Source organism: Vigna angularis, chromosome 1, assembly GCF_016808095.1.
Source record: "Vigna angularis cultivar LongXiaoDou No.4 chromosome 1, ASM1680809v1, whole genome shotgun sequence".
Classification (NCBI taxonomy): domain Eukaryota; kingdom Viridiplantae; phylum Streptophyta; class Magnoliopsida; order Fabales; family Fabaceae; genus Vigna; species Vigna angularis.
Genome location: NC_068970.1, coordinates 55,985,445 through 56,038,993, shown reverse-complemented (window position 1 = coordinate 56,038,993; position 53,549 = coordinate 55,985,445). Strand labels below are relative to the sequence as shown.

Here is a 53,549-nt window from a genome sequence, read left to right as displayed (position 1 = left end):
ATGGTGAAAAGCTGTGAGATAAAAGAAGAAGGACCGAGCGGTGGAGAGCATGACCGAGACCGAGCAGTTCAAACTGAGGTGGAGGGCATGACCAAGACCATGTGAGGTATGACCAAGACCGAACAGTTTGCACCGAACGATGGAAGACAATAAGGAATCAAGCTGAATGTTGGAAAACTGTAAGGAACCAAGTCGAACGACAAAAGGTGATCAGGACTCGAGCCGAACGATGAAAGACAGTAAAGAAAAGAACTGAACGGTAGAAGGCGATCAGGGCTCAAGCCGAACGGTAGAAGGAGTTGAAGAACTAAAGTCGACTGGTTTGAAGAGTCAATATTCAAACTGTTCAAAGTCTCGCAGATAATCGATTATCACTGGCAGTTGTAATATGTCCTTTCAGTTTCAGACTAGTAGGCTATATATACATTCTCTTTCAAATCCTTTAAGAGTAACTTTGCGATTTTTGAGAATACAGTGTAGTTTGAGTAAGTTCTCAAGTGCTAGTTTGTGTTTATTGTCAAGTCTTGTGAATAGAAGAAGCTCACGCTTTGTGTGTCAAAGGTCGGAACGATTCTCTTCAAGTTGGTTGAGCAATTTACTTCCGGTTCGTTTGTCTAAAGAATATTCTTTTTGTTCTTAATTGTATTTCAACTTTTTGTAATATGTGAACAATATTTTAGTGAAAAGGTTAATCACTATTTATAGTTTACAGTGATTAACGATTCGACGTTGAATCTTTTGATTCGAACCAAGATAAAAATCATTTATGTGATTTTTTTTACTCTCTGTACTCTTTACATTTTATACACAGTTTGATAAAACATTTATAAAAAAATTAAAGAAACCAAATTTTAAATTAACCGAACACACTTTTCACTGTTTTAACAATACCGATTGCTCGTAGCAACAGTAGTTAGTATAGAGTGTAACATGTATGTTAGCGAATGTAGTATTTTATTATGCAATGTTAATGTGGTAGTGTTATTTTATGTAATGTTTTTAAATTAATAGAAGAGCTTTAAACCATAAAAGAAGTTGGTATATAGAAAGAAGCAATACTGATATGCAATTTCCTCTTTATCATATATAGTAAAGCACCAAAATCCCACATATAGAAAGAAGCAACATTTGGGAACACTTGCTTCACAACGACATTCATAAATAAAATTGTATTATTTATAATTACATCACAAAAAAACGCGTTCCACCACTTCATAATAATATTATGATATGTCTTAACCCAAAAATAAAAATATAAAAATATAAAAAGAAAATACTAGCTATATGTATTGGAAGTTTCAAATAACTTTTTACAAAAAGTACATGATAAAACAAGAATTGCACCTTAAAAAAAACATATATCATTAAACGCTTATGGTTTCTAAATTTGTGCCTTATTTTTGGTCTTACTTGTTATGTGGTGGAAGAATTACTATTGTCAAATAGATCATATACGAGTTAATTGACTCAATTAATTATATTTTTTTAGTTAAAAATTACATAGAAAACTTTAGAGAAAATTTTGCTGCCATAGATTTGGACGGGTCTTTTTTTTTTCTTTTGTTTTTTTTTTCTTGCTTTAGAGAAATTTTTTAAATAAGAAATAAGAAACATTCTGTTTAGATCTATTTCCAAGAAAGAAAAGTGTGTATGCTATATTCACATTCGTATTTATTTTATATTAAAATTTGAAGGATTTTTTCTCTCCATCTCGTAGTCTATGAAACTTTCAAAATTGTATTTCAGATTATATAATTTAGAATATAATTTACATTTTGATTTTTTCAACTTTTCATCATTGATTATAAAATTTGGAATACAAATTTACGTTACGACGATAAATTTGCATTATAAATTATATAATTCATAATATAAATACACACATTATATAATTCAAAGTAGAATTTGTATTGTGATTTATATAATCTAAAATCTAAATTTCCATTATATAATCTGAAATATTTACTAATTATCTGAAATATTTTTCCAATCAATTGAATTTTAAAAACTATAGAGGTACAAGGAGGAAGATGCAGGAAGAAATTCCCTAAAATTTATGTTTATGTATAGAACTTCACATCTTAAATTTAGGTCCGACATTACAGTTTATAATCAAAGTCGTATTTGGAGGGTAGAAATCAAATAAATATATGAAGCAAGAGATTGTACTTTTATTATATGATGTCTTTGTTTTAATATGTCTATCGTAGCATACATTTTTAAATTTGAGACACTAAAAATCTTTTTTTAAATTTAATAAAATCTGACATAAATTTAAGGGATTAAAAAAAATTAACTAAAGAATTTAAAAACTGATTTTTTTACATCATTGTAATTATATATGTTTTTAGTTACAACAATACCGTTAACCACGTAGGAATGGTAATGATGTGATAGTATTGAGGGATAAAAAATACATTTTCTTTTTAATTTAGAGGCTAAAATTTAAATTTAAATTTAAAGAACCAAAGAAAACTCAAATTTAAAGAATTACAATCATATTTAAGTCTAATTTTTAATGGGGCATAGTGTAAGTGTTAATATTTAGTAAAATAAAAAGACAAGGAATCAAATAAGTTTTTATCATTATTTAATCAATGCAATAAAATGTTAATTTTCAATATTCAAAAGTGAACAAAATAATAACAAATAAATAGTATCCACTAAATTTTCTGAAATCAGAGTATACACATCAGATAAGATACAATAATATCCCATTAAAATAATACAAAATAATATTTATTTGTTTTTCACCTTCTCAAACCCAATTTCAAGTAATAATAAACCATTTTTTTATTTAGAATTTCGATATTTTCCACTTCTGTTATTCCATTCCCCTTCATAAAATAATTAAGCATATAATGAAAATAATTTATATAAAACGCGCGAAAAGAGCAAATAAATGAAGCGAAAAACATATAAAAAGAGCAAATAAATGAAGGCAACATAAGTTTTGGCGCCCAATTTTCTTGCATATATGAAATGTATTGTGTTGTTGGTAGCTTAGTAGATTCTTCAAAGAGGAATGGGAATTCAGGGGTTTTTGCCGCTATTGAAATCGATTATGGTTCCAATCAATGTCAAGGACTTGAAGGGTTGTTCAGTAGCGGTAGACACCTATTCTTGGCTCCACAAAGGTGCCCTTTCTTGCAGCACCGAACTCTGCAAAGGGATACCCACTACCAGGTCGCTTCCCTTTTAGCTTTTGCCTTACTGTTATTTTATTGGGGTTTTCTTGGATTCATTGTTTGCAGAAACCTGGCTCGTAAAGGTTTGATTTTTTGAAATGGGCTTAACTACATACAAACTGGGTGTTCTGTTTAACTTAGTTTATTTTGTGTGTGTATTGGTGGGTTTTAGGCACATTGAGTATTGCATGCACAGAGTCAATTTGCTGCGCCATTATGGGGTTAAGCCCATTCTAGTGTTTGATGGAGGACTTCTGCCAATGAAGAGTGAACAAGAGATCAAGCGTGCCAGGTGCTCTTTATGTCTTTACAACATTGAATTTCGTTTTTCTTTATTGATTGTTTTTGAAAATAATTTTTGTTGAGTTGAGTGATACCTCAATTGTTAATGGGATGCTTTCATGTATGTTACGAGTCCTATGTACGTTAGGTATAATAATAAGCTTAATGTGGTACTTAATATATGATGCCTTACCACATAGTGGACTAGTTTTTTGGTTTGAATTCTCTATATCTGCTTAAGTCATAACAATTAGTGCTTTTGGATTGAAAGGGCTCTGTATAGGTTAGATTAAGGTATATGAACTGAATACTGAAAGGAGAATGAAGTCATCAACGTAAAGGAAAAAGGCCACTGTTGGGTAGGGTTCATGTTGATAGTGTGAAACTGTTGGAGATGTTGTTTCTTCTAGGAGGTGTCAATGTTGAATTCTCCATTGATTAGAATATGAATTTTAATGTGGTTCTTAAGCTATGAGGTTCTTTGATTGGTTGAACTAGTTTTTTGGATTGAGTTATCTTCTTGTGTTCTAGCCACAATAATTAGTGCTTTTCTTGAGAATTTCTCACGTTCTTGGAACACCAGTCTACATTTGCCTTATTTGCTCCCTTCGTGGGATTTCACTTCCCCAGTGTACAATGCGTCTGCATGTAGGACAATTATCCATAATGATATAAGCTGACTATTTTGAACAAAATTTTCTGAAGCCCTGTCTAGCTGTCTCTGTGTTTTTGTTTGTCAGGTTTATGATCTCAAATTGCTAAAAGATTTCCATTTCTGTTCTAGATGAAATGAATGTTTTCTGTGCTGTTTGTTGATTGCTCTGTTGTTTCAAATATTGAGGTAAAACCGATTTGGTTTAGTAAGAACTACAGAAAAGGAACACTTTTAATCAATGGTCTGAATTTTATAGTCTTTCTCCAGTACGTATGAAAATAACACATTATTAAGTATTAAAGGATAATAAATAAGAGGCTGTGAACGTTATTACAATATCACCAAAGAGGAGTTCTTTGATTTCTGGGCAGGTTTAAGAACCTTAAAATCTCATCGAGAGTCTTTGTACTTTTGCACATGAAACAAGTATTTTCTATGCTCTAAGTGCAGGGTTAGAAAGGATAATTTTGCACGTGCAGTTGAACACGAGTCAGATGGAAATTCAACTGCTGCTTATGAGTGCTACCAGAAAGCAGTTGATATCTCTCCCCAAGTTGCTCGTGAACTAATTCAGGTAAGAAGGAGTTACATATATCATAGTTGGTCCCATTTTTGTGATATGAGTACGTGTGTTTCCATTTGTGTGTGTATCATATCTGCATTTCATTTGAATATATTCAAAACAGTAATTCCTAAAGAGTTTCTTTGTTGTTGTGAATTGTGTGTTTAATCACACATGTAAATCCTTTACTTATAATCATTCAAATATTAGTTAAGTATCCCATGTATCTCCAAATTTTAAATGATGGAGAATTTGCTTAAGCCATGTTATCTTTCATGTAACTGTTGTCACAACCTGGTACTCAACTTCGGCACTGCATTTAGCAACTGTTTTCTGCTTCTTGCTAATGAAAGAAATCAAGTTTCTACAAATGAGAAATAATATCCAAAAGTGGACCTCGTATCTAATGACGATCCTTTGCAATTAACATAAAAATAACAAACATTTTTGGAATTGCCTTTATCTACATATATTAAACTACAACCTGGTTCATTCTTGATGTGTCAAAGTATGTGTATCACCACATTCCAATGACAATCACATGGGCATTTAGGAATTGGTTAACCATGCTAACGGCATATGTGGTGTCTAGTTTAGTTAGGTAATTAAGTCTGCCTACCAGAAAAAAGTATCTTCCAGGGCCTTTCAATGACTTTCCTTGACCTGAAAGAAGCTTCAAATTAGGATCCACAGGACCATTGTTGGGGTGACAATAAATCATACTAGTCTTGATCAAAATGTCTAAAGTATATTTCCGTTTGGGAAATTGCAATGCTAGGCAAGGAACTTCGATGCTAAGAAAGTACCTAAGTGGACCCAAGTCCTTGGTCTGTGTAAGAATATAAGATGTAAGTTGATATGAATGAATCCATGTGTCTTAAGAATAACAAAGGAAAACATTATGTATTAACTCAATACATTACATAGAGATAGGCCTAGACCTATATAATGAAAATACATCTAACACTCCTCTTCAAGTTGATTCTTATAAATCAGATGCAGAGTTTATTACAAATGTTATAATTTTAGGACCTTGCAATGATTTGGCGAAGACATCTGACAACTGATTATTAGAGTTAGTAAATTGAATATTATTGTCTATACATACAACCTTTTTACGAATGAAGTGACAATCTATCCCAATATATTTGGTCTTGTGGTGAAATTTTGGTTTTGAGGCAATATGAAGGACAACTTGGTTATCGTAAATGAGAGAATATGTGTAACCTGTCCAAATCACAATTCTTTAAGTTTTTGCCAAATAAGTTTACAAGTGGTAGAAGCCATAATGCTAGGCACTACTTCTGCATTAGATTTGGCTAGTGCATTTTTTTATTGCTTTTCCACGAAATAAAGTTCTTACCATTAAAGACATAATATCCTAAAGTTGATATCCTATCAATGGGAGAGCTTGCCTAATCTACATTTGAGTATCCCATAACTCGAGTATGATTATTGTGTCTGAAATGATAAGCCCTTTTTTGTGGCTCCCTTAATGTATTTTAGAACGCAAAGGACAACATTCCAATGTTCTTTACATGAAGAATTTAGAAACTGTCTTGCCACATTGACCACAAAAGAGATGTAAGGACAAGTGACTGTGAGATAGTCCCGTTGGCCTGGACCTCTCATGATCTCAAAGTAACTCCCCTAGATTGGGTAGAAGTTTAACATTGGGATCCATTGGTGTGTAAGGGGGTTTGAAGTTTTTAGCCCAATCTCTTTTAAAATATCCAATTTCCATAGCATACCTCCTGTGGGAAATTATAATTCATTGTAGGATTGTGCTACTTGAATTCCCAAGAGGTATCTAGGTTTTCCAATGTCTTGTTTCAAAATGATGACAAAGGTGTTGTTTTATTTTTAAAATGGCATGGTAATTGCTATTTGTGAGAACAATGTCATCAAAATACACTACTAGGTTGATACACCCAATGCTTTAATGCCATAAAAATAAAATGGTCAATCTCACTCAGTGGGACATCTTCAATGGTGGAAGAAAAGAAAGGAGTATTCTTAAAAGGATGTAACACAACAAAGACTAGGTATCGCGTAGTTGAGGAGAGAAACATTGATAACAATTTTGGAGTTGGGAATAATCCAAAACAATACATTTGACATATTTAATAGAGTTTATTTTTACTTGGGTGAGATCATGAGTAAAACACGTGCTCCCAAAGATACAAAGAGAGATATAAGGAAGTTCTTTTTTAGGGTTGAAGATGGAATAGTGAATTTAATTATTAACAATTGATGAAGGCATGCGATTAATAGGTTTATTAACATATTGGAAGTAAGTTTGTTAATAAAGATTAGATTGAAATGACATCTAGGAAGACAATAAGATATAATTTAAAGAAAGCTGTGAAAGAGGATGAGTTTATCTGATGCCTTGGACTTTAATTTGAGAAGCTGTTAGCAATTTGGGTCATTCATATATATATATAACAAATCATTAAAGGTGTTAGATTCATTATATTTTATTCGCCAATTTTATAAAGTGATCTGATTAAGTAAATGTAGCTAAGGGCATATATGTTATGAAAGGACTATTGTGTGAAGACCATAAGCAATATTTAATTTGTGGAGGGGCCAAATTAAATATCAAAACTTAAGAAAGAGTAACTGACAGAGGCTACATAAAGGGGTCATGGTCCTCATTTGTGAGCATGTTCATATTAATAATTATTGTGTAGAAACCATATAATTTGAGGCACCAAAATCAAGTATCTGAGGTCCAAGAGGGGAGGACTGAGAAACAAAATCTATAGGATTACCAAACTAGTGACAACTGAAACAGATGATGCAGGTTGGTTGGTTGCTTGAAGCTTTAGAAATTCATGATACTCAGTTATATAATCATGATATTTGAACTAGAAGTTGTCAAATGACGAGCCCTGTTTTGACCTTGAAAACATAACTAGATAGCAACGACCCAAGTGCTGCAATTTGCTGTCCCTTAGTTTTTTGCATGGGATCATTGTTATGTTGGTGAAAGTCATTAGAGATTGAGCAGAAGCAAAGAAGTCAAACAATGCCAAACAAAGTCCAAAAGTGATTCATCGGAGAAGGAAAAGCTCACAGGGAGGTTGCTGGAGGCTGAGTCATTGGAAAATGGCGTCACATTCTGATCAGAGGGTGCGGCATGACTTGACCAAGCCAAAGATGGGAAGCATGTGTGAAAGATTTAGGCAGTAACACTTGCACGGTGGTGGGTTGTGGGGAGATAATGATTTTGATTGTTTCTGCTTGTTGGAGAAAGGGGGGCTTGTCATTGAAGAATAGAGGATCACAACATAATTATAAGTAATATATAGGAAACCTAATAATTGCTAATAAGGGAGAATATTTACAATCATCACTGTACACATTTTCCGAATTTTTAAGATCAAATAATATCTTTTACAATGCTTTATATCTCCAAATAAATGTTTAGCATTATTTTTGTGTGGAAGGTATTGAAGCAGGAGAATGTGCAGTATATTGTTGCTCCTTATGAGGCAGATGCCCAGCTGACATTCTTGGCAATTAGTGGACAAGTTGATGTAGTTATAACTGAAGATTCTGATCTTATACCATTTGGCTGCCCTAGAGTAAGTTTACCAGGTGGCTTTACATATACATGTTTTATGTTATTTATTTTCTACTGTAAATTTCTTCCTACGTTTTGATTTACTCACTGGTTTTTTATTGGCATGCTTCTTCCTTGAAAATTTAGATTCTCTTTAAAATGGACAAGTTTGGTCAAGGAGTTCAGTTCCAGTACTCTATGCTACAAAAGAATAAGGAGCTTAGTTTTGAAGGGTTCAACAGACAAATGGTTCTTGAAATGTGTATTTTAAGTGGCTGTGACTATCTTCAGTCCTTGCCAGGTATGGGTCTTAAAAGAGCCCATGCAAGCATAAAAAAATTTGGAAGTTATGACAAGGTAAGTGCGGCTGATACACCTAACAAGCATGATTGTTCAGGACCTTAAAAATTAATAAGGTTTTTTTTTTTTAATTTTAACTATCAATGTTCTTTTTCCATGTTTAAACCTACTCAAGCAGTCAGGTACATCTATACTTAGCAGAAATCCTAAAAAGTGTTGTTTTTAATGATATATATCTTTTAAATCTTGTATGTAAATCTTTCTATATGAAAATTTTCTATTTCTAATGCCAATTCCAATGTATCAGGTACTTAAGCACTTGAGATACAGTGGAGTTTCTGTGCCTCCCTTGTATGAAGAGTCATTCAAGAAGGCTATACGTACTTTCCAATATCAACGGGTTTATGATCCAATTAATGAAAATATTGTCCATTTGTCTAATATACCAGATGATATTGGTGACGAGTTAGACTTTTTAGGCCCATATCCTTCATTTTTAATGTTCTTTTTTCATTTTAAATTAATATCACTCCATTTTGTTCAAAATGTCTATAAGATCTTACTTGAAATTATACCTTAACCTGGGATACACCCATTCCAAAAGAAATAGCACAAAGAATAGCAAAAGGGGATCTTGATCCAATTACCAAAATGCCATTTGAGGTAAACCGTTCAATTTCTTCTTTATTTTCATCCTTAACAAACTGTGCGTTTGTTAGAATTAATTAGTAAATTTCTAGTCAACTGAAACATCCATGCCTTTAGTGCCGGTCTTGTTCAAAATAATGTGATTAATTTCATTTGTTCAGTTTTGGAATAGGAAGGATAATTTGCATGATTGTGGAAGAAAAGGAATTTTGAAAATGATAGGAATAGGATTGACAACTGAAAAGACTGCACTATAACTGTTCCATCTGTGTTTACTTAGACGAGTGTGAGTATGTGTAAATTCTGCAATGAGGATACTTTCTGCCAACTAGTTCACTGAGCATACTATTTTTAAGTTTTGATGAGATGCGTGCTTATATGCTAAAAGTATTGTGAATAAAGCTTGAGGAAGTATGAATAAATTGTTACTCTTTCTTTTTAACAAATATTAAAAAAACAAGGGAAGCATTGGACACGGATGTATGCTTCCTCAAAATTTCATAGCCTTATTATTGTTGAAAAGGCACTGTGGCTGAAGTCCATTTCTTTTTAAATGGCAGGGAGAGAATCTTACAGCCAGATTGACAATTGCAGGAACTAGTCAATTTGAAACTCCTCGTTCTGAAAGTACAAAGAAAAAGATTGATTTGCCTGTGCAGAAGAATCTCTTGACCAAGTATTTTTGTATCCTAAGAAGCATTCTTCTTTAATTGATTTCAATCAGTTTAGCTTGATTGAAAGGGAGGAATGCAGGGCAGCACTTTATGGTTCACTCCGAACGACCTGATGCTGTTAATGCTTTAGTTACCATTGTTCTGAAGTTTTAGATTCAACATTATATAACATTCAAAACAATCATATAGCATTCAAAACAATTATACAACATTCAAAACAATTATATAACATTAAAAGCGATCAACTTGAGGCAATGAATTATGGTGGCATTTAGGCTTAGTGTTTCTTAACGACATACTGCAACTTGTAAGTAGCAGTGTTTCTTTTATTGCTCCTTAGAGTAACTTTTCCTTAGCCATGAAAGGTGTTGTTTCACTTGAAGCAAAAAGGAAATTCAGAGCACCTCGGTTGTCCCCTACTACTGCTAATGAAACAAAGAACCGTACTGCATCAATCATTGACTATGAGAATTTGGCCAATGCCCGTCATCCTAATAGCCATGTAAGCTGCCTAAATATTGAACTGTAATAGTGAAAATTCTGCTCATTGTAGGTGGTTAAACTCTTTTAGATATTTTTTAACCTATATTTCCTTTTTTCTTCTACAGACTGAATGTGATTCTGCCACAAAACTATCTGAATTTACAGAGTCTCCATATCATGGTAAGCTATAAATCTGCTGGTTTGCTTTGTTCTTTTGGATGGGAAAATCTTATTTCTTAAGCCTTTACATGTGTTGGTTGATGATACTCATCACATTGTTTGCATGAATTAAGTTTCTATGATCCATGAGGAGAAGAAGAACCCTGAACATGCAGTACTGCAACAGCCTAGGCAGCCTATTCATAAACCATGTTTGGGTTTGCATAAGGAGCATGGGAACACTAATGTCCAAGACACAGTAGAAGAGAAAACCAGGGAGGTATCTAGAAAGGTTATTGTTAGGAGTGCTTATTTTCAGCACAAGCAAGTGGACAAGAATGCTTGTGATGAAAAACTTGAGTACCAATCCTCTGGCATTGTCACTGATGAGAGAAAAAAAGCCATATCTGACAGTGATTTATGTAATGATCATTTGAAGAATAAAGACCAGGGACTCCATGACAAAGTTGAAGGACAAACCAGGGAGACAACAAGAAAGGTAATTGTAAGGAGCGCTTATTTTCAGCACAAACAAGTGGAAAAGAATGTTCGTGATGCAAAACAAGAGTACCAGTCCTCTGGCATTGTCGTTGATGAGAGAAAAAATGCCATATCTGACAGCTATTTATGTAATAACCATTTGAAGAATAAAGATCAGGGATTCCATGACATAGTTGAAGGTAAAACCAGGGAGACAACTAGAAAGGTAATTGTAAGGAGTGCTTATTTTCAGCACAAGCAAGTAGAAAAGAATGTTTGTGATGAAAAACAAGATTACCTGTCCTCTGGCATAGTCATTGACAACAGAAGTGCCATGTCTGACAGTGATTTATGTAACAACCATTTGAAGAATAAAGACTTGAAAAGGAAGCTTTCTCCTAATGACAATATTCAAAATGTAGGATTTCTTAACTTTGAACCTTTGGTTTTCTTTAGCACTCACTTTTTTAGTCTTGCACTAATGGTTTGACCCTCTACAGGAAAATTTGCATCCTAGGCAAATGCAGCGTGCTTCACCTCCTCAAAGTAATGGTATAAATCAATTTGAAGAAATATTAGTGGGTTTCACCTTCACAAGTGAAATAGCTAGTGCTAATTGTCTTGATATTCCACCAGTTATGTTTTTTTTTTCTTTCGTTGCCATTTTACTGGCTGTCCAAAGTGGTGGACATCTTTCATGACTGGCATTACATCTTTCACAAAAGATTCTATACATACTGATGGACGATTTCTTTTACAAATTTCATTCAGTTTCATTTTCTTGGCAATTTGGCTTATGGATAATCAAAAGACTTATTGATTGAAAACAGTAGCTTATCTTTTAAAGTACAGACTGGTGTCTTAGTAGAGTATCTAAACTGTAGCTTATCTTAATGATTTAATATTGACAGTGTGTTTTAGTAGAATAAAGTACTAACTTGTGAAGAAGTCTGAGTTGAAGAAGTTGCATGATTTATCGGTATTAACTATTAACCCTTATGCAAGAGAAGGAGAAAAATGATGGAAGGAGATGGCAAATGCAAAAGAAATGGAGATTAACTAATCAACACCAAAAAGCTCAGCGATAACAAAGATATTTGTTGCAGAAAATTACTTATCTAATTGAATATGAAGAACATATCACTCTTCAATGCAGATAAAATAGAGTGAATTTTCAGTTTCCTAGTCCATTTGTTTTATTCTGGCTCAGCAGAGATATCTGCTAGGAAATTTACTGAACATATTGAGTTAGGGTTCGGAAATGATATCACCAAGAAACAACTCCACATGCTTTTTAAATAATAATGAAAGGAGTTATCTTGAAGTTTCTCTGAATTCTGATTTTCTTGAATTTAGGTTGCTGTGATCGCGACGTTGAAGGACCAGTTACAGAGAATAATGGCGAGGAAGAAAAATTCGGGACAAACATTTCCCATTTGGGTCAGTATTCAGAAATAGCTGAGAAGTCTATGGAAAGATTTGTCTCTGTGATATCATCCTTTAGGTGCACTTCTGGTACTCGTGTCAGTGGTCTCCGAGCTCCCCTGAAAGATGTTCGAAACACTTCCGATAATAGGTAATATTTTCTTTTTCTAATTTTAAATTCATTATCCCTTGGACTTTCGTATGTGACCTGTTTATCATAATTCACAGGCCAAAAACTGCGGACTTTGGACAATATGCATATGTGCCAAAGCAGACAAAGATTAGAAGAATAGCTCCTGGGAATTAATTCAAGTTGTTTAAAGAGAACTTGATTTGAGGTATATCTCATCATTTCAACACCATTCTGCCCCAGCCAAGACCTGCATTGAGTTAATTTTTCTTTGGCAGCAGTAAATTGTATTCTTGATGTAACCATTCATCAGCCTGAAAATTGGTCATCTTGTTTTTTTTCATTTAATACCACACTAAGTATAAAACTTGGTTCAATAGCGTTAATGAGACAGTGAAAGCTTGGCTAGGCGGCTATTTTTCTAACTATTTGTATGTCCCTGAATAAGTGTATGCCTCCATGTTTTGTATTCTCATTTATTGATATCAATTGAAGAATAGAAGCATTAATTTTCTGTTTGTTTCTGGCTTTAAGTTCCAAGGGTTTTGGACTGGTTTTTGGTCAATAAATCATACTAGATGCTATTTACCACGAGATTCAAAGGTACCTTGTCTCCTTTTAGTAGTGTGGAAAGTTGAGATTACAAAGGTTCAATGACGTTGATCCTCACTTGATACCAAATAAATAAAGAACTTGATATACACATATACACATATATCTTTTTAATTATTTTAGCTTATCACAGTATTCATGTAATTATAATAGTCTTTGTATTGCCTAGTGTAGTGTCATGGATAGGTTGAACATCCTAAGGGAATTTGTATAGTTAGAATGGAATGGATAGAGTCCGGTTCTCACGGCTCGGTTTGATTGAGGTTTAGTATTCACAAATTGGTCTTTAAACTCAGAATCTTCGTTAGAAGATCCTAAGGGAAATTGTATAGTTAGAATGGAATTGATAGAGTTCAGTTCTCACAGCTCGGATTTGATTGAGGTTTAGTATTCACAACTTGGTCTTTAAACTTAGAATCTTCATTAGAACAATTAAGTCGTCTTGTATTCAAATTGTTGATGGTCTCTAGGCCATGTGTATTGGTAAGTAGTTTGATCTTCTATTAAAGGTGAATGTAACTTATAGGTTGGTTATATAGTCCGCTAATTACTAACATAGAGATCCAGTAAAACTATTACGAATTTTATGTGAAAATTATGGAAATATCTGCTCGTAGTACTTGAAATCGGTTGAGGAAACTATAAGCTTTAAGGATTACATAATATTAGTTAAAATCAAAAGATAACAGAACAAACAACTAACTAGAGCTTATAAAATACACTTCTCACTGAACAGACTTAATTCTGAATGTTCTAGCTAGAAACCTTAAGAATCATATTAAGGTACATTTTGCTAGAACACCCTTCTTGTTCTTTGAATTATGTTTAATGATTTTAATATATTAAAATAAATGTGTTTTTTTTTTGGGAAAACATGTAAAGGAGTAAAATAAAATGTATTTATAAAACTTGATTTATAATTTCAAATGCTTTAAATTTGGACAAGAATTGGTTTTAAAATTAAATATAATTAGATGATAAAAATAAAAAAAATAATGTAATAGGATAATTTACATATGTGGAGAAAATTTGTAGACATTGATTTAAACAAAAGTAGCAAAATAAAATAAAAAAATCTTTGAAAATGATTGAGAAGTTCTCATTACATGCCTGCGATGTTTTTAGTAAAAAATTCACCTCATAAAAACATCTGGATTTTACAAAAATTGATTTTGGAATAAATTCATCTGAAGGGAAGTGATCAATGTTTAGGAACAGTAATGTCAAAAACTAGGTTTACAGTAAACTTTAGTGTAAAATTCGGTCGTAGGCAAAACCACCACTTTTTTGGCTTTCTGTTAACGTGTTTTGAGGAAAAAGTAAAAGCAAATCTTAAAGAGACACAAACAAGCAATTTTTTTAGCAGAATTTTCAAACCAAGGTTTGATAGATACAAAAATGCTACGAGTATGTTGTCAATGTGTGCATTCATTCAAATCACATGGTCTTGTAACTGTCAAGATACAAAAAGTCCTAGGTTCAAATATCAGTCAGTTTATGCCTATCAATGAAACATGTAGAGCATTGCCGAATCAATTGACATGAATAGACACTTCACCAAGAAAAAACAACATAAAAAATATCAGCTAAGTTGTTGATGAAGAATGTTCTGCCAAGTCACTTAAGAGGTTGACTACATCATCTGAGGTTTTAAGATGGTAACGTGCACTTGATCTTTTCCGTCCAACAACACAAGAGAAGTAATTATCACCTTTTAGATCAAGCACCGAGGAACCTTCATGCTGTGATATTCTATCACGATATGTTGCTCTCAGTTCAATTTCTCTCTTTTCTATGCTTGACAACGAACGTTGTTTCTTGTACTGAGCAGCGTTTGTCCCGGCTTTGTTGGCTGCAAATTTTAGCAAAGATGATGGTCTGTATGACTTGGATTTGGATAGCATAGCTCTTGGTACTGAAGGTGATTCACAAGGAAGCTCTGGCTCAAAAAATTTATAAACATCTTCGTCCTGAAACAGTTTATTTCCAACTATTATACACAGTTAATTTCAATTTGATGCAGATCAATACAAAATCAACATTCTTCGAGAATTTCATTCTAATTTTTACTTTCAAGCTTTGAAGAATGTGTTTAGTCCTTAGGTGATGGGAACTGAGATCCTAGTTTGGAAAGGATTCTCAACGGGTTGGAGCATTGGAGGTAGTTAACTAGAAGAAGTACATATGATAAAAAAAAATGGTTTTGTATTTATCAAATCTTATAGAAGTAGTTCTGTATTAGAATCTGTATTCATAGAAAGGCCTACGTATTTGGTAGCTATGCTAAGCGTAGAAAATAACTTCTGGCAGTTATTTATTAGGGCAACACAGTTAGTTATGTAGTTATTTTCAGTTTGTGGACACTGAATCTGTAGGGAGACTTCTTTCTGCGGGAAAGTAAGCGTATTGTGATTTCAGTGTTCAATATTATAATTTATTAACTTATCAATTGGTGTGCTAACGTTAGAATAGCCACCATACTGTTGACAACACTCATTTTTTAGTGCTACGCTGCTCTGAAAATGCAAAATCAAAGCTGAACTAAGAATTGGAAATCAAATGAAGTGCACTCACCTTGGCTAGAAAGTGCCCAATGCATAGGACATAGTCAATTGGTGCCGTCATGCCTTTGTTATGAACTATCTCTCCAAGGATACGATCAATAGCTGCTCCCTGTTCCAAAATACCAAGTAGGAAGACAATGCAAAGAAGTGTCAGGTGCTAGCATGTAGAAAAAATAAAGTTTCTGAACAGAAAAATGATAGGTGAGAGACTCTACTAGCAAACTGAAATTGTTTATTATACCTTTGACACGCCAACTGTGCGCACCTCAACTGATCGACCACCTTGGACAACATCAAGAGATGCATTTGATATTGGTCCTGTCCACAGATGCTGAAGCAAATCTCTTGCTTGAATCTTTCCAAATTCAACATCTAATTTTAATTGCAGTCACGATAAGTTAGCCATTAACCATAGAAGGCTCCCATTTTTCTAGGAAGGGAGTAAAGAGACAATGTGTATCGTCAGAAAAGTCTTATCAGAAGAAAATTAGTAGGTTGAAAAATAAAATGGAAATATGGTAACAAAAAATGCCAAATACCTGCGTACTTGTAATTCCATACTATTGAAGTCTCCCTAAGCTCAAAATGAGACCGGGGAGTCCTTTCAGTAAAATACTCAAAAACATGCTGAAATTTTGTAAAAATATGAACAAATTCAGTCTAGAAAATAAAGGAACTTGATATGAGAAACATTTGGATTCATGCAGCCAATCTACCTTCACGCTATCAACCCAATCCATGTTTAAATTTTCAGGCATGGTTGTCATCCACTCACTTGAAGTGAGTCGCAGAAACATCCCATTTTCCGCTGCCAACCACATATTAAATTCACTGAAGTTCTGCACAAAGTAGTTGTTAGTCCAAAAGCAAATGTTGCTGAAAATGAAAGAAACACATGGACTTTTCTTGATAATACTTTGTCCAGGACTTCTCGATTGCTCCCACTGAGAAGTACTATCGTTGTCTGTGGATCATCGGATAACTTCTTTAAAGGTCCTTTCAGATTTGGGTGTAATTTAGGTTCCAGTTCTCTAATTTGACCAGCCCGTCCAAGGGCATCCACTGGCTCAGTCAAAGTGGCATTGAAACCCTGCAGTGCAGTTCAAGCCAAATGGTAATGTTTTAATGAAAAGGAGCTACACATGTTGGTCAGAGGCAATGTTCTAAATCATTCACAAAAACCTAATGGAAACACACAAGTTCTTATTTGTCTTTCTCTTTAACATGTGCAGTGAATTTGTACATGTAATATCAAGTTAGTTTCCTATAAAGATGTAAGAATAATACTTAGTGCGCCAAAAAGGATGGTTAATTTGGAACAGCCCTTTATTCAGCGTTTGATGATCCAACTAACAGCTTACCAGTATGATTAACCGGTTACTGGATTTTTTATAACAGTCAACTGCCACTTTGTTGGGAAGCAATGGAGGATCTTGTCTTGTCCTGAGTTGAGCTTCAACAATGGTATCATTTAGTTCACTGTGCAAAAAGAAAAACCTTGTAAAATAAATAATCATGCAAAGCATAAGTGGCACAGATCTTCATAGAAGGTAGGTCAAAATCTAGAGCAATAGACCTGATAATATGTCTATTTCAAATAACAATTTCCATTTTTCCAATGACTGTATTTGATCAACTACATTTGCAATTGAGAACTCGTCTGAAGTTGGATTGTTCAAAAGAAAACAGAAATCAGTAAAGCCTTTTCTTCTATCTACTTTGCATCAAGCAAATTGAATGATATTACATAGGCATAACATAAAAACACTATTTCTCAACTTTTTCTGTCATGCTAGTCCTTGTCAAAATAAAGTAATGGATGGCAGGCTCTAGGCATCAAGTTGTCATCTGTAACTGTTCCATCTTGTCCTAACTATTGCATGTAGGATGGTTGGTTTACAAGAAAAATAAAACAAGGAACAAAACTGATCCGAGAACAACAAAGCTCTAGCAGTGTTATAGGATTAACCTCACAAAAGTTGCAGCCCATTCCTGTGATGTGTGAGTCTTCACATGTCTGAAATTAAACTGATGCCGTTTTTCTCTTTCATCGGCTGGCATATCCAATGCATAGCCAATAGAAGCAGCAACCTCTGTTATGTTCCAAGGATTTACCAAGATAGCACCAGCACCAAGAGACTGTGCTGCTCCAGCAAACTGATACCAAATAAAGAATTTAAAATTATTTGATTAATACCTAGTGCTCATGGTTATACACAAAGAACAGAAAATAAATTGCTTTGAATAGGATGATGATATTCTGATTTTTAACAGGGGTACTCAACTGAACTTGACTAGGCTGATGACTTTTTTTGGAAAAGAGAAAGAGATTTTCGCACAAACTATAAAACAATAATAAGTCAAAGTTCCTTGTGCAAAACTGGTTTTCTCTTGAAAGAGGAAGAGGTGCTTCCATTCTTGGTTTTACACTAGGTGATCTACATTTTATTTACCTTCGTGTTCCTTTCTTCAAAGGGAGGCGTTGAACAACACTTGCAACCTATTGCTGATAGAGTCAGATCTAAACTTAAGAAATGGAAGGACATACTTCATCATATATGGGAAGGGCTACTTTAATATCATATGTTGTTCAAAGTATGCTGCTTCACTACTTTTAGGTTTATAAATGGCCTCTGCTCGTGCTTAAGAGGATTGATAAATGGATGCACAATTTTCTCTGGACTAGTGATATTCATACACGGAAAAGCTATGTTGCTTGGAGTAAGGTTTGTAAGCCTGAAGTTAATGATGGCATAGGGCTTAGATAAGCTATTATACAACTCAATGATGATGCTATGATTAAGTGAGGCTGGGATTTACTGGCAGAGAACTGTTCTCGGGCTGATACACTAAGGTCATGGATATGGAAGAAGCAGTTTGTTCACTCTGCTATATGGGCCAATTAAAAGGAAATATTGCATATGCTACTCAAAATATTGGTTGGCAAATTGGAAATGGTTCTGATATTATTGTTTGGTCAGATAATTGGTAGAATAGACCTTTGGTGAGTGGGTCTTCTCATATTCCTTTAAGTCTGCACAATCAACTTAGTATAAAAGTTGCTGATTTTATTGACATTGGTCAATGGTACAAACTTGACATTATTGAAAAGAGGAGTATGAGTTTGCAAGGAAAATCACTGATTTTGCCTCTTGAAGAATCTTGTGATACAAGGTGTTGGAGAGATGCAGCTGTGCTAACTGTGAAGATATGTCCTAGTGTAAAAAGGCTAACTTTCCGTTTTAGGCAGTATTTCCACACTAGGACATGACATAGCTATTTCGAATGTATACATTCCTTCTTCTAAATCTTTTTTGATCCAGCGTCTGATACATAATAAATTATCTATTGAGGACAACTCCAAGAGAGTCATGTTCGTTGTTTCTATATTTTGTCATTGTCATACAAATATGAAATCTGCAGTCCATCTGTTTTTTCAATACGTTCATCTATTGAGGACAACTCCATCAAGAGAGTCATGTTCATTGTTTCTATATTTTGTCATTGTCCTACAAATATGAAATCTGCAGTCCATCTGTTTTTTCAATACGTTCATTTGCTGCTAGGTTATGGGCTGGCTTGGTTCTTGCTTAAATACACCCTTCGATCATAGTAGCAATCAGAAAGTGCTGAATGTTTTAAAAGGATCCTGGACTAAGTTAGTCAGTTTGGTACTTCAATCAGCTATTTTCCATATTACTGATGCCATATGGTTCAACAGTAAACTTATCTGTTTTACTAATGTTTAAGTTCCTTATTTCAATTTCAAAAACAAAATATCTCATGGTGTCAATACAGTTGGTAAGGTTTCTTACTTTACTGTGAAATCTAACATACAGGAATTGGGTGCTTAAATTTTTTGGTATTAAAACCAGCTCCAATTCTTCCTCCTGTATGTCCGTGGATTAAATGATGGAGCAACCAAAGGTTCACTTGGTTAAGTTGTGTGGGGGGCGAATTTTTCGGGATTATTGTGCATATGCTGCCGGTTGCTTTTCTTTTCTTGCTAACGGATAGAGGATCGCATAATCTGTCGATAAAGAGTGGTTCAAGCTTTTTCTATCTCACTCATTGTGCCTTGGAAGCCAAGCAATCAATGGAATAAGACTTTGTGTTGGATTAAGTGCATGAATTTTCATGTATAGCATGACAAGGCAATTTCGTGTGTGGATAAACTTGTCAACTGTGGTGTTACTCATCAATGTAATAGTTGGTGGGATTCCATTCTGATTTCATTAGTTATGATTTTTATAGGGATAGGTTTCATTTACCTTTTTATAGTTTGTTAACTAAGTGAGTTTTGGTCTATTGTTCCACACTATTGTATTTCTTTTCTTTATTTCTTATATCATATTGGTATGCTGCTAATGATTTATGTAGCTTAGGGTGCCAACCTAGTTGAGATCATTAGCTAAATAGTGCTGCTTTTCAATACCTACCTTTCAAAAAAAATAAAAGCTTTTACCGTTGCTTTATGAAATCAAGAGATATAACAAGAATTGTGCACATCGCTTACAAATACCTCAACATTAACATGCTTAATGGAAGAATAATTTGAAGTTAAGGTGATCTTAGTAAAACATGAAGTGCTTTTTTCTCAAATATGAAGAACAATGAACAATCAGAATATAAAAGAGATGGAGCCAAAATAAATTAAAAAACTGAATTACCTCACTTAAAATGAGAACCCCCTTCTTGGATGCTTGGCACGCAACAAATTCATAGCTGACAAGATTCATTCCATCTCTCAAAGATGTAACAAGTGCAACGTCTAAATAAAATGTAAGTTAGACTGGTCATATGGATGGTGAATTCTTAGTAGTCAGTTCAGGCAAACTAGTTAAGATGGATTTTAAAATATAATATAAAGAAGATATGCTAGACCTGTTTCCCTTTTCTGATTTTGTGGGAATAGTTAAGGTTAAATCATAAATGAATAAAGGAGAAGAAAACCAAGAAAACAATTGTAAGTCAATTATTGTTTAGTTGATGACTTCAAAAAATCTAACTTGCGGCACAAGAAGTATGCAGTCCACCATCAATTTCCAAAAAACATGAAACTATCAATCAGTTCTATTTATTCTTTCAGCAAGCTACAACGCGTTATAAGCACAGGAATTAAATCATGAGGAGCATATCAAAGAAAAGTGAAAGAGTTTACAAAAATAATGAAGTTTCTTTACTAACAACACAAAAGAACGTCCTACAGATTGAGAATTTCACATATCCAATAAATAGTGAAATGTGAAACTGCTTGAAAATAAAAAATATTGCTTTTGAATAAAGAAGTGCATACATGTGCTAAATCTTATTTTATGGGCAGAAAATGAGTACCGGTTACAGCATAGAGTGCACATAATTCATGAAAGTCAAGTGATCGATCCTGTAATCAGAGAAAGAAATGGTCCAGAAATCATCACATGGTCGACACAATAATCCTAACAAATATTTTCTGAACTATCTAAAATAAACGCGTGACTTCATTTCATTTGTCACATCTTCTGGGAAAGATTAGCAATACTAAAACTTTAAGCAATCAAGAGAAGTAGTTAATGAACAAGACAAAATAAAGAGCCAGTGTGTGCAAAGAACAGTCACATTAGTTGCTTGAATATTTCCAAAAGAAAGAAAAAAAAATTATAAATTTAATTTTTGAAGGGATTTTTTTTTGTTGACAATTTACTCAAATAAGTGATTGTCAATAGAAAAGCCCCACATATTCTGAATTATATCCAGGTAACCTGGAAAGAATGTGTTGTAAGCTCCTTGGTGATGCAGGAAAGAGATCAGCTATTGAAGATTTATTGCAACTTTGGCAAAGAATGTTCTATAGTTTTATTGGGATATTCTTGGTCATTTTAGGGAAATTCTGAAAGAACTAAAATCCCATCAGGGTATTTTGTATAGTAGGTATGTTTCTTTACTTGTCAGCCAAGTCTGTTATCAAATGGCTGCTATGTAAAAAATAATATTTGTAAAATGAAATTCCCATTTCAGTTATGATTCCTGGCGAATTTCATAGGATCTGCTTAGTAGGTTACTTCGATCATTTGTTCTCTTTTCTGTTCCTTTTGCACTTGTCTCATACAACTTGGTCGAATGAGATGTCATGAATATGTTTGAGATAGTGATATGTTGTAAGACAGCTAGCAGAGAATGCAGGTCAGAACACAATTCGAGAATAACAACTCAAACCCAAATGTGCATTTACAGCTTTTGGGTAGAAGCATCAATTTCAGATGGACAGTGTATAGAGCACAGACTAGTTTTTGTCTATCTAGATGATGAATAGTTCGAATCTTGCCGTAACAAAGATCGCTCATATATAGTGATGCGTGAGAAATTTAGTGTTTTTAACGAGATTTCAAATAATCGATATTTGTGTTGACACTAGTGATCCTTCCACTGTCAAATACCATGCAAGAAATCTAAGTTGTAAATGTTTAAAACACCAACCAGATGGTGTAGTGGAACAGCTGTAAGTGTTCCAAATCTTCCATTGATGCGTCCTACAATCTCATGCACTTGGCTTGCAAGCCTTTGGTCTGTTAAAGCAATGAGTGAACAGTGTTAGTCGTTTAAAATTCCAATAACTTAAGATGACAACCAAAATAAACAAAGCAAGAGTCTAAATCAATGGGTCAAAAGGCTTCAAGTGATTATTAACTTGTCTAGAGAAATAACGTACATTCAGGAACATCTTTTCTAGTAGGTACAGCAATTTGCAGCAAGACAACTTTATCACGCCAGTGGGAATTCTCCTCGAGGAACTTTTCGAATGCCAATATTTTCTGAGGAATTCCTTTTATCATATCAAGACGATCGACGCCCAACATTACCTTTCCATTTCATAAGAAGCTCAAGTTATTCAAATGATTCACATTTTTAAAGAAAAGCAGATGTAGAACAGAACCAAACCATGCAATAACCTTCACTTCTCAAACTGTTGAACTTGGAACTTTGGCATATACGTTTCTCACCTTTCGGCCTGCAAATCTTTCTTTCAGTTCTTTCATGTGCGCCTGGACTTCAGGGAGTTCAAGGGCTTGAATGAATCTCTCAGAGTCAATCCCAATAGGAAACTGAAGTTTCACACTCCCAAAAAATAAAACATTGTCATCATGAGAAGGAAATCAGAGACTGCATACTCATTGGTATAACTATTCAATACTGATAAAACATACAACACAAGATGAAATTCAAGCTTTTGCAGCTCGATGTATTGAATTAGAAAAGGAAATTAATATATGCAGATATACCGCAGCCACACGGGTTAGCTTCCCTCGATCTTCTACTCCGTCAGGTGTGCCCTCAAGCCCAAGAATACGAGTACAAGCACTAACAAAATGCCTTGCATAATCATAGGTATGGAATCTGGAATGCAGACCAATGTAAACACTAAAATCACAACACTGGATAAAATGTCCAGAGTTCTCAAAAATCATAGCAACATACGAACTTACCACGCCATGTTTTCTACTAAATGGTGCAATGGACAAGCAAGAATAGTAAGTCTCAAGGTGGAAGATGAATTTACCAGAGTTATGGACTTATCACAGTGTGTACATCTTACTTTTTGGCTACAATGTGCTTTTCCTAAGTGCGTGCTGCTGATGTCTATTTTTTAAAGGAATTTAGCTAGTAAATGTATTATGATAATGATAATCAAGTTGGAGATGCATGAATGACTTACCCCACAAGGTCAGCTTCAATGACTGATCTCAACAGCTCTGTTCTGGATGGTAGAGTCCTATGTATTTCTGAGGAAGGAAAGGGTGTATGGAGAAACCAACCAACTTTCATTTTGTCGTTGCGCTCCTTTAAACATTTTGGAAGGAACATTAGGTGGTAATCATGGCACCAAACAACATCTCCTTCCTCATAATGCATATTTACTACATCAGCAAAGATTTGGTTTGCCGTCTTATATGCATCAAATTGGGATTGGAAAGTACGAGTGGTAGCAAGTCGATCTTCTTGTGGAAGCCCAAGGTAATGAAATAGAGGCCACAAGATGTTGTTGCAGTAGCCATTATAGTACTGATTAACTATCTCCTCATCAAGAAATACTGGAATACACCGCTGCAGTGAACAGCACATAATCAAGAGGACAAATATTGATGGTTTTGTGTCTTTGATATATATCTTCATGCTTGAGAATTATAAATTTGACACATAAAGCAAAGAAGACTCAATACCATTTCAGCCAAAGCTTTAGTCAATGCTCTCCGTCCAACCTCATCAGGCACATTCACGCCAGCCCACCCAATCCATCTGGTATCAAACTCCTTTACACCTTCAACAGAAACAACAAGCTTCATACAACCTTCACTTAGAAAATAGAAAAGTTCAATCCATTCCTATGATTACTGGATCACTATTACAATGTTGTGAAGATAACTATCGTTTGTGTGAGTTGTGACCTCTATTAGATCTTTAACAAAGGTAACTAATTAGAATAGCTGAGTTACAAACTTACAACAGATATATGAATGAGAAACAGATCAACAAAACACACCAAAGTAAAAACAATTAATGCAAGGTAACAAACTTTTTCTTGCCTAGAAGTGCACTGACTAGCCCTCCTACACTGATCTCAAGATGATATGACTCCACACCATCTCTTACAGCAGAAACTGGCAACCTGTTAGCTACCACCAACAAACGTTGTTTGCCTGGCCTCTCATCTTGCCTATTCGTTTCCGTGGCTTCTTCCTCTTTATGAACACCTGAAATTTCATTCTCACTTATTGAATCACCAGAACATTGTTCTCCCTCTTTGCTCCCATCTCTTGCTTCATCAGTTGGTTGATTCTTGAAGGACTTCCTTAGCTCTCTTTCCCTCAGAAGCCTTTCCAATCTAGACCTTGGTGTTAAAGGGACGCAGTTATAATTGTTCGCTGGCAAACGCTTGGACTCAAGGATGTCAAGTCTTTTCACTTGTTTGATTCCTACAAAGACAGCATTCTCACTCAAAAGGTGGAATTATTTTTCCTACTTCCAAATAATTCAACAATTGACAATGCTCAGCCACGCTCTGAAACAAACGGAAATAGTTGCACACTCTAATCAATGTTACATTTTTTCCAGTTTCATTTACATTCATATTCCTTGCCAAATGGGAAATTGCACTCAAGAAAGAGAACTAACAAGCATGCTTTGATCCACTATCATTAATGTTGAATGTCTCCATAGGCTAAAACAACTTTTCTATCCACATTTAAACCATTCTCAGCGATGAAATGCGTAAACTTACCGTCAGGCAAATACATAATTGCAATGTTTCTCATCACATTAGAGAAATAACAGAACAAGGGGGGAGGGGAAATTGGCTTTTTGATACATGAAATAGAATCGTAAACAAAATATCGCAATGTATTTCAAAATCATAGCAATTGAATGACCACCAAAACCAAAAAAAATAAAGTTTCAAGGAAACACCCTTAACATACCTAGAGCGAATTTTGCACAGCATTGAAATGAAAAGGTAAGGCAAAAAGATATCCAGTGTTATAAATAAATAAATGAACAGAAAACACATTAACAGTAATGAATGAAATGACTTCAGGAATCATAAGCAGGTTAAATCACAGGCAGCAATAAACCTACTTGAGACATTATTGTTTGACATTGAATAAAGAAATTGAACGGCAAATAATTAGGAGAGTGCAGATCTCTTAAGATGATTTCACTTCACATTGGTGTCCACAACTCCACGTTGTTTCACATACCATAGTTTTGTACAAGTCATCAAAAGGGTTGTGGTCATGATTGGAACAAGGAAGATTGTTTATATAATGACGAGATAAAAGGCATAGATGAGGTAATTGGCTTGAAAGGGAAAAAGAGATCATGCATTGAAAGAGAATAATGCATTAACTAAATTAAATTATTAAATAATGCATGGAAATACAGTGAATTGAAATTGGAGAATGATATGAGAACATCAATAGAGAGTAGTACAAAAATGTGTCTTCCGATTTTGAAGCTGTTTTTATAAGAAAAAAAAAAGTTAAGGCTTAAGCACGAGACAGAGTTAAGAGTATGGCATGTTGTTACATTTACTATATATTACCCCATATAAACTCTTCGATGCTTAAATAATAATGTAAATTATTAGAATTGAAGTTACAATTACATTCACGTAGGATTTTAATATGAAAATGTTTTTCTCGAACATGATATGGACCCCAGCTAGATTTGATTTGATTATGGGTTTTATTTTCATATTTTCTTGGCCTAACCATAGGGAATTCATGAACTGTAATTTCTGCATCGGCTACAAATATGCGTCAATTTTCTCTTTCTCTAAAAATAGGTCAACTCGAAAGTTTGAAGCAGTTAGAAACAATTTTGAAACTGAAATAAACTACTGTGATATAAATAATAATATGAATAATGTAAATTTAATCAATCTAACTATTGAATTATAATTATATAATATGCTTACTCCGTCTCCAGTTGTGCGATCAGTTGGAAGCTTGAGTGATAATTGTCTTTGTTTAAGCTAGGAGACAAACCTTGAGAAAAAAAGAGATTGTAACAATCATGTATTCCTTGTAACTTCATTACGTGAATGATGAATTTCTATTTTTAGAATAAGTTTGTTTTTTTTTTCTCAAGTGACATAATTGTGTATCGCTCAAGCGATACCACACATCTTGAGTGAAGAGATTTGTGTTCCATTTAGAGACATGTTAAGGACAGTAGAGATATCCAAATTTCACTAAGTAACTAGATTATATATATTAAGACTAGTGGTAAGAAATTCATGGATAGTTTATTTTACATTTGGAACACATACGTGGCCTCGTATTATGATGACATACCTTCTAACCATGATCAAACACATTAGAAATAATTTTTGACCTTGTATTTTGGGTCAAGTAGTCTAAGATTTATTTGGGTTTTGTATTACGAACCAAGTAGTGTAGGATTTAATTTGAGCCTTGTATTTTGGACCAAATAGTATAAGGTTTTTGGACCAATTGGGCCAACAAAAGATCAAGACCCAATGTTGAGCTTGTGGTCAAAGTTTTAACCTAGCTTAGTGGACAAGAGTGTGTGGATGTCTCATGTACGAGTGACCATGTGTCATGCTCACATTGAAGAGGATTTCTCATAGTTAGTGGTCACATGTCACTCTAGCAATGGAGAGGATTAGTGGTCATATGTCTTCCTCCTATTGGAGAGGACTTTTGCCTTTGTCTCCAAGTTAGGTTAAGGTAGTGTTTTTCCTTCTACATTTTGGAGACATCTTAATCTATAAATAGATGTGTATTCTCACTTTGAGATTAGTAATGAAATTATGTCAAATTGTTGAGTCATTTCTATTAGTCTCTAAAGTCAAGACTAGAGCATCCCATGTGATCTCCTCTAGCCACCTTTCTCTAAAGTTGACCTAAATTCTCTTGAGAACCACCAAACACCCATCACCATCTAAACACCATAGGCCGATAGCCTCTTCCCCATATCCACCAATTTTCGTACCCTTTTACCTTCATCACCATCACCATAGCTTCTTTTCTTTCTTTGACCTAACGTGGTTTGAGGATGTGACTAATATTAGATCTTTCAAATTTACTCACTTATGAAGTTGAAGTTTATGTAATTAAAATGCTTAAAATAAATTAAATGTTAGTTTTTGATAAAATATATATTTAATACAAGTGACATAAGTTGAATTGCCTATTGCATAATTTATTTGATACTTATGTGTTAATCTATAATTAAAGTAACCAATTAGATGATAAAATGTATTTTTGAAAATAGTCATATGCATGTGACTTATGATTGCGTTTGATACATAAGTAGAATTGTAAGTTAAAAGTTAAAGTTAAAAGAGTTCAGTAAACTTATTAGATATTTATATCCTTTGATATATATATATATATATATATATATATATATATATATATATATATATATATATATATATATATATATATATATATATATATATATATATATATATATATATATATATATATTAAATTTGATTCATATGTTTGAAATCTAAGTTAATTTTGATTTAATACAATATCATATATATGGAAAGATCTCCGAGTGAGTTTTGAAAATATAATTCTTATCACAACTGGGACTGTAATGTTGTTGAGCGTGATAACTTAAGATGGTATATTCTTGAGCTTGTAATGATATGTCATCGAACTTATCACAACTTAGAGTAGTATGTTATTAAGCTTGTCAAATCTCAGAAATGATGTATTGTCGAGCTCGTTACTATCAGGATGCTCACACATCACAAACTTCATTATCATCTTCATTTTCTATGGTCATTCGACTATCTAAATTTTTTTCCCAGCAACCAAAACAAAACCCAATACTATGCATCATAAAGACTAGTTTCACCCATCCATTCACGCATACAAGTACAGAAAAAAAAAACTAACGTCAAACTATAACAGAAAAACAAGGTCAGCAAGGTCGGCGAGCTTAACGAGCTCAACAAGCTCGATGGGGCTAAGGCAAGCTTAGCTAGCCGAGGAGAGCTTGACAAGATCAGTGAGTTCAACAAACTTTGTGGGCCAAGGCGAAGTTGTTGAGCTTAGTGGGGTCGAGACGAGTTCGTTGAGGTTGGTTGGGTCAGTGAGGCTGAGCGAGGTCAGTAGAGTCAATGATGCTGAGGTGAGGTTGGTAGAGTCAATGAAGTCGAGGTGAGCTCTGCGAGCTCGATCAAGGTCAGTCATACTCGCGCACCTGTGATTTTAGATTTCTTCCCCTATTTTTGTTTTGTTTCTTAGGTTCTTCGTATTGAAGTTCAAAGAATGAAATACTAAATTTTAATTACTATTAGTTTAATTTTTGTTAAATTTTAATTACTATTAGTTTAATTTTTGTTCTTTGTGTGATTTGATTCAAACATGTATTATAATTTTATTTATATATAACAAAAAGAGATTTTTCATTAGAATGTAAAGTACAGGAGTAAAGAAACATTTAAAATATTTTTAAATTTGATTATCGGATTTTGTTTTTGTAATTTTTTAAAAATATTTTTAAACTTTGAACTTTGATTCATTAACTTTGCAAATTTAATTTAATAAATGTTTTCATCTCATAAAATTTTGTTTGATACTTTAATTTGAAATGTATGTAATTATAATTTCTTTCAATATATTTGATATTAAAAAAATAAGAACAAAATATTTTGATATTGAATATTTGATAATATTATATTTTATTGACAAAAACTCTTAATTATTTTATAAAAATTGATTAATTGATATTGAAATATTAAAAGAATAGGTACAATTAGCATGAGTACAAGTGTATATCCCTTATCTGATAGGGATATGAATGAAACAAAAAATTTATACTTAACTGAAGTCGGTTTTGTCTATTTCATGCCAACTTCACTCAAAATATTATGATTTCTTAACTTATAATATTTGTGCTTCTTAGTCACATTATTGTAATAAATATTCCTCACTTAAAAAAAAGAAAAATAGGAATATGGTTTGAACAACTCAGGTTTACAAATCGCTAATTCAAAAGTTAAGTATTATCTACTTCTACTCATAAGCTTTGATAAATGGTTAAAACAAAGATACCGTTCAAAATATGTTAAGAGAATAAATCAGAAAACTTTATAATAAATTTAAGAATCACATAAGTTTCTTAAACACTTACATGAATCACAGTTTCCTTGTACACGGGAAAGCAAAACATGCATTATTAGATTGTTATGCTTTACTTGGAAAAAGAAGGCACTACAGAATATACCCATAAAATAAGAGGAACCTGAAAACATGTAATTCATCCGTATACAATAAGAGAAAAAATATATGAAATTAAAGTTTGATCATCCTTCGCATTTGGATCAACACCATGTTGTCTATGTCCCCCTCAAAAGGTTCGTCATCAGGTTTTCTCAAACGATTCTCCATCACATATGTATTTTCACTAAATGTGAACTTCAAAATAGTAACAACTTAGGTCAAATAAGCAATAAAATAACTATGAACAACAAGTAAATATATCTCAAATCTTATTATGAACAAAAAAGTTATTTATTCATGTTTTATCTCAAATGACGTTATCTGAGTGATTTTGAAACTTTTGATGTATATTCCTAAATATTGGAATTCTAAAAAAAAAATGTATTTACAAAAAATTTTACGATGCTTAAATCAACAAGAGAGTTGAAATCTTGTAAACGAGAAAGAATGAGTATTAAAGTAAGTTTGTATTCTTTGGTGAATAACATATATATATTTATAGAATTTGTTAACCTTTGACGTATATTATATAAAGAGTAGTGTGATGATATTAAATAATATCAGTAAAAGAACACCTACTTCAAATAGATATAATATAAGAATACAAACTTATGTGAACTCTGAATATATTTTTGTATAGAAAAAAGAATGAAGAAAAGTGTGAATTTTTTTCTTATGAAAGAAAATGAAAAAAAAGGTGTGAGAAAAAAATGTGAAAAAGAGAAACATATGTTCATTTATCTGAACAGAGGTGAAAAAAATGTTATTTTAAAAATTATAAATAAAATAAAGTAATTATATCATTAAAAAGTTACTTTCCTATTTTGAGTGAAATAATTTTAAAGAGTATCAGCTTCATATTTATAGAGAAAAATATGTAAGACTAAATGAAAGTAATGTATTTTTTTTCTCTTTGTTACTTTTTTCATACTAAACAAAATAAATGAGTTCTTTTGCAAAACACAATAATTTTTTTTTAATTATAATGAATATTTATATAATTTCCTTTTCTACTATTTCATCTGTCTCTACTTCCACATCCTATATATGTATGAAAAAGAATATTTAAATATTAAAAGATAGTAATTAAAAATATAATTGATGTATGACGTTGACTTTGGAAAAATGAGAAATAAATTTATTAGATTTTGTGCCCTAATATTTATTGAACTCTGAAGTTCATTGGCTCAATATTACAGCAGAATTCCCTGTCAAAGTTACGATAGTGTTGTTAGTTGTTTAACTTGTGTCATTACTATTCATAAAGGAAAAAAGGACAAAAAGTAAATAATAGTTTTATTAGTATATTGGAGACATACATCATGGTAGTACAAATAAAATCGAATTCTTCAAAGAAAACAAAAGTCAGAAGACATTAATGTGAACATTGAAGACAAAGTCATTGCTAGGCACATTGTTGTTGGACCACACATCTAACATGGTTCAACAAACTTTAAAGCACATATATCCCTTCAAAAAAAAGGGTCATAACTATACCCATGTGGTGGGTGATATCCATGAAATGCAAAAATATTGATAGGCTCATGACTTCTTACCTATATATCTTTTAGATAGGTAATAGGTAAAGTCAAATGTATTCAAATAATACCTTCTAGTTAAAAAAAAAAAATACACACTTTTGACTTTTCAAATATTTATTATGAGTTCAGTTTTTAAAACAAGCTATAATAAATCCTTGTTACATTTTTTTTATTTCAATAACTAAAAATATGTAATGCGGTGGTGCTTGAAGACTCAATTGGTACCATTGAAACTAAATTGATTAATTTCATATGTTTATCATATGGAATGAATATAATTTATACGTTAGTGTAGAAAAATATTTTTTTCCAGGTTAAAAAAAATGGTTTTCTTTTATACCGGTTATGGAATTGGTATAGAAATAGTAGTGTAAGAAGTATTGACTTTTTATACTAGTTCCAAAATTGGTATAGAAAAGGTCATTTTTTATACGAATGTCTTCCTCTCTCACCGACCAAAATCAACACAACCACATTTAAATCATCGTTTGTCACTACAACCACGAGCCTCGAACAACAATAAATCGACATTCACCACACAATCACCAGAGCTTCTCGACGCAACCACTATCACACATCTTCATCACAATGCAGATCTAACTTCTAAGATGCAAAATCACATGTAGCTGCAAATTATGTTTATCTTCATTACAGTTCTGAGACCACGAGCAACCATGAGCATCATCACGTGCGTCACCTGAAAAAGAAAAACCAGACCAAAAAAGTTTTAAATTCAAAAATATTCATCAACAACGAGGGCGAACGATGGTTAGGCATAGTAGGTCTGGTTTAGGGGAAAGCAAAGAGAGTCAACGAACTCAACCAACGACTGTCCTAGCTTCTTCATCCTTTGCATATTCTCCAACAACCCCACATTGCCTTTCCACTCGTTCGTGATCTTTTCATGCAACCCAATCAAGGGTTGGGCCAAGTGCGTCCCTATCTCATTCCTTTCCTGGCATGGAACCGTTGCCACAAAAGCCCGCATAACGAACATCAACATGGTTGCACTAATCTTAACAAGTCTACACTACGAGGGACTACTATATTTGACATCATCACGTGGATCTACTTCGATGTCGACCAGTTTCACGTCGTCATCCACGATAGTGCCCACACTCAATCCTTGCCGTTTGAGCTGGAGTTGTTTCCAGGGTACAGACGTTGAGGGTTTTGTCAAGCGACAACTTGGCGATTTGGAAGGGGTTGCCACTTATGAGTACGACGACTTTGAATCAGCCTCGATCCAGAGGAGCTTGTCTAGGAGGTAGTAGAGCAAGGAGATGTCTGCAAGGGATTAATTGAAAACCACTTTCTATACCAGTTATAATTAAAACTCATATAAAAAGTTTTGTTGTTTATTACAAAAATGTCATTAAATCAACTTTTTTACTGGTTATAATTAAAATCGATATAGAAAGTTTTTTTTATTTATTATAAAAATTTCATTGCGTCTAGTTTTTTATGGGTTGTAACTATAATAAGTATAAAAAAGTTTTATTCTTTATTACAAAAATATTACCGAATCTACTTTTTATATATGTTATAAATTATAACTCATATAAAAAAATATTATCTTATTTACAATTATCCTACCAAATATAATCAATATAAATAATCATTCTTTTTCACTACTAATACAACTAGAACTAATTTTTTTTTCAATATTATACGAGCAAAGATATTTATGATATAAAAGAAACCTACTTTTGAATCGGAAAACTTAGTTTTCTCAATTACTAGTGGGAAAAAAGTTCATCAGTAGTGTATATATATATATATATATATATATATATATATATATATATATATATATATATATATATATATATATATATATATATATATATATATATATATATATAAAACATTAACTCAAAATTTAAATGAAGGGAAAGAGTATTTCATTTTGGGTCCAAATTGACATGCAAACTATAATTTGTTTTGTGGTAATTGTTTTTTGTTATTCATTTTTATAAACAAAACCTTCATCATTTTTTAATAATATCCTAATTAATTCTTAAAAATTTTCAATCTTTTATAAATAATATTTTCTGAAAATAATTTACATTAAATGTTAATGTTTTATTAAAAATATATATATTTTTATTTTTAATCCTAAATTGTATTATGTTTTAATGTTTTTAACTATTATATTATCAATGACTTAAATAATGTTATAATTATTTTAAAAGTATATCAATGGCACTTTTAATTGATTGATTGTGAAAATTTGTAGTTATAAATTAATGAATACTATAAAATCTTTATATTAAATTATATATAATTATGTTAATTTGTGTTAATCCTATAATCTTAGAATTTTGCTTTGGTTCACTTGTATAAAATAAAATATAGAAAATCATTCTGTAGCGCTATAAATATTCTAGATTTGTAAAATGAATTGCAACACAAAAAAAACAATATAAAACATGAATCATTGAAAAAAATATTGATGAAATATAGATATTTAATATAAATTATTTAATTGGAAGATGCTGGAAAAAATAGTTATAAAAAAATTAGTAAAAGTTAAGGATTAACTATAGTTAACTTAAAATGTTATGTGTTCCTTTTTAAAAATAGCAAAATTTGAGGGTAAGTTTTATAAAGGATATGAAATTTAAATATTAATTGAGATAAAATTAAAAGTTAGAGTATCTATATGAAAAAAAGAGTAAAGTTTGAAGAAGGTTAAATAGTCATTTCTTGAATACTAATTAATTAAATACCAATTTAAACACTAATTCATTCAATAGTTAAACTTTGGTAACCAATAACCAATTTATAAATTAATTATAATTTTTTATTCATAATAAAGATAATTTTAGATAGCAATAATTTTTAATTTATAAATTAGAATCTAAATTAATGATTATAATAATTAGTTATGTTTTTTTATCTCTAAGATCTAGGCTTTTTCTTGTAGTGAAAATTTAAAAAAATAAAGTAAATTACATATTAATACACCTGTTATTTTAATTTACCTTTTATAAAAGTAGGTTATACATCTTCTTGTATTAGAATAGTCTTTTTACCTGGAGTGATCTATATTTGGACATGTCTAAAAATTGGAGAGCATGATTTATAATGGTTTTTATCATTTGCCACAGAAAGGAAACACATAATAATAAGATAAGAAGGCAGATGAATTATTTATGAAACAACTCGCTCTAACTGTAATCACATGCTAATTTCAGTGCTATTGTTGTCATCATAACTACAAGATTCCCTTGTGTGACTCTTCTTTTTAAGACACAATTAAAAACTTGCTCCATGAAGAAAAAAAATATCAAATAGGGGATGTGATGAACAAAGTTGAGAAGAGTTTGGAATATAAAAAATGAGAAAAGAAAAAAGTGTTTGTTAATTTATATGAAATAAATTATATATCATTTATAAAACATATATTTACTTTTTATTATATATTTATGATTTTTAAATTAGATTTAATATTCAGTAAGTATTCAATATATTTAGTTTTTCAGTATAAATTATTTATATAATATAATTTAGATAGATTGATTGACTGTTTAGTGGTAAAATCAAATAAAAAAGTATGAGATTTAATATTTCTCAATTAGTTCCCAAACTCAAAAATAGATAAATATAATTTTTTTAATTCAAATATGTTAATTTTTTTTTTACGTTTGAACTAAATAGCTTAAACACTACCTAAGACATAGTTTGTCATGATTTTTTTTTTAAATTATTGAGTTAAAATGATCACATTAATTTATTTTTAAAATTTAAAAATTAAAATATATTAAAATTTTAAATAAGAACGAATTTCAATTTAATATTTAAATTTAATAATTACAAACATATTTAACTCTAATTATTATTATCTTTTTATTAATGGATGTAATAGAATGTAGGAAAGATAATTGATAAAAAGATATTAAAAATAAAATAAAGTAAAAAGAAAATAAAGAATTAAAAGTTTAGAAAGACAAAATTTAAAACAAATAAAGAATAAATTATTTTAAATTTATTTATAAATATTTTGTTTCCTATTTATTCTAAAATCATATCTCTTTACCATATATCACATTCCTAGTATTGATGATTTAAGAGTTGACTTTTTTCCTCCCTTTGATGTGGTTGCAGATTTGTTTGGTTTGAATGAAGAGGCATGCATATCCTCAAAAAATTAAAGTAATGCCTTAATCCTATGCTAACTTCAAATAACTTGCAAAATGTTATATGTTGGATAACCATCCATGAAGACCAGTAGTGTGGACCTTTTGCCTTAAATGATTTAAATTAATAATAATAATAAAAACAATAATAATGATATAATAATCATAATATTAATAATGGAGTGCTAAAGCATACCAGGTCATTAAATTCTTCAATCTACTATCATTTATCTATATAGGAGTAGGTAACTTACTAGGTATTCTGGATGGTTTCAGAAGATCAAATTTATGTTTATTCTTGAGAGAATTTATCCCACTTTTTTTTTTAACTATTGGTACATATTCTTCTTCTTCTTTTTTATGTGTATAGCAAACTTCTATTGTATAAGTTAAGAATAATGATAAATAAATCATTTAATAAATGATTTTTGTAGAATAATTTTAAAAAAAGTTACTTTTATATGTTATAAAAAAATATTAATATAATTTTTTGGAGATAAGTTAAGAAAGCATAACTAACTTTTTTTACATTGATTAATTTATAACTTTTTAGAGATTAAAACTTCAATAAACATAAAAAAAACTTTATTTGTTCGTAGCATGCTGTAATAACATATTGAATGTATTACCCATATTTTGAGTTTTCTTTGACGTTTAAGAGGAATGATTCAAAAGTGTTGAGATTACTTTGATTATTCCTTTTTAATCTCTTTAATTATATTTATGCAACTAACTTCTTTAATTTTTTTGTGAATTATCACATTGCAATTAACTTTGTTTCCTATTTAGTAGTTAGTCTCCCATTCTTAAAGTGTGTAATGAATATTGACTATGTATAATTTTTAATATTTCAATTAATATTGTTTTATATGCTTTTATGTTAATCTGTGTGACTTAAATTTTTTCATTTAAGTTTATTTGTATTAGAAGATATTTTAAAAACTGGAATTATGATTGATGAATCAAGAGATGTGATATCAAAAATAATATTTGATATCTTGATATTTATTGTTATATTTATTCTTTAGGGAAATCATATATATATATATATATATATATATATATATATATATAGTAAACTACAAATATAAAGAAATTTTACAAAAGTTGTTGAGTTATAATTCTTTATGTTATCGTTAACTACTTTATATATTTGCAAGTTCTTAAGAAAAAGTTATAAAAAGTTGTTCACCTTTTACTTATTGTAATGCTATAAATGTAGTTATTCATCAGTATTTAATTCAAAGTGCATAGTACTCAATGTGATAACAAAACCAAAATACCTATTTTTTCTATGATCAGAAGCACAATTATTTTTATTTTACAAGTCAATTTAATGAAGTTAAACTAAAACAAAAATTTTAAGATGATATTAAATTTTTATTTATTTTAAATTTAATTATCTATATTTTTAGTTTTGTAAATTTCACATTAAAATACTCAGATTTTGCACATAATATTAAAAACTATTTATCAACTAATGATATAACTAACATAAAGTATATAAAACAGAACAAATTCTTTGAAAGGCATCTAAATAGGCATTATCAACACAAACATCTATTCTGTCAAAATCAAACACCAGCATCACACTTTGCTAATTTATTACTAGATCGACCCAGCATAATTCAGTTGCTCCTTTCGTGTTTTCTTTTAACTAACTGACACAAAAATAAAACTATAACTCTATAATTGTAATTAAATTTAGGTCAAAACAAAATTTTCGATTTCTCATTTATATTTAAAGTTTCGGTTTAGAATCTCCTTAATTCTTTATAGTTTCTTCATGAAATAAAATTGATAATATATTTTTTTATTATAAAATTCGCCAAATTATAGATAAGAGATTTTCATTAATGTAAGAAAATTGGCTTCAAGAAAGGCAATAGTTTTACGGAAAGGTGTTCACTCTACCATATGAAAGCAGAGTTTATAATGCAGGTCTTTGAGAATAGTAAGAGTCGAAATTTTCATCCTGCAAAATGCAACTCTGCATTAAAGTCGAATCACATCAGTGATCAGATTTCATCAATGAGGTGGGGTGGTACAGTGGAATTGGTAATAGAGTCATTTCATTGAATCTCACAATATATATCCGCGTCCATTTAATGCACCTAACCAACACTCCCAACTGTAAAAGTTATATACTCTACACTATAGCCATAGACCATGCTACTATCTTTATTTTTCTACTATATATACTCATACTCATATCACACCTTCCACATTCAATTACTCACACATGCTATCTTCCATAGCTACCTAGTTTCACTCTTTCCACTTCCTCACAAGTCAAACCCACCGTTTCTTGCTCAATGGCAGCCTTAGATCTCACAACTACAACCATCTTGGCACTGCTTGTGGTTCTTGGCTTTTGCAGTGGAGTTCATGCTGCACCACAAGTGCCATGCTACTTCATTTTTGGTGATTCCTTGGTTGATAATGGGAACAACAACGAGCTTCAATCTTTGGCTAGGGCTGATTACCTACCTTATGGGATTGACTTCCCTGGTGGACCTTCTGGGAGGTTTTCCAATGGGAAAACCACTGTTGATGGAATTGGTGAGCTTCCTCTTTCTTAATTATCTGCATGGAAGCATTTTAGTTGACATGCATCCTTGTCTTAAGATTCACTTGCATGCACTCATAATCAACATCATTGTCAAAGTCTTAGTTAGATAGAGTCAAGGACAGCAAAATGGTCCCAAGATCTGATGTTTTTTCTTCACTTTTCTTTAACCTAGCTATCAGTTAAGTGTGTAACTAAAAACACTCTTAATATATGCATGTGCTTGCATAATGATCTATTGGATGCCAAACTGTCTTATGCTAAAATCAGACAACAAATTAATGTACACCTACACCGCCTAATATTTTCTCTAGAACGAGAGGGTATAGTTAAGAAGCATTGATTTTTTGACCGGTGAAATAAAAAAAATGGATTAAGGTGCAGATGGCAGTGAGGGAAGCAGACAATTAAGCGTTGCTTTTTGGCACTACACTCAGTTAGTTTACCCCTCATAAGTTTTGTTAGTGAGACTTAAATTCTATGCACATGGATCTGTTTGTCCGTATTCAATGTGCAATTGAATTTGAAGACGTGTAGAGGTAGAACTTTAGAAACACTAATAAAGGAAAATATTTACTGTTAGATTCTTAAAACAGATATACTGATCTGGTAAAAACAAACAAGAACAAGAGCAAAGTAGATCCGGCACATGAAATTGACTATGGTAAATATATAGAAAAGTTTCACTCTAATTTGACATTCTGTTGAAATTTAACAGCTGAACTCTTGGGATTCGATGATTTGATACCTTCATATGCTGAAGTTAGTGGCGATGATATACTTAAAGGAGTGAATTATGCATCTGCTGCTGCTGGAATTAGAGAGGAAACTGGACAGCAACTGGTACCCATACATTAACTTCAAGCAAGATCACTTTTTTTAATATTTATCTTCTGAAGTTGTTCATATGTTTTGTAGGGAGCACGCATTAGTTTTAGTGGGCAGGTGCAAAATTATCAAAGCACAGTGAACCAAGTGGTATCTTTACTAGGAAATGAGGACTCAGCTGCAAATTACTTGAGCAAGTGCATATATTCAATTGGGTTGGGTAGCAATGATTATCTAAACAACTATTTCATGCCTCAATTCTATTCAAGCAGCAGGGAGTACACACCAGATCAGTTTGCAGATGCTCTTATTAATGCATATACTGATCAACTAAAAGTTAGTCTCTAACTCTCTTTGTCTTTACCAATTCATCTTTTCCTCTTCAATTTGTCTACTATAACATGAATTGCATAAAAAAAACTTGTGTTTGTCATGCAGACTTTGTACAACTATGGAGCAAGAAAAATGGTGCTGTTTGGAATAGGCCAAATAGGTTGCAGCCCAAATGAGTTGGCCAGAAACAGCCCAGATGGTAAAACATGCGTTGACAGAATCAATGTTGCAAACCAAATGTTCAACAACAAATTGAAAGGTCTCACTGACCAATTCAACAGCCAGATGCCTGATGCAAGAGTCATCTACATAAATTCTTATGGTATCTTTCAAGATATTATAAGCAACCCTGCAGCCTTTGGTAATTGTTTTCTAACAAGACCATTTTACATTCATGATTTTACACTTTTTAGAGCACCGATCGAGTAATATTAACATGAATCAAACTTCAGGTTTCAGTGTCATCAATGCTGGGTGTTGCGGGGTAGGAAGGAACAATGGTCAAATTACATGTCTGCCAATGCAAACTCCATGCCCAAACAGAAGAGAATACTTGTTCTGGGATGCTTTTCATCCTACTGAGGCTGGAAATCTAATTGTAGCTCAAAGAGCATACAATGCTCAATCTGCATCAGATGCTTACCCTATGGATATCCAACACTTAGCTCAGATCTGATCTCTAAGATGAACATGGTCTAGTGGGGCAGTGGCCATAAGCTGTGCTACAACCACATCTAATGTTCTTGGAATGCGTTATTTATTTCTTTTGAGTCATAAGAGTCTTGAGTTTTCTCTCATCTTTTTCTTACATATTCATATATGCTAAGTGTTCACGTGGATTCATGTGTAATTGTGACCAAGCTTTGGAAGATTGCTTATTTAATTACAGTGAATAATCTGTTGTAGCTTATGGATACACATTGTGAAAGTTTCTCTGTGAATGATTCAGAGATAGTTCACAAGAGTCTTACTTTTGAAATGACATTCATGGCATTAAGAAAAGAGAAAATGGTTTCTAATTAGTGTATGTTATACAGAAAATTTAAAAGTATAAAATTAAAATCGCAAAGTGTTCGTAACTAATTTAAGAATATTAGATTTGAATTTACAATAATTAATAATTAATAAAATGACACTACTTTTCTAAATCAATAATCTAAACATTCTCATGACATATTACTCGTAATAGTGTTTGTTTTTTCTATTTAGTTTTATTATTTATTAACTTCAATGAAATATAATTTTTAGTTTAATTTGATTTAAATATAATATAAAATATGAATGAAAATAAATTAATTTGAATAATTTTTAACATTTTTTTCACTAAGGAAATCATATTGCAAAATAGTTTATAATATATACCTTTAAACATTTTGTAATAAAAAAAATTATTTAAGAACTATTTTTAAATGATAGTATCCTCAGTATGTCACATCATCATGTATAAACTGTCACATAATCTAAAATAATATCCTCAGCATGCCACATAACATCAATTTAAACGCCATATATCTAATTTGACGGAAGGTCTTTATTTGTTTCAATTTTACAAAAATAAGGATCCGAGACGTCAAGAGAGGGATCTATTTAAAATTCTGAACAAAAATAGGGACTTAAGGAGACATTAAACCTATTATAATCTAAAATAACTTTTATTTAATAGGTAAAATTAAAAAAATAAATGTGGACACAAAAAAAATCTCCTTATGTATAAATTATTATTATTATTCTTATTATTATTGTTGTTATTGATTTGATTGTGTCTATAATAATTTAAATGCTTCGAATAGATATGTTCTTCTCACAAATTTTATCTTTTATGATTTGCTTGTGTGTATTAATTAGCTTAATTATGAATTTTTAGTATAATTTCTTACATCATTAATTGAAAACTATCTAAAGCATATGACTCCCCAGTGAGCCCGGTACGAGGCAAACTTTATCAGTTTTTACCGATGTTTGTCGCCAGGTTATAACTTTCCCTCATCAGTTTTTATATTTCTAGATGCATATGCTATCAAATCCATTTCACTTTTGCTGTCAAAATTTAGTTCACGATGCTTGGTTCATAGATTCATATTTTATTTCTTTTTCTTGGTTTCTGATTTTAGATCATACCAGTGTAATGTCCCCACTTGATTCAATGATTTTCAATAAACTAATTGACTTTAATTTTTTTTAAACTATAGACCAAGAATCATGTTTTTAGTTTTGTCTTCAAAACCCATTAATGTTTGTTTTTACTAATTTTTGTTGTTTTTGATATATTTTGATGATTCTTGACATGTTCCAATACTTAGATTTTAGTTTAAAACTCAATTTCTACATTTTCTCAAAAGTTAGGTAATTTAGTTATTTTTCTCGCTTATTGTTTTTGAGTTTGCTTTCAGTTTTTATTTTGCAGTTATGTGATTCTAGTATTGATCTATGCATCTCATAAAGATTTTTAGTATACCGGATCATTGTTGAATTATCAATTAATCCATTTCACGCATTTTATAGATTTTGACCCGTGTAGATTTTAGGTTTTCTAGTATAACTTGAATTAAGTTTTCATCTTACATGTCCTTTCATAAATTCTCTGTTTTAGCCTTTCATGGGCATCATATTAGATGTTCTTAGATGTTCTTAGATGATAGGATCATGAGTTCATGCACTTATACACAAGCAGACCCAGATTTGAAAAAAAAATTATATAAACTAGTTAGTTTGTTTTGCCATCAAATTTGCTTTACGTAGTGATTTCATGAATTTGTGATTATTGGATAGTTCTAAGCACTTATATTCTATATTTCAGTGTATTGAAAATTGTTCGTGACATTTATTATAATGTATGAAGTACAATGCAAATTTTGATCATTAGAAGATATTTTGGAATTTATGCATATCTAAAACATTTTTATAACACTGGATGTCACTTATAGTTTATAAAACATTTATTAACTTAAAGAGATACAAGTTTGATACTATATATCCTTAAATAATAAATAAAAAAAACTTTAAATACTATCATAAACAGAATTAAACATTCGGAAACAAAAACTTCATCCCAATTCCAAACACTAAACAAATTGGATATGAACTTGCTTAAATCATCTTGCCCAGAACGTGAGTGCAGTGTGTCCTCATTACATTGCAGGACTTCTACTTCCAAAAAGTATTGCCTAGATTACTCATATCAAATTTATTTTTCATTATTGACTCCTTAAAGTGAACCATCATTTTTTCATAATTTCTAGTAAAAAAAAAATTATCCCTTTCTTCACTTTTAAGGAAGAAAGCATGTTCAAAGTCACACTTCTCAAAACTCTATTTGAAAAAATCCTTCTATTATGTTATATCACGTCCTTGAAGCTTGTTTAAACTCATATAATGCTTTCTTGAGTCTGTAGAATTTCTCCTCCTCTCATATCTTCACAAAACGAGCTAGCTGCTTTACATACATAGTCTCCCTTAACTCCCAATGCAAAAACACATTTTTCACATCAAGTTGATACAAGGGCCAATTCTTTTAAATTGTAAGTGTTATGATCCTCTAGATGGTATCCTATTTGCCACCGGTGCATAAACTTCATTGTAAACAACACCAAACCTTTGTGTGTACCCTTTGGATACCCGTGCTTTGTATTTGTCCATCTCACCTTTCTCATTTAGTTTCGTTTTAAAGACACATTTCATCCCAATCTTCTTCATTTCTGTAGGTAAACTTGTGAGCTCCCATGTTTAATTCCTTTCTATTGCATTAATCTCTTCCTTCATTGTGATTCTTTGTTTGGAATGCCTCACAACTTCATCAAAATCAACTGCATTTTCACTATCCACAAGCATTGCCAAATTTCTTATTTAAGCTTTAAGCTCTGAAAATGCATATCCACATATGTAATCTCCACTTCGCATCCAAGCAGGAGGTAATCTATTTCATTCTTGATTCAAAACACTCTCTTGTTAATCCACTAGGGTAGGTGAGAGGGTATTGTTTAAGCTCGAACTTGAAACTGTAGTTGATTTGTTCTCTTCCTCGAGAATTAACCCATCTTCTTCTTGTGCAGCTTGCTCATGTTACATTGAGTTTACCCTCTTTAGCACTCTTTTCCCAATCCCGACTTGATTCTTCTTCAAAAATCACGTCCTTGTTGATTATTATTTTCTTAGTGATAGGATTATTCATGTGATATCCTTTCGATTCTTCACTTATACCAAAGAATACATACTTGTCACTTTTATCATCAAGTTTGATTCTTTTGGCATCTAGAACACGGACGTGTCCAATGCAAACAAAGATATTGAAGTAATCAACTTTTGGCTTAATTCCACTCTGGTATGACTCCTTGAACCGCGATAGTAGGACTCCTATTTAGTACACATGTTGACCAATTGGATCCTTTTGGCCATACATTTTTTGAAACGCCTTTATATGATAGTATGCTTCTTATCAAGATGAAAATTGTTATATTTCTTCGTTTTATAACCCCGTTTTGTTAGGGTGTATATGCCGTAGTGAGTTGTTTGATTCCATTGTTTGTAAAAAACTCATTGAACTCTTGTGAAGTAAATTCTCCACCCCGATCAGTTCGCAAACAACACATTGGTAAACCAGTTTCATTGTCCACAACTTTCTTGAAACTCTTGAACATGGCAAATGTTTCTGACTTTTCCTTAAAAAATAAATCCACATCTTGCAACTTAAATCGTCAATAAAACTAAGAAGGTACCTTTTTACACTATTAGAGATAAGGGAAATTAGGCCACATAAGTCTGTATATACCAATTCAAGATGTTGAGAAGCTCTTCAACTACTTTTCTTTGACATTCATTCTCTACTTTGCTTTCCCACTAGACAATCGGTGCATACCTCTGTAGAAGGCTGAAATTGCGACAAACCTTTCACCATCTTTCCATATTGTAATATTCTTAAACATTTGTAACTCAAATGGCCATACTCTCGGTTCCATAAATGAACAAGTTCTTTTGAATTTACTTGCAAGCAATGTGAGAACACAATAGAAGCAAGGACATAAAACATCCTATTTGCCGACATAAGAGCGAATATAATAAGACCTCACTCTTGATCATAAATTTGACATTCTCCATTCTAAATTAAAATAGTGATGCCCCTCTCTTGTAATTGACCAACAGTCAATAAATTACTATGTAACTCAGGTACATATAACACATCACTTATTACATGTGTTCTTCCATGCACTTCAAGTTTGATGTCTCCTTTGCCACACAATATCTTTCTTGTATCATTTCCCAGTTATACCGAATGTGAAAATTTCTCATCCTCCTTGTGAAACCATTTTCTGTTGTCGGTCATGTGATTGTTATAGCCACTATCAATAAACCATATATTATCTCGCTCTGCATTATTTTCTTCAACATACATTATCAATAATTGTTCCTCTTCTTCATCTAGTTTCATGTAATGGAGTGCCTTCTGCCAGTTAGGACACTCATATTGAAAGTGTCCTCCTTAGGCTCTTTGTAACCTGATTTTGCGATGTTCCAATACTCTTTCGATCTCAAATTTGATAGGGACTATGATCATTGGAGTCTTCTCATGGAAAATCTCTTGAGATCAAAAGAATATTGGAACGTGGCAGAATCAGGTTACAAAGAGCCTGAGGAGGACACTTTCAATATGAGTGTCTTAACTAGCAAAAGGCAGTCCATTACATTAAACTAGATGAAGAAGAGGAACAATTATTGATAATGTATGTTGAAGAAAATAATGCAGAGCGAGATAATATATGGTTTATTGATAATGGCTGCAACAATCACATGACCGACAACAGAAAATGGTTTCACAAGGAGGATGATTTTCACATTTAGTATAACTGGGAAATGATACAAGAATGATATTGTGTGGCAAAGAAGACATCGAACTTGAAGTGCATGGAAGAACACATGTAATAAGTGATGTGTTATATGTTCTTGAGTTACATAGTAATTTATTGAGTGTTGGTCGATTACAAGTGAGAGGCATCACTATTTTAATTTAAAATGGAGAATGTCAAATTTATGATCAAGAGTGAGGTCTTATTATATCCCCTCTTATGTCGGCAAACATGATGTTTTATGTCTTTGCTTCTATTATGTTCTCACATTGCTTGCAAGTAAATTCACAAGAACTTAATTGCCATGTCTCTCACGCTCATATTTTTGCTTTCGCACTCTATTAGGCTTCTTTCAAAACTTTGATACCAAATTTGTTGGATATTGAGCTAACGCACACAAAACTGCAATAGAAAAGAACATTCACTTTGTTAATGCAAGAGGCTTATATAAGCCTTTCACAACAAGCATCCATGCTTTAAGAATCCCTAAAACGTGGAAGACTAAATATCCATGTTAACAACCCCTATAACGTGGAAGACTAACAAAATGCACTAACAATAAACAAAATTAAAATACTAAACTGAATTGACTAACAAAAGATACCTTATCATAACAATAATGATGTTATGAAAAACTTGTTCCAGAAAACATTATGTGTGCTTATCTAGGTTTAAGTCTAGATCGATTTCCACCTATTGTTTAAAAACTAAGTCTATTCTATATGAGTTCTTCTTCAGCAGGGTAAAAAAACACTGATTTTTCAATCTAACCGGGGTATTTTCTTGTTTAAGTATCGATGAAAAGGATTAATTTGACGTAAAAGTTACTAATTCCGTAAACCAATTTCACCTAAACACTTATTCTATAAAAGTTTGTGTTTTTGTTTCTTTTGATTTTTTTGATAAAATGAGGAAGTGTAATGTAAATATGATAAAAACTCAAAGTGGTGGTAAGTGTGTTGATATAAGAAGTTGTAATAAAGTAATAAGATCATTGAAGTAAATTACAAAAGTAAATTACCAAGAAAAGTAAAGTAATTTGTAACATAAATCAATGACAACAGTGACCTAAATTGTAACAATTAACATACGATTAGCCATTTTTCCTATTTGTGGCATTTATCAAAATATGTGTATTGTTCCACAATTTGTGACAATCGTAAAATATAAAATAACCTATTTATATTTCTAACTTTCCGTAGAAAGTTATAATATTTGAATTCAAATTTGAAGAAGTTACATATAACTAACTTAAAACTACCCTTAGCAATTTTGGAGTCCATGTGGCTTGAGTTGTTGATATCCAGTAAGTTTTTAGAGCTATACTTACTTTGTCATTCTCCTCGATTTGGTTCTTGGCTTCGATTAATATTTGCTTTTCTATTTTCTTTTTTCCTCAATTAATGTTTTAATAGGAGGATGAATAACTATCTCTTCACGAGTATTGTATCTGTCTTATTACATTTATCTCATAAAAATACCTGATTTATCCCATATTTGTAGAATATAATCCTCTTTGATTCACAACCATAACCGATAAAGTTCGAAAAGCACAAAACAAATTCTTGATAATTCCTGAAGGCACTATTGTTTTCTAGTAACATTGTCCTTGTAAAATATGATGCACTATGATTCTTTGTTCTCCATTTTCATAAAAGTTTGGCTTTTGATCTATTGAACAACATAAGGTTTACCTTCATGTAACTTACTTTCTAGCCATTGATCTCATAGTGACTCTCATAAATAATTTCTTTCTACATCTCAGTGTCCTCAACAATGTATTTAAAAAAACTTTATTCCAGGAATTTTATTTCAACAAAAGGTCTGCATTTCATTTATTTCGAAGAGTATATTCCAAAAATCTTATTCTAAAAAATTTATTTAAGAAATTTTATTCCAAAAAAGTTGAAAACTTATTTTGGAAAGTTTTCTGAACAAATAATTCGAAAGTCATTTTTTCGAAAGAAAATCGGAGGGTGCAGATAGATATTGTGAGCGTGCAGGAAGTAAATGATGAACTTTAGTGTTGATAGAAAAAACCGAGATCTGATTGTTCCACCCAGGGCCAAAAATCGATAAACCCAATTAAAGCCCAAAAATTATGCAATCGCTTATCCCGCTTCAACTTCCTCCCTCTCTTTCCAATCAAATTTTCGTAACACTCTGGCCAAAAAGTAAACTTTTAACAAATATTTAAATCCTTCCTCTTCATCATTTTGCTTTTCTGCAGATTTCATAAACACACTGTAGAACACGCTCTCCCTCTTTAGCCTCTCATTTCTTCTTTTTCTTTTTTTTTTCTCACTCTCTTGTTCTTTCTTCTCCACAACGTCTTACTAGGATTTCCGACATTAATTTCCCATAATTTCCTTTTTCATTTTTTTCTTTATATTTTAAAAATTTTCAAATTCGTGTTTGAATTGAAAAGGGGTTTTCGACGATTCCGATGTCGGCTTCCACGGTGTCCATCACAGCGGCAAACCCTGGGGCGCGTCGGAGGCCGGTGCTCGCTTCCGAGAGGAAAACCGCCACCAACATCGAGCTCCTCGCCAACGACGTCGCCGCATCCCCTGCACTCGCGACTTCCGGCGAAGGTGCCATGAGCGCCGGGCGCGACCTTAGCCACTACTCCATTCGAGGCGAGGCGGTTCTTGACCGGATCCCTCGGGATTTGGCTCCGGTAAAGAAGGTCGCCGGGGCAGGTGGGAACTCCGCATCGCTTCAACCGCGGCGGGCGAGGAAGTCTGCCGTGAAGGCAGAGAAACCGCGGTGGCTGCTGGTGGTGAGCATTTTGGGGAAGAATTTAGGGCTGTTGGTGGTGCTTGCGGGGCTGGTTCAGTTGATCCGGCGGCTGGCATTAAATTCCGGTGATGGTGATGTAGGAGGATACGCTGGGTTGTTGGAATTCGAGGGAAGGATTTCGGATGTGGAGGGACTGTTGAAGAAGACGGCTAAGATGATTCAGGTGCAAGTTGATGTGGTGGATAAGAAGATTGAAGATGAGGTCAGAGGGTTAAGAAAGGAATTGAATGAGAAAATTGAGGAGAAAGGGGTGATTTTTCAAAGTGGGTTGAAGAAATTGGAGGCAAGGAGTGAGGAATTGGAGAGGTATTTGAGTGAGTTAAAAGGGGAGGATTGGTTGTCAAAGGAAGAGTTTGAGAAATTTGTTGAGGAAGTGAGGAGGGTGAAGGGGGGTGGGTTCCAGGGTGGTGGTTTGGATGAAATAAGAGATTTTGCAAGAGAAGTGATTGAGAAGGAGATTGAGAAACATGCTGCTGATGGGCTTGGGAGAGTGGATTATGCTCTAGCCACCAGCGGCGGTGCGGTGGTGAAGCATTCGGATGTGTATCATATGGGGAGGGGAAATTGGTTAAAGTCTGTCAAAAATGGTGTCCACCCAAATGCGGAAAAGATGTTAAAACCGAGCTTTGGCGAGCCAGGGCAGTGTTTCCCCTTGAAGGATAGTAAAGGGTTTGTTCAGATTAGACTTCGCACTGCCATCATTCCCGAGGCTGTTACCTTGGAACATGTAGCAAAGGTGACAAATTTTCGTTCTAAATCTAAACATTGTTGTGTTCATGTCAGCCTGTTAGTATGGTATAGAACGGTGTTTTTGTACTGTTCCTTAAATTTACTTAAATATTAGAATAGATGAAATGTTTGATATCGAAATTTATGTTTGCAAATATATTATGCATATCTCATGCTTATGCACTTGGCCGCCTTCTTTCTACTTGTGGCAAACTCAGTTTAGGAATTTGCAATCGGATGATGTGCCATGCATTAAGTTTATTTATCCCCTAATATATCACATGGATCTTAAAATACACAAATTAGTATTTTAAGATTGATTATTAGACTATTATAAGATACCTTGTAATTTCTTATTGCATTGATAGGACCAAAAGTGAATACAATAACACTAATAAAGTTGAGAAAGTTAAGTGATGTTTTACCTGTAACTTTATTTCTTATTTTCATTTTATGTTTTCGCTTTTTACTTGTAACTAATAAATGACATTTTGTTTTCAATTTATTTCCTGTTACACTGAATCCATTTTTTTTTATACTTTTAAATTTTTCAGTACTGATAATTTTTCTGTCCAACAGAGCGTTGCATATGACAGATCAAGTGCCCCTAAAGACTGTAGGGTCTCTGGTTGGCTGCAGGGCGTTAATGGTGATTCTGCAGTTGACTTTGAAAAGATGTATTATCTATCAGAATTTACGTATGACCTAGAGAAGAGCAATGCTCAGACATTCAACGTGTTGAATTCAGGTGCTTTTGGTCTCATCAACACGGTAAGGCTCGATTTTACATCCAACCATGGAAGCCCTTCACACACATGTATATATCGGTTTAGAGTTCATGGTCACGAACCTGACTCGGTTTCTATGATGACATTGGAGTCATAATGTGTATGACAGTGTTTTGCTTTGAGTTTTGTCAGTTTCTGTATAATTGTTCAGTGTATTTTGTTTAGATGTAGAATAGGATGTTTTGCTTTTAGTTTTGTCATTTTCAACTTGTTATTGCTGCGTCAAATGGATATTGTATCTACTGTATGATTCTGATATAGGCAATTGGTAGTAGATCTTGCTTCTTGCAAAGCAATTTTTTTTTCTTGCAATTCATTTTGGTTTTCTCTTGTTTAGATGCTTTACTTCGGTTTTTGTTTTCATTCTTTTACCCTCATTCTTTTGAATTTACAACTTTTTCTGATTCCTTATATATATATTATGACAAGTCTTTTTTTACTCTCTTATATATGTAATCTGATTGTAACTTTTATCCAATAATAAAGATTATATTCGAAAGCTCTTGTATTTTAAAAATTGTGGTTGGTTGGGCTTTCATGTGAAGGAAAGAGTCTCAACCTAGTATTGATTCTTGAAGACATAGACAAAGATAATCATAATTAGACAATTCGATAATTTCATAACATCTAATTATATATTAATTGTTGTCTATAATGATGTTATTTTATCATTAGTTACTTTTGTAGCATCCAATTTAAAAGAGTACATTATTAAACAAAATATCATGTTTCATTGAACATAACATATAAACAAGAAAACATGTAACAAGTTATCCATACAAAACATGTAAACATAGATATATTACACTTATATGTCTATATGCTCCAATTCGTGTCACTTGACAATATCTTCTTGCTTGATCACGAGTAGACATTTTTTTTTTCTCACAAAAGATAATCATTGTTAAAGATTTAAGTAAAACATACAAAGCAAATAGGATAAGTTAATATACAAAGAAATTAACATATCATAATTAATATCATAATTTAATATAACAAATCAAAATCAATATCCATAACAATCCATTAAATACATGATCATATTAAAATTTGATCTCTATACTCAATTATTTGAATAAGATGTTGATATAGATTTCACTGAAAGTGTGTACTCATGATAACTATATAAAGTTATAAGTAAGGATAATTCGACCAACTACCCATTAAGTAAATCTTTCACTCCTAAAACCCAAAGGGTAAAGGTAAAGACCTCTTGTCATCCTTTTAGTCATCCCATTCAATTTTACATGAGTTGAATGTTTGATAGAATATCAAGATATCGGCTTATTGAAGTCTCTTTATCAAACATTCACCACGACTTACTTAAATATAGAATCTCTCATTAAGATTACTCTAACAACATATCTTTCATTCTCATCATCATATATAACATACATCATCCCATGAATATTGCTAATTACCAACATAAGTATACTTATAAACTAGTTTAAACAAAGCTCTATTCATAAGATAACTAAAGAAATAAAAGAAACAAGTACTAAGCATTCAAACCTCTATTTCTTATGAGATAATCAATTATCAAGTAAGATAATTAATTATTCCAGAAAACTGTCAAATAAAGAATGAACTTCGTTTGAAATAATCGATTATTCGAGAGAGATTTCAAACCATGAAGAACTCTGATTGAGATAATCAATTATCAGGTAGGATAACCGATTATCCTAGAAAGTCTTGAAGAGAAAACAAATTCCTAACTGAGATAATCAATTATCATTATTCAGCCTAGTTTTTAACAACCACCTAAAAGTTTGATCTAAATGCAATTTAAACTCATTTTAAAGACCAAATTGGTATCCTTAGTATTATACTTGATTGATGAACTTGTTTGTAAATGCAACTTGCTTAATTGAATATGAATTCAATGCATTTAGGCTAAGTCAAGTACCCAAAAACTCACTCAAAAGTTCCTACTCTATAAAAACCAGATTTTTAACTAAGTTTTAAATTACCCAAAAATAGTTCCCAAAACTTTAGCATTTGACATGTCAATACCCCAATTTTATGTCCCAAAACTCACATTTCTTCTAACTCACAACAATTAAAGTTCTCTAACAATTTATAAACTTAGAATAACTCAATCTACCTTCTGAGATTCATCAAACACAAGTGTCACAACAATAGAACAATCACACACCAACATTCTTCATATTTTTAATTCACCACACCACTTTTACAAGCAACTGAACATACTAAAATTCACATTTAAATCAAATTTCACAAATCAATCACCACATCATCATATAGACATCAATTACAACCTGCTTACTACTCAAAATAAAATAAACTAACTTCCTTTATTTGGATGGCAGCCCGACGATTTTAAAAACTCTAAAATTTGTTCTATGATTCTAACTTTCACGAATCAATCATATATATATATATATATATATATATATATATATATATATATATATATATATATATATATATATATATACACACACACACACACACACATACACACTCATACAAAGCGAGTGGTGGAAAGATATTTAACTTATTTTAATGATTCATCAAAGGTTTTAATGATGTCTACAAATCTAATTGACTAGAGAATGCATTTTGAATGTTTATGACACATAACCAAAGTTGTTAAACTCGAGAGTTTACATAAAAACGTGAGAGTTTCGTAAATCAGATTCATAGACTTAATTCGTAATCTCGTAAAAAATTACTCTTCTACGAAAAAAAATTATAAATAACATATTAATTCAAATAAATAAAAAAAATAGTTAAAAGAAATAATTCAATACCAATAAAGTTCAATTCATAAATGCTCTAAATATCTAACTACTACACAATCATTTTTACTTCTACTTTTTAATAAATAAGATACACTTAGACTACTATTAATTAAATTTGATTTATTAATCCCTTCTTGGAGTTGACAAAAAAAAACTCACAAATGCCTTAAATCCCTTCTTCCAAAAAAGGTGCGCAGCTAACCTAAAAACAAACACACCTTTTTGAAATATGGAAGAGGGGAGAAGAATGAAATATAGACAACCTTAGATACAAGATTGATAAGTGAATAACTGTGCGACGATCAAACAACGACATAGTGAGTGAACAATGGCGCCACAAGCGGTGAGTGAATGGTGGCACCACGAGTGGTGAGCAAGCAATGACACCACGACCAGTGAGGGACGCAATGAGGAGACAATTGTGTGGTGAGGTGCTAATCTATTCGTGGCGAGTTTTCCTTTTTCAGTTTCGCACACCAAACCACTATGGTTGTTGTCATTTTGGGTTTAAAAAATTTCTCCTCTCAACTCAGCAACTCGATTGCAAACTCTCAAGTTTGGATGAATTATTCAAGATTGCTTCCGATTCTATCGAGTTTACACAAAAATTAATTTGCTTCCAAATTAACTCAGAAACTGTGTAAAAACACGTACAAATTAACAAGTTAACTAACTTACACATAACTATCAATCATTTACAAAACTTGAAAATGATTCCATTTTCTTTAATATAGAAAAAGTTCAATACGAAAGTTGAAATCATTAAATTATATATGCATACGATGAAAATTGAAAAGTCACTTGATAAATATTACAAGAAGATATAACATCATTGATATTAAATTTAAAGTAGGACATTTGTATTTATAAAACATATTTCCTATCTTTTTTTATACACTATAAAAAAAATCTCTATATCTTTTTATACGGAAATTTCTCAATAATAACTAATTTTAGTTAAAAAAATTTATTAGTCACAATAAACTTATAAACTAAAAATTATTTATAATTAAATAGTTTCAAAATTGGTATCTAAATTACTAATTGTAGTGAATTGATCTTTAAACTGGTCTCTATTAGAGACTAATATTTTGTTAACCAAAACTTTAATAATTAATGTTAGTGATCAATTTAGAAATTAAAATCTAGAGATCAATTTAAAAATTATTTTAGTTACGAATAATTTTTAATTTATAAATTAATATTTAAATATTAATTATATTAAATTATTATTTTTTGTCATTAAAATTAATTATTATTTATAATTTTTCCGTTGCAATGGATATTTTGTATTTAGTGTACGTAACATGTGGTAAGAGTTAAATTAGTAGTCTTTTTGTTGTAAATATTATACAAATGAATTAGAGAATCCTAAATATTTTGTTATATATTATACGTGTGTGTAAGTGCGAAATTCTTTTCTTGTTGAGAAAAAAAGAAGTTAGTCACTGGGTGTTTTAAAGTGTTGCAAATGCTTACTTTATTTATTTATGAGTTTTTAATGCGTTGCAATTTGAAATTACAAGTTACAAAATTATTGTTAATATACCACAACAATTAATTATTAGGCCGTTGGTCCATAGAACGTATCCTTAATTACTGAATTATCTTTGTTTTTGGGTGAAAATAATAAATAAATTGAATAGAAGAAAATGATTATAAAAAAAGAATGATGAATTATATATTAACAGTTATGATATGACACTGCTATAAGTTTTGAAAGCTAATTGGGTGGTTCCA

The 53,549-nt window shown here is 31.9% G+C and overlaps 4 protein-coding genes across 4 annotated transcripts; 3 read left to right on the top strand and 1 right to left on the bottom strand.

Moving 5' to 3' along the window:
* The first annotated feature begins 2,936 nt into the window (after positions 1-2,936).
* LOC108324457 (exonuclease 1) lies at positions 2,937-13,055 on the top strand. Its single transcript, XM_052871962.1, has 14 exons — positions 2,937-3,186; positions 3,361-3,480; positions 4,576-4,699; positions 8,143-8,280; positions 8,406-8,615; positions 8,866-9,043; positions 9,151-9,221; positions 9,767-9,890; positions 10,246-10,382; positions 10,489-10,543; positions 10,657-11,420; positions 11,503-11,554; positions 12,359-12,578; positions 12,656-13,055. The coding sequence occupies exons 1-14, from the start codon at positions 3,026-3,028 to the stop codon at positions 12,732-12,734; spliced, it is 2,433 nt and encodes an 810-aa protein (XP_052727922.1). The 5' UTR covers positions 2,937-3,025; the 3' UTR covers positions 12,735-13,055.
* A 1,576-nt stretch (positions 13,056-14,631) lies between these two features.
* On the bottom strand, positions 14,632-25,381 carry LOC108325839 (alpha,alpha-trehalose-phosphate synthase [UDP-forming] 1-like). The gene is made up of 18 exons (XM_017558927.2): positions 25,343-25,381; positions 24,295-24,684; positions 23,932-24,029; positions 23,427-23,815; positions 22,993-23,107; positions 22,714-22,815; positions 22,422-22,572; positions 22,190-22,278; positions 21,068-21,116; positions 20,404-20,504; positions 17,703-17,890; positions 17,095-17,212; positions 16,650-16,823; positions 16,450-16,572; positions 16,273-16,360; positions 15,975-16,105; positions 15,744-15,842; positions 14,632-15,139 (listed from the first exon to the last, which is right to left on the bottom strand). Exons 1-18 carry the CDS (start codon positions 25,362-25,364, stop codon positions 14,756-14,758), a joined length of 2,811 nt encoding a protein of 936 aa, XP_017414416.2. The 5' UTR covers positions 25,365-25,381; the 3' UTR covers positions 14,632-14,755.
* Positions 25,382-37,337: 11,956 nt separating this feature from the next.
* Positions 37,338-39,802, top strand: LOC108331559 (GDSL esterase/lipase At1g29670). The gene is made up of 5 exons (XM_017566322.2): positions 37,338-37,720; positions 38,446-38,570; positions 38,646-38,891; positions 38,994-39,249; positions 39,341-39,802. The coding sequence occupies exons 1-5, from the start codon at positions 37,474-37,476 to the stop codon at positions 39,562-39,564; spliced, it is 1,098 nt and encodes a 365-aa protein (XP_017421811.1). The 5' UTR covers positions 37,338-37,473; the 3' UTR covers positions 39,565-39,802.
* Positions 39,803-46,906: 7,104 nt separating this feature from the next.
* LOC108319273 (SUN domain-containing protein 1) lies at positions 46,907-49,340 on the top strand. The gene is made up of 2 exons (XM_017550350.2): positions 46,907-48,263; positions 48,836-49,340. Exons 1-2 carry the CDS (start codon positions 47,172-47,174, stop codon positions 49,139-49,141), a joined length of 1,398 nt encoding a protein of 465 aa, XP_017405839.1. The 5' UTR covers positions 46,907-47,171; the 3' UTR covers positions 49,142-49,340.
* Positions 49,341-53,549: the final 4,209 nt, after the last annotated feature.

Excerpts from the sequence above, each read along its gene's own strand:
- LOC108319273 (XM_017550350.2), top strand. The coding sequence starts at position 47,172 with ATGTCGGCTTCCACGGTGTCCATCACAGCGGCAAACCCTGGGGCGCGT. Across the intron at positions 48,264-48,835 it reads CCTTGGAACATGTAGCAAAG|AGCGTTGCATATGACAGATC; the intron begins GTGACAAATTTT and ends TCTGTCCAACAG.
- LOC108331559 (XM_017566322.2), top strand. The coding sequence starts at position 37,474 with ATGGCAGCCTTAGATCTCACAACTACAACCATCTTGGCACTGCTTGTG. Across the intron at positions 37,721-38,445 it reads AACCACTGTTGATGGAATTG|CTGAACTCTTGGGATTCGAT; the intron begins GTGAGCTTCCTC and ends GAAATTTAACAG. Across the intron at positions 38,892-38,993 it reads CATATACTGATCAACTAAAA|ACTTTGTACAACTATGGAGC; the intron begins GTTAGTCTCTAA and ends TTTGTCATGCAG.
- LOC108325839 (XM_017558927.2), bottom strand. The coding sequence starts at position 25,364 with ATGTCAAACAATAATGTCTCAA. Across the intron at positions 24,030-24,294 it reads GCTAGTCAGTGCACTTCTAG|GTGTAAAGGAGTTTGATACC; the intron begins GCAAGAAAAAGT and ends TTTCTGTTGAAG. Across the intron at positions 20,505-21,067 it reads TGCACTCTATGCTGTAACCG|ACGTTGCACTTGTTACATCT; the intron begins GTACTCATTTTC and ends CATTTTATTTAG.
- LOC108324457 (XM_052871962.1), top strand. The coding sequence starts at position 3,026 with ATGGGAATTCAGGGGTTTTTGCCGCTATTGAAATCGATTATGGTTCCA. Across the intron at positions 3,481-4,575 it reads CAAGAGATCAAGCGTGCCAG|GGTTAGAAAGGATAATTTTG; the intron begins GTGCTCTTTATG and ends CTCTAAGTGCAG. Across the intron at positions 11,555-12,358 it reads TTCACCTCCTCAAAGTAATG|GTTGCTGTGATCGCGACGTT; the intron begins GTATAAATCAAT and ends TCTTGAATTTAG.